We start from the raw sequence: 72,089 nt of genomic DNA, 5'->3' as shown, positions 1-72,089 counted from the left end.
GGTGCCACTGATGGACTGTTTCTACTGAAAAGATTGGTGCCACTAGGACATGTTTAATTTCTGCTGATGAACAGTGTGATTAGTGATAGTGAATTTTATGGACTGCGGTCAGCACCTGGTCAACATTACTGGGTGCCACTGATGGTCTGTTTCTACTGAAAAGATGTCACCTGTTGATGTCTGCATCTGTTCAACATTGCTGGGTGCCACTGATGGACTGTTTCTACTGAAAAGATGTCACCTGTTGATATCTGCACCTGTTCAACATTGCTGGGTGCCACTGATGGACTGCTTCTATTGAAATAATGTTACTTGTTGGTATTTGCACCTGTTGACCATTGCTGGGTGCTACTGCTGGAACTGTCAACTGCTTATTCTTGAGCTATGGAAAGCGTTTATGTGAATATTTGTATAAACTGATTTTTTGTGTATTACTATTTGTGAAAAGTTGTGAGACTCTTACCTGCACATATTCGTCATTGCTGACGCTATTGATTGAACTGTTTAACCACATAATACTTGTGTAAACTATGTAAAGTCACATGTATGAAAGAATTTGTATTGCTTACTGTATTTTATATATTGGGTTATTGAAAGGTCAGTGCAAAGCCAAAATTTTATCTAGTTATATGATATTTACACATTAATATTATCTTTTATTTTTGTCTGTATTTTTTTTGACGAATTTGGTGGTATTTTCACCACCAATGCTGGCAAAAATACCATCAAATTCTAGCCCGTGGAGGAAGGGCATATGAAAGGTGGCTACACTGAGCCACAGCGCCAGAGATCGCGCTAGAGAGTATTGTTCCGCCGCCTCCACTGGCAGTGATTATTGAGATGTCGTAGTGGGCAGTGCTTGTTCAGAACTCGTGGTAGGCAGTGGTTATTGAGAGGTAGCGGAGGAGTGTGCTCGCTGAGATGTCGTAGTGAAAAGTGTTTGTTCCATATTTTATGCAGTTGTTTGATGGGATAGATAGCAGATTTTGTTCGAATGGAGATATTGTAATGATTAGAGTGCTTTTCATCAATATATGAAGGTAACAAAACTTGATTTATTTTTCATTATTTCAGTGTCTTAAATAATGCGTCATTACAGGTTCAGTCAACAAAGCATCTGGCTTGTGTTCTTGTATTTGTAATTCTGGTTTTCTTGAGTAATTATGGTATTTCTATTTCCTTTAATTAATTCAGTATAAATGATATTTAAAATTTCTTGTGTTGTTGAAGAAGAACCGTGCCAGATGCGTACGTTGAGTCATACTTCCACACACAGAACAGTTACACTTGTGCTTTGGTTTCGTAGGTTTTATAGTTGCTGGGGACTTAATTAATTAATTGTGTTAATGAAAATTTCCATTTCATTCTTTGTTGTTCTACGCAGTCAGATTGCGTAATAATACTAGTCAGGGCCAACCGTTTACGAGACTTCGTAATCGGACAAACAGCTACAAAAAATTAAAATTATTTGCATTTTATTTTAATTAAGCCCCCATGCAATACTTTAGATCATTCTGTACTGTGTACAGTTGAGGACCCGTTCGTACATGATGATTCTGTCACCATGACAATGTACCGTGTCATAAAGTAACATCGGTAAGGCAGTGGTATAGTGGACAAGAATATTCCTGAAATGCAGTAATCAGTCCGGAGACCCTCTCGCAATCCAGCGTTTGGGATAAGTTAGATCGTCCACTTGGCTCCAGACCCAGCGTCCAATATCACTAACATCTATCGTCTCAGCTCTACAGGAAGAGTGCACCTCTGTTTCTCAAATGGCTCAAATGGCTCAAATGGCTCTGAGCACTATGCGACTTAACTTCTGAGGTCATCAGTCGCCTAGAACTTAGAAGTAATTAAACCTAACTAACCTAAGGACATCACACACATCCATGCCCGAGGCAGGATACGAACCTGCGACCATAGCGGTCACTCGGTTCCAGACTGTAGCGCCTAGAACCACACGGCCACTCCGGCCGGCACCTCTGTTTCTCCACAGACATTGTGGCACCTCATTGAAAGTGTTTCCAGGATAGTTCAAACTGTTTTAAATGTGAAGGGTAGGCACACATCAAAATAATGTCCCATAATATGCACTTTTACACGCTCGCTACTGAAAACACAAACACTGTTCCATCTTTCTTACACATGGGTGCCGAACCAGAAATAATTCTTCTAGTTGCGCGAGATAATCGACGTGGATAAGTACGTGTAACTAACTAAAGAGATAATTTACTCTCTCCCTTGTTTAACTATGTTATATCCTTATGAGCGTAGGCTTCCACGGCCGTTGTCACGGTAAATAAATTTTTTCTGGGTATGTGACCGCATTATAAATGTGCTATATTCTCCGACATTTCGGCCACCATTGCAAGTGGCCTTCCTCACTCTGCTTATTTCATTTTTGCTGTTAGAAAAAACACTCTGAGGAAGACCGTTTGCAACAGTGGCCGGAAGATTGGAGAATTTTACACGTCGAAAATGCATTCACATACCTAGAAGAAATTTATCCACTATTTTATGTCAATTTTAATATCTGGAAAATTATTGGTTGATTGCTTCATATAACTTGACTAAATTGCTCGCTTGCGCGTCATGTTTGTTGCATAGTTATCGACTTCGCCACACAAAATTTTTACGCAAGTAGGACCGCACTAAAACATCTGGGGAGAAGATAGACCAAACTACGTATAGTATTTCATTGATTCCTACGGCTTTTTTTTTAATTCCCTTTATCCTGTGTTTCATGAGTGATTGTTGTTGAATGATTACGTAGGTTTTTGAAAATTTACGTACCGTGGAGAAGGGAACAGGACATAAAAGGCACTAAGCGAAAAGTTTGGCTGGAAGTTTCAAACACAACGAATCTTCCCCCTCTACTTTTAGAATTGGAAAACCGTTCTCTGATCGACATTGTTTCAGGCACGGTGGAGAAGGCAACAAAACTTTATAAAGATTGAGAAAGCCTACTGTGAAGGGAGAGAATGGTTAGCCACTCCAAAATGAACGTACCTCTCCAACCCCAATTTTAAACAGAGGGCTCGTTCCCTGGATAGCGTTGTAGTAGATACAACAAAGAAGGAAACCAGTTCATTCAAGGAGGAGAAAGTTGGATCGGGAACAAGATATTTTAGTTGGTCGTCTTTAAATTCAATGTATCTTTCGCCACACTCTTAACGACAGGGGAATCTTTTCGCTAGTAGTGGTGTCTCCGAATAACTGCTAGCCAAACTGGCGAAGTTAGTGGACTTGCTCAGCGAAGTATTTCTTTATGGTCCTCGGAGAAATATATCAGAATATGTTAGTTTTGTAACTTAATGTTTTCAATGGCGTTTTATTTAGCACTAGGATGCGTTTTGTATTGTTATTAAGTTTCAGAGGGATTTTGGAGATTAACAGGAGTTTCGTAGGTCCCAAGTTCCGAGATAGGTAGTGCAGCCTCCCTACCCATCACAAGTTCAAATGGCTCTGAGCACTATGGGACTGAACTTCTGAGGTCATGAGTCCCCTAGAACTTAGAACTACTGAAACCTAACTAACCAAAGGACATCACATACATCCATGTGTGGCGTCATAACTAGTGCGCGATCGCCCATTTGTCTATTAAAAGCTTTACTTCAGTATGTATGTGGGCTGCAATGTAAGCCGGTAGAGTATTATACGGTCAGTAACGGACGAGTTGTGTCCTGCAGACTGACGTCACGACCATCTGTTGCAGCTGTGCGTGTGAAAGCAGTGGAGTAGCGCTGGCAGGCCACTTACACTATATGAAACTAAAAATATTAACAACTAATAAAGGAATAACTTGAGGAACGTCATATTTGATGTACAACCTTCTGTTGTGAAAACAGACAATATGTCAGAGTCTGAGATCAAAAATAGTTGTAGTTTGGAAGTTAATAAAATTCGAAAAAAAAAACGTAATTATCCGACAGTCAAGAATTTAAATAAATACAGTGATGTAGTAGTTCACCTTCAGTGACTATGTACGATGATCTGATAACACTTTCAGTGTTCATGTATAAATTTGAAAAGTTTTTAGTTTCAGAAAACCTCTGTAACTTTTCTATAATAATAATTTCAAGAATTCTAAGTAAATATGTGTATTATGTGTTAGGGTGCCTGTGAGTGAGAATGCGTGCGTGAGAGTATGTGGGACGTTCGGCATTATTAAAAATCATTCATGTAATTCTCTACAGGAACTGGCAAGTGTTCCAACTCTGTAACGTGGGAGCGAATCCACTAGTGGTTCCCCTACTAGTGAATGTCGGGTGTCCAAGTATGTATGCTTATATATAAGACAGCCAGAACATTCGCGAACGTCAATGAGCCTAGAGGAGTGGTTGGTGCTTGCTAGGTTTTGGCGCGAGCCGCACCCTATAAGTGAGTTCTCATTGGTCGTAAGTGCTGACAGCCAATGAGAAGCGAGACGGTTGGCCGCCTAGCGAGGAGATATAGTTCTGAGTGTGGGAAAGTGAGAGGAGGAGTCGTGAGCTACCTTTGATTGGAGACGGTTATGCTGGATGTGACTTTTCGTATTATGTGTAAGATGAAGTCTTGGGATGACTTCCGCGTTATGGTCCAGTGTTAATGGTATCTGGTAGTGAACAGAAACTGTTTATGAAAACTTTAGAGTGTTGTGATAGTTCGTTCCGACGAAAATCGCGAGTGAACTTTGAATTATATAGCGTGGCGGTACTGAGTATATTCTTATTGAGTATTTTATGGCGAGCATAAACTTTTACTAAAGACAACCACTGAATATCGTGTGCAGAAGTAATTGGCCGATCATTGACTGTGTTACAAGTAATTGGTTTCGGAATTTGGGAAGGTAAAAGTTTTGGCTGTTTTAGGTATGGTGCTAACTGTGAGCAGAAACTTCAGTAATTTTCGTAAATGTGGGCTGATGATCTTGCTTAACGGCAATAAAGATCTATTGAAGGTTTAAATTTGAACTTCATATTTAAAGTACGTGTGACATCCCCTTTCCGAATCATTTCTTTAAAGTACATAGACAATTTTCAGCAAATTTTACTTATAGCGGCCTCCGGCGTGTAGCTATGAGGTTACAGTTTCCTCAACACTGCTTTTCTGTGATCTCGTAAGTAGCTGCAGTCAGGAGTTTACGTGCGAAGATCTACCGCTGTAAAGAGGTAGGTGAACAAAAATTATAAAAGAAATTGCATTGCACCAGCAACGTATAGTCAGTCGCAATTGGTGAATCGCACGCACGCACGTAAAAATCCGTCGCACATGCCCAAGGCAGGATTCGAACCTGCGATCGCAGCGGTCGCACGGTTCCAGATTGTAGCGCCTAGAACCGCTCGGCCAATCGGACGGCCCCGTCACAAGTGTTTTACAATAGTATAAGGTAACTTCCATGGGTATCTGCAAGGAATGTGAGAGAATAATATTTTCCCTTTATCAATGACTATTGTCTCAGCTCTTCCCAAATAATCACATCTTTGAATCTCAGGCTATTGCGTATTGCGGTGCCACTCGAAATTATTGTAATGTTCCGAATGTGATTTTAAAACTGTGTGTTGTACCAGCTAACTTTCACTTGAGAAATAAAAGACAGGGACCGTAAATAACGGAAGCATCTCACGATTCACACAAAGACATGTCAAGGTTTTCCGAAAGCTTCCGTATACTACACTAGTTTATTTCCTGTCCTGGAATTTCAGTCTTCGCATATTAATAGGTGGTCGGATTTTTGTTTTCAGTTTATCTACTACTCTTGATAGGGTTTCATAGAAAGAGAGAGCCTCTTATTTTTTTCCAGTTTTCAGGTGCGTACATCCCAATCGTTGTTAGATGCCCTCGATCTATTCTCAAACACGATATTATCAATAATGGTTCAAATGGCTCTGAGCACTATGGGACGTAACTTCTGAGATCATCAGTCCCCTAGAACTTAGAACTACTTAAACCTAACTAACCTAAGGACATTACACACATCCATGTCCGAGGCAGGATTCGAACCTGCGACCGTAGCGGTCGCGCGGTTCCAGACTGTAGCGCCTAGAACCGCACGACCATTCCAGCCGGCACGATATTATCATTCTGTCATCTTTACACCAGTAATCTTCGATTTTAGGTTTCCGTTTACTATATGCTAACACAGCAAGTCTACTATTCGTTCTTTTGTCATTTCCTACACCGCTGAATATCAGTATGGAACTGCCTAAATCTATAGTTCCTCTCTATTTCTGTTGTTTCTGTAAATTTGGTTTCAGATGGCTCTATTTCTGTTAAGTGTCGGCTCGTCACATTCCAAGTTGCAATGCTGAACTTTTTCATTATTTCAAGTCGTTTATTCTTTTCTTGCGTGGCTCGTCTTCTGTTTAAACCATCCGGCTGCTTTATTCGCAAATTATGAGTAAATTAAAGGCCCCTGCAAGGGATGCGACCCCGAAACCATGCTAGACATGGGGGGGGGGGGGGGCGGTGCTACCACCATTAGGCTTCATGGCATGTTTGCCAGTAATTTTTGGTTAGGTTTACATTCTCTAGCCTTTGGTAAGCCAATGTCTATAATAGCAAGCAGCAGCTGCTTCATTTTTGTTTCGGTGTTATTTCCCCTAGGAAGGCCGACTTCACTGTGTCTAGGAGCCCTTCCTGCCCGATATCTAAGCCTCCTGATTGCCGTATAATAAGAAGTATTCAGGGGCCTCTTTGTTCACTGCTTTTCGTCTAGTCCCATCCCTTCGGCCTGTCATGGCTTGAGTGACTCTGCAAAATGCTTAAGCGTACCACAGCATAGTTCTCAGGGTATAATTGGACACCGTAACCTCTTCGCCACCGTAAAGTGGTAGTCACTGCGGACATCACGAAGACGTAAATCAATAAATAAATGAAAACAGCTGAGTTGGTCCACGGAGGCCACTCATTTGAACACAATGCAGGTGCTAGGGATCCATGATGCGGATGGTATCATTACCATTGGACGAAGAGATGAATTGTTTCGTCGGTGAAACACGTTTCATTATGCAAACTGGTTTATCTGTACGTACCGCATCGACACGTAGCTCTCAGTAAAATATATGAGTAAATTATAAGAGCCTGTACTGTAGCTGGTATATGTCTGAGATACTTGTGGTGTGAAGATACACAGCTGTCCTGACCTAATGCGCATATATCGAAGGCTAGGTTACCATTCTATGTCCTTAAAAAGTAGCGTTTTTGCACTAAAATTGATCGTAAATAGACCAATGAATACAAATGGTTCCAGATAAAAACAAAAGGGAATAAAAGCTTTTATTCTCCATAATAAGCCAGTTAGTAAACTTCCAGTCTCTTCTGGCAATGTGGAAGCAATCAGATGTAGATACATATTTAGCTGTATACGTCAGAATACGATATCATGTAATAGTCTTGTCATCTTCGTTAATGAGCTGCACCTGAAAATATTTAGTGTCTCGCCAATACTTGGAATTAACAGCTTACATCTCTGTAACATATTACAATGGTGAGCCAAAATAAAACGACCTTTCTAGTGATGTGGAACGATTTCGAAATGATATACGACAGCGATTCTGCATTGTATCGATGTGAAAACTCTTTGGTAGGTTTCTGGCGGTATGTGCCACCAGATGGCTAAGGACAGGGCATGTAAAATCCTGTAAATGACGGGTTGTTTGTTTGTTGGGGAGCAGTTAGCACCCAACGCTGGCTCTGGAGCGTTCTATTGGGTTCAGATCAGGTCAGTTCTGTGGCTAAGACGTCAACGTGATTTCGATATCATGCTCCTCGTATCACTGTAGCAGGATTATGACCTCCTGACACGGAAAGCTATCCTACTGGATGAAGCCGGGATGGGTGGATATAGGTGGTCCGCGATAAGTTTACTTAATTGGAACTGCGACAGGAAGTCGTACATGATGCTTGCAACTATATTATATAGCTGGAACATTAATGCACAGATACTGAATAGGCTACTTGGTAAATATCATCAGCTGGTGAATGAATAACTTTAATATTACGTGTTTTAGTGTATTCCTCAGATATCAGATACACCGAGTTATATAGATGAAACGAAGTTATTTCTTACATAACTGTCAGATGCTCACAGTCGACCTCTGACACTAGAATGTATCTGCTACAGAATGGATTATCCCGAAACGCGTAATGTTAAAAAATTTATGCACCACGTGATGAGATATTACTGTGTGACCTATTCAGCACTTGTGCAGTACTAGTCCAATTACATGGTCCAGTCACCTCAATGTCACCACCGCCTATGTTCAAAGCCAATGTGCGGTAACTACTCACAGACGGAATATGGCAGCACTAGCAGTGCAGAATGCAAGAAAAGGGTCGAGGGACGCAGAAAACAGTGCAGTTGTTGTCGTATGGCGGCAAAGGTGCGATTTATATGACGTCCAAAAGATAATGAACAATGGCTACAGGACACGGATGCAAGCGTTTCGGAAACAGTAATGTTTGTAAAATGTTCGTGTGCCACCGTGGTTAAAGAACACCGTGAAGGACAGAATGTCTCTATCCAAAACCGGCGCCGAGGCAAATGTGGTAAACTACGGGCTGTAGATGACAGGGTTTATGACAGGTGCGGACATGTGTACGGTCGAATAGGTGTGCAACTAGTTCATTAAATTTCGAGCATCCAGCCACGCAAATACTACTAAATCAAGCAGGCAAAAAGGAATACAAACGTCTCAAAAATGAGATCGACAGGAAGTGCAAAATGGCTAAGAAGGGATAGCTAGAAGACAAATGTAAGGATGTAGAAGCTTATCTCACTAGGAGGAAGATAGATACTGAAACTTCCTGGCAGATTAAAACTGTGTGCCCGACCGAGACTCGAACTCGGGACCTTTGCATTTCGCGGGCAAGTGCTCTACCAACTGAGCTACCGAAGCACGACTCACGCCTGGTACTCACAGCTTTACTTCTGCCAGTACCTCGTCTCCTACCTTCCAAACTTTACAGAAGCTCTCCTGCGAACCTTGCAGAACTAGCACTCCTGAAAGAAATGATATTGCGGAGACATGGCTTAGCCACAGCCTGGGGGATGTTTCCAGAATGAGATTTTCACTCTGCAGCGGAGTGTGCGCTGATATGAAACTTCCTGGCAGATTAAAACTGTGTGCCCGACCGAGACTCGAACTCGGGACCTAGGATAATGGAATGTAGTCGAATTAAGTCCCGAGTTCGAGTCTCGGTCGGGCACACTGTTTTAATCTGCCAGGAAGTTTCATATCAGCGCACACTCCGCTGCAGAGTGAAAATCTCATTCTGGAAGATAGATACTGCCTACAGGAAAATTAAAGAGACCTTCGGAGAAAAGAGAACCATTTGTATCAGATATCAAGAGCTCAGATGGAAAGCTAGCTCTAAGCAAACAAGGGAAAGCAGAAAGGTGGAAGGAGTATATAGAGGGTCTATACAAGGGCGATGTACTTGAGGACAATATTATGGAAATGGAAGAGGATGAAGATGAAATGGGAGATACGATACTGTGTGAAGAGTTTGACAGAGCACTGAAAGACCTGAGTCGAAACACGGCCCCGGGAGTAGACAACATTCCATTAGAACTAGTGATAGCCTTGGGAGAGCCAGTCCTGACAAAACTCTACCATCTGGTGAGCAAGATGTATGAGACAAGCGAAATACCCTCAGACTTCAAGAAGAACATAATAATTCCAATCCCAAAGAAAGCATGTGTTGACATATGTGAAATTCACCGAACTATCGGTTTAATAAGTCACAGCTGCAAATTACGAGGGCAGTTCAATAAGTAATGGAACACATTTTTTTTTTCTCGGCCAGTTTTGGTTGAAAAAACCGGAAATTTCTTGTGGAATATTTTCAAACATTCCCGCTTCGTCTCGTATAGTTTCATTGACTTCCGACAGGTGGCAGCGCTGTACGGAGCTGTTAAAATGGCGTCTGTAACGGATGTGCGTTGCAAACAACGGGCAGTGATCGAGTTTCTTTTGGCGGAAAACCAGGGCATCTCAGATATTCATAGGCGCTTGCAGAATGTCTACGGTGATCTGGCAGTGGACAAAAGCACGGTGAGTCGTTGGGCAAAGCGTGTGTCATCATCGCCGCAAGGTCAAGCAAGACTGTCTGATCTCCCGCGTGCTGGCCGGCCCTCCACAGCTGTGACTCCTGCAATGGCGGAGCGTGCGAACACACTCATAGGATGATGAACGGATCACCATCAAACAACTCAGTGCTCAACTTGACATCTCTGTTGGTAGTGCTGTCACAATTGTTCACCAGTTGGGATATTCAAAGGTTTGTTCCCGCTGGGTCCCTCGTTGTCCAACCGAACACCATAAAGAGCAAAGGAGAACTATCTGTGCGGAATTGCTTGCTCGTCATGTGGCTGAGGGTGACAATTTCTTGTCAAAGATTGTTACAGGCGATGAAACATGGGTTCATCACTTCGAACCTGAAACAAAACGGCAATCAATGGAGTGGCGCCACACCCACTCCCCTACCAAGAAAAAGTTTGAAGCCATACCCTCAGCCGGTAAAGTCATGGTTACAGTCTTCTGGGACGCTGAAGGGGTTATTCTGTTCGATGTCCTTGCCCATGGTCAAACGATCAACTCTCAAGTGTATTGTGCTACTCTTCAGAAATTGAAGAAACGACTTCAGCGTGCTAGTAGGCACAAAAATCAGAACGAACTTCTCCTTCTTCATGACAACGCAAGACCTCACACAAGTCTTCGCACCCGAGAGGAGCTCACAAAACTTCAGTGGACTGTTCTTCCTCATGCACCCTACAGCCCTGATCTCGCACCGTCGGATTTCCATATGTTTGGCCCAATGAAGGACGCAATCCGTGGGAGGCACTTCGCGGATGATGAAGAAGTTATTGATGCAGTACAACGTTGGCTCCGATATCGACCAGTGGAATGGTACCGTGCAGGCATACAGGCCCTCATTTCTAGGTGGCGTAAGGCCGTAGCATTGAATGGAGATAACGTTGAAAAATAGTGTTGTGTAGCTAAAAGATTGGGGAATAACCTGGTGTATTTAAATGCTGAATAAAACAACCCCTGTTTCAGAAAAAAAATGTGTTGCATTACTTATTGAACTGCCCTCGTACTAACACGAATTCTTTACAGACGAATGAAAAAACTGGTGGAAGGCGACCTCGGGGAAGATCAGTTTGGATTCCGTTGAAGTATTGGAACACGTGAGGCAAAACTGACCTTACGACTTATCTTAGAAGAAAAATTAAGGAAAGGCAAACCTACGTTTCTAGAATTTGTAGACTTAGAGAAAGCTTTTGACAATGTTGACTGCATTATTCTCTTTCAAATTCTAAAGGTGGCTGGGGTAAAATACAGGGAGCGAAAGGCTATTTACAATTTGTACAGAAACCATATGGCAGTTATAAGAGTCGAGGGGCGTGAAAGGGAAGTAGTGGTTGGGAAGGGAATGAGACAGAGTTGTAGCCTATCCCCGATGTTATGCAATCTGCATATTGAGCAAGCAGTAAAGGAAACAAAAGAAAAATTCGGAGTAGGTATTAAAATCCATGGAGAAGAAATATAAACGTTAACGTTCGCGGATGACATTGTAATTCTGTCAGAGATAGCAAAGGACTTGGAAGAGCAGTTGAACGGAATGGACAGTGTCTTGAAAGGAGGATATAAGATGAAAATCAACAAAATCAAAACTAGGATAATGGAATGTAGTCGAATTAAGTCAGGTGATGCTGAGGGAATTCGATTAGGAACTGAGACACTTAAAGTAGTAACGGAGTTTTTCTGTTTGTGGAGCAAAATAACTGATGATGGTTGAAGTAGAGAAGATATAAAATGTAGACTGGCAATGGCAAGGAAAGCTTTTCTATAGAAGAGAAATTTGTTAACATCGAGTATAGATTTAAGTGTCAGGAAGTCGTTTCTGGAAGTATTTGTATGGAGTGTAGCCATGTATGGAAGTGAAACATGGACGATAAATAGTTCGGACAAGAAGAGAATAGAAGCTTTCGAAGTGTGGTGCTACAGAAGAATGCTGAAGATTAGATGGGCAGATCACATAACTAATGAGGAGGTGTTGAATAGAATTGGGGAGGAGTTTGTGGCACAACTTGACAAGAAGAAGGACCGGTTGGTAGGAAATGAACTGAGGCATCTAGGGATCACAAATTTAGCATTAGAGGGCAGCGTGGAGGGTTAGAATCGTAGAGGGACACCAAGAGATGAATACACTATGCAGATTCAGAAAGATGTAGGTTGCAGTAAGTACTGGGAGATGGAGAAACTTGCACAGGATAGGGTAGCATGGAGAACTGCATCAAACCAGTCTCAGGACTGAAGACCACAACAACAACAACTTATGACACGTAAAAAGGCTGTCTGGAGTTTACAGCAACGTTGTTTTGGCAATCAGTTTTCACATGGTTTCTTTTAACTTAGTAAGTACATTTCTAGTTTCACAGACTATACAATAAGAAGAGATAAATAAAGAAACAATTGCATCACAAGCGTGGAAGTAATAATAATAAAATCCCCGCCGGTTAGCCGTGTGGTCTGAAGCACTGCTTTCCGAGCGGAAAGGCGTGCCGTTCCCTGGCACGAATCTCCCCGTCGGATTAGTGTCGAGGTCCGGTGTGTCGGCCAGTCTGTAGATGATTTGAAGGTGGTTTTCCATCTGCCTCGGCGAATGCGGGCTGGTTCCCCTAATTCCGCCCCAGTTTCACTATGTCGGCGATTGCTGCACAAACACTGTCTCCACGTACGCATACACCATAATTTCACTACGACGCAAACATTGGGGTTACACTCGTCTGATGTGAGACGTTCCCGGCGAGGTGCACTGGGGGCCGAACCGCACAATAACCCTGGATTCGGTGTGGAACGGCGTTGGGGTGAGTTTTCATGGGAGCTTAATTAAAAAGAAAAGACTAATATTAATGAATAAATGCAATAATTTTACTAGCTGTGTGACCGGTTACGAAGTCTCGTATCCGGTTGGCCCTATCTAGTATTAGCACGAAGTCTGACTGCATAAAATGAAAATAAAGAATGGCAAGGAATTTCCATTAACACAATTGATTAATTAAGTCCCCTGCAACTATAAAAGCTACGAAACAACAAAGCACATTCCCGGCAGGGTCAGGGATTTTCTCTGCCTCGTGATGGCTGGGTGTTGTGTGCTGTCCTTAGGTTAGTTAGGTTTAAGTAGTTCTAAGTTCTAGGGGACTGATGACCATAGATGTTAAGTCCCATAGTGCTCAGAGCCATTTGAACCAACAAAGCACAATTGTAAATGTTCTGTGTGTGGTAGTATGACTCAATGTACATGTATCTGGCTCGGTTCTTTCTCAATACGACAAAATATTTTGAACACCATTTACAATGAACTAATTAAAAAACCAGAAATACTATAATTGCACATAGAAACCAGAATTAGAAGTCTAATAAATGAACACAAGCCAGATGCTTTGTTGAATGTACCTGTGGGCAAGAGGGATTGTTATTAAAGAAAAGAGTAATACCTTTTTACCTCATTATATATTGACGAATATATTCCACTACACCAGCATCATAAATCAAAATCCCATGTCCTTTCTCAGATATATTCTCACAATTGCATCTTCTTCCATCTGTACATTACACCAACCGAACAGTGCAACATATTTCAGTGAACACTCAGATCGTCTACTCTCTCGCCCAACAGAACAACGACTGCTCTCGACATCCTCTGAACTGCTACTGCCCCAGTGGAGGAGGCGGAATAATAATCTTTGGCGCAATCTGTGGCGCTGACACTGAAATCAATAATATGATCAGTAACGAGTACACGATGTTCAACTAACGAAGCGAAAGCAGACAGCCGAAAGTACATTGCTACAAACTCCGAAAGAAATTTTACATGTCAGGAAAATGTTCACCCATATAACAGTTCCACGCTTAAACTGTTTTAAAAATATAGTTATCAGTCGGGTTTGAACGCTCTACCGTCTCACCCACGCGAAATCTGCAATGCATGTCTCACATATATGCCTTTCCTGTGCTCCGTTCTCTGGTGATACTTTTAATTACCGTTTACGCATGTTCTACTGGACGACAGCACACAGCACGAACAAAATCAGTGTTTTGGTTTACACTCTATCGACATACGACCTTTGGTAGCGATCTGAGTGTCTGACATCAGGTGGTATGGGTGTCAGTGGTAAACAGGTACACTCATACACACGCTACATGTGGCGAAATCGTTCACGTACTCGATTCTCATATCGATGTGTGTTCGGCGGCGTTAGCACATTTACGACTTCTCTGCAATTTAATTACACCAATAGCCGGATTTCATGACGTATCCAAATTAAAACCATTGCCTCCATTTATTGGTCTCTATGGCTTCCCTGAAAATGTAATCCCAGAAGAAAGAGGTGGATGTAACGATCTTCACGTCACTGCAGTTCACCGAATGGCCCACATCTACACATGTTCTGAAACGGCTGACTTGTCTGGCTATAATAACCGTGTGTATCTTTGGTGTTCCAGGTACCTCCATGAAAGGTGCATATAATCTGACGTACAAATGCGTATCACAATTTCTGCAAGGAACTTGATACACGCCAACCATATGAAGCAGTAAATCATCGTTGACAGAACCGAAGAAGGCTGTGATCCTCATAGGATGCGTGAATACCACCTTAATATGATGTTTCTCGAGAATACGGCTTATCTTCGTGGTAAAAGTATCCACATGTGGCAAAACGCTCTTGATCTGAAGGTATTACTTTCTTCTTCCAGGTCATGTACCTCCATTCTAATATTACCATTGAATGCTGAGGGAATTTGTTGCTGGGAATATGTCTTCGCTTCAAAGGGTCTGGACCCAGCAAGTTTAAAGCCAACGGTATTCTGGAGTTACGTAGATGACTCATCGTGGTATGGCCTGATAGATGAATTTTATCGATTTCTATCCACGGCAGTATTAAATTTACTACGGAAATAGAAAAAAATTGCTGCCTCCCTTTTTGCATGTTTTTGTTCGTCGCAAATTTGATGGCACTTTTGGACATGCTGTATGTCGTAAAGCAATGCATACGTTTCTATATTCACATGCCAGTAGCTGCTATCACTGTTCACAAGCCGAAGGTGTTCTTAAGACCTTAGTGCACAGCGTGCACTATATATCCTATAATGATCAATGGCAAGCAGCGCTCACACATCTCATGCAATTAGTAAGCGAATGGATATTCCCAGCAAGAAATTCACAGACCATTCAATATGAATCCTAAGATGAAAGTATGTGATCCTAAAGAAGATAGTAATGCTTCCACATCAAGAGCGTTTTTGTCTTTTTGGGTGCTCTTTTCTGGCAGATAAGCCGTATTCTCGAGGAACGCGGTGTTGAGGTGGTCTTCCGGCATTCTACACAGATTGCAACGTCCCTCGGGTCTGTGAAGGGTAGTTTACTGCTTCGTAGGGCGGGTGTGTATCAGACTCCTTGCGAAAATTGTGGTAAGTCATAAGTATGTCAGACGACACACACCTTTCATGAGAGGTACTTGGATCACCAGAAATACACGAGCTGAGCTGACAGCAGCCAAACAAGTCACCCTTTTAAGAAAATATTCTAGATAAGGGTTAATTGATGAACTGCACTGGCGAGAAGATTGCAACATCCGCCTGTTCCTTTTGGGATTCTATTTTTTCAAGAAAGCCATTTACATTAGATTAACTAGTAAGCTAACAAACAAGGATAACTTTTAATTCGGATGAAGCCTGGAATTCAGCTCTTTTTGTAGTTAGATTGGAGACAAGTTGTCAAGGTGCTATCGCTGTTGCACATTCATCGGTAAGCGAATCAAATATGTGCACGGTTTCACCACGGGTGGCAGGTTTGTAAGTAGATCTTTGCCGCTGAGCAGCGTCTATGACCCGCATGCGCAGTACTGCCGCGATGGAGTATATGAGGCCGCCCTTGGCTATTCGTCAAGCGGCTCATTCTGAGGGTGGCCGGATGATACGCGGCCGAAGTATCAGTTAAAGAAGTAGTATTTGTGCGTCTGTGGGACCGAAATTGAATTGATTATTCATTATGCTGTGAGAAGTTGAAAACGTAAAAACGTGCAACTGTTGAGTAAATCACCTTCCAGGTGAATCAAGAGGATACCAACAGCGTCTTCTCAATGCCGTTCAGCGAACGTTGCTGCACATGGGCCGCCGAAATAGGCGCGTGGTTCATGGACGAATGCTGACTGCTGTTCTCTGGCAACGAGGACTGCAATTTGCACGCCAATACCGGAACTAGACGTGCTTCGGTAGAGCACGAGGATTAATTTACCATATCCATCTGTCCACCAAACTCTCCGGATTGAAACCCAATCGAGAATCTCTTGGACCACCTCGATCGGACTGGTCGCGCAGTGGATCTTCAACAGAGAAACCTAACGCAGTTGGCCACACCACTGGAATCGTTCCACATCCCTGTAGGTACCTTGCAGAACCTCAATGATTCTCACAGCATAGCACTACGCATGTCCACGGCGCAATGAGTGTTTCGAGCAGCGGTTCACCTAGATGGTGGAGTATTCGGATACGACCACTGACCAGGTGTAACAACTAATCCAACCAAACGACGTTTCCGTTGACTGCTGGCCCAGTCCTGATCGTCTAGTGTCTGCTGCAATAAGAATAGATGATGTCGTAGGCTCAGCATGGAGCTGCATAGGGATAGTCTCTTGTGAAGTGTCGTGTTCAACAACGAGCTCTGAACGGAGTACTCTGAAACGCATGTGCTCTATGTTGTGTCGTCAGATCCTCCACCGATGCTCTCAAACGTAGCTGGTGTAAGACGTGTATATTTCAATAGTCTATTGTCAAACCACAATTTATGAAAAATGTTTATATTTTATTAATAGGATTAAGTAGGAAGAATTAATATTTGTCATGATGGAAATAATTGTGGTAGCAGGGAATATCTGCACCACAGTATTGTTGGCAAGAGAGACCGCACACTGATAAATTTTAAAAAGGGCGGGAGAGACAGAGTCGGATACATTTTAGGAAAAGAGCGGGAAAGACCACGCATTGACACATTTTGTAATGGTAGCAGGGATGGTCTGCACCAGAAAGCATTGCTGGCAGGAGAGACCGCACTTTAGTGTTCGTAGAAAGTCAGTAGTAAGCGAGAAGTGAAGCGAGTCGGTAGCAGATCTGAAGCGAGAGGTTGAGAGGAGCGGTATGCCTGGCAGCCACCAGCTATGATTTACAAGATATTATAAACGGATGTACAGAGACATCAGCTAACTATTGTCATAAGAGGAACTAATATTATTGAATTAATTTTTTGAGAAACTCAAGGCTACTGAAGGTATGTTTGCGCAATGCTAGTTGTAAGATTAGTGTTGAAAGTAAGTCCCATTTGAACGTTTGTAAAAGCATTTCATTCAGAATGTAATTAATTTTTGCCAGAAATATTGCATTACTGATTATACTCCACCCCAAAAACCATCAACGTACAACTTTGCAAAATTTTATTGTTCTCAAGGAAACGTTTAACCATGAATTACGTAACGTCAGTCAAATTAATTAAAGAATAACGTCAGCTTTGGAAATAAATACAGCCACTTATTATGACAGCCCACTAGCAGCTAATAAAGTATAGTAAAACAGAGTAAGTATATTCATGTCGGAGTTCGATGTAGCAGTCAGATGGCGATCCAGTAACAGTAAAAAAGGTAAGGAACAGTTTTGGGTTATTGCAGGTAACGACTGAGGGCCACGACGACGACACATTCTATGTTTCGCCTAAATAACCAGAAAATAACTTTTAGTAAGCACCATTTAAATTTGTATGCGAATATTGAGAAAGATAATTAATTTCAAACGGAAGATTTCATTTGTTATTATTAAGCAAGAGGTAGAATTCCAAAAGGAAGGTTTCATAGGTTATTGTAAAGGGGAAGGTGGCGCACAACAAAAGAGATATAGAAGAGACGGGAAGGTTTCACAGGCAAACAGCCGATCAACTTCGCGATTCCGACATACTCTTTACGAGGAACTGGACCATATCTCTCTGCCCTTTGTCAGAGTCGTTTATGTCAGTGTATATCCCCATTTCGACTCGTATCGCTACTCTAATTTACTCACTTACATACTTTTCTTACCGTGTCAAGTGCTGCAGCTCCTCCAGGCGTCATTTATTGTCGAGGTTGGCAATGACCACACGGTTTTGGCCCGTTAGCGTGAATTCCCCACGAACCACTGAAAAGTGTGTGGTGAAAATGTCTGAAGCAAAATAAGTGAGCACTTAAACGGAATCGATCTCAAAGACAAACTTGCAGCTGGCCAAAGTATCAGGCTCTGATCCAATGGAAGATAATACTTTGCTAACGAAACAGATTGCCTATAGAATATTTGCATCAGAGTATGCTGATCCCTATTAGGTGTTACTAATAGAGAAAAACTCGGCAGAGACAGGCAATTAAAACGTCACTCAATGTTCCATGCTATAACGGAACACAAAGATAGTTTGACATATCATGCAATGACATGTCTCTCTGAGATATATTTTAAACTAGTTTATAGAACTATATTTTGGATTCAGATGTAAACTATCTACGTTGGGAAACATAACAGATACTTCATATTCAAGATATTTCGTATGACATTAAAACTTCAGTCAGTTTAGCACTAGCTGAACAACGAAATCGTGAGGAAAGAATTCCGTAAAGATGTAACTGAAATAAACTTCTTGTTAATGTATTTCGGGCCACAAGTTGTCTCTGAATGCGGGTTCGCTAACCGAAAGTTACAAAGCGTGTAAGCTTTTCATTACGTACAGGATGAATTTGTAACTGCTTGTATGCTTGCACGTCTTTCGAAGACATCTGAAAATACTAAAGAAAAGTGATGAGGTGCACAGATGCGAGAAATGAGTGGCGAAACTGTGCTCGTCTGAAATGTGAAAGACAACAGGTAATAAAGGCACTATTATTTTTTATTATACTCTGCTCAACAAAGACAACATATAAATCGATTAACTGCGGGAAAACTGTATCCATTAACTTAAGGATGATCAAATCACACTGTATTATAGCTAACAAAGTTTTAGTACTATGTAGCTTATCTGTTAATTACCAAAAAAGGAACGCTGTTGGTGATGGAAATTAGTGTCGCAATGTGAGCACGTCAACAGAGGCAAAATTTCCAATTTCAGGCTGTGGAATTTCATCAACCATGCAATACAGCCAGACGCATTAATCCAGTGCTGCCGGTCTTTCTCGCGGTTAAGGATAAATTCGTTCAGGTCCGCGTCTAATTTCCACCGGGAGCTTAATTCATTTCGAGAAAACGAGTTTTCTGCCCTGAATGGTTGCTTATTACGACCAGAATACAAGTGCAGGTTGTGTTAACGTAGCAGGTACGGCGGGATTATTCGTTCTGAAAACGAAATTAAAAGCTCCGGAAACAACAATCTGTTTATAAACTGCCTTTGAGATATTTTTCTTTTAGATATTTGAGAACTTACCCTCAGTTTCGCAGTTTCGACGACTTTCAGCCAGCAGTGCTATTTAATGCGTTTGAAAGTAATTGATGAAATATTGGAATTTAATCTTTGTACACTGAGTTTTGTTATTTTTCTGTGATTGTGTAGTCGTTACGCACACTTGATGTAAGACATCAGTACTTTCCCTTGTTTGATAATGTTGCTGTAATTTATCCTTTTAGGGCGCTCACTTTCATGTTCTCCTTAAAGGTGTTACTCATGTAACGTTTCCACTACTTCGGCTAATGTTGCTATCAGATGCCCGCATCTCGTGGTCGTGCGGTAGCGTTCTCGCTTCCCACGCCCGGGTTCCCGGGTTCGATTCCCGGCGGGGTCAGGGATTTTCTCTGCCTCGTGATGGCTGGGTGTTGTGTGCTGTCCTTAGGTTAGTTAGGTTTAAGTAGTTCTAAGTTCTAGGGGACTTACGACCACAGCAGTTGAGTCCCATAGTGCTCAGAGCCATTTGAACTATTTTGCTATCAGAACTACATGCGACCGCTTGTAACCTGGCTGTTGAGCGCCCGCAAACACCAAACCAGACGACATGCGTCTACCAGACACCTTAATAAAAACACGGCTCTCGTATTTCATACATTCGTGCACCTGATCTGTACTGATTGTTTTATAAAACCAGAAGTAGATCGATAAAATATGAATTCTTTCCTATTTTCTGTATGGTTGTTCATAAAAAATAATTGATTTAGTTTGACAGAGCAAAATGCCCGCAAAAATATGAAAACAGTATAAAAATAGCAGTTCCTTAACGGAACAGTAGATTATACAGTACGCCGAGGACTAATAGATTTGGAGGAAGCGGTTGAACCAGTTTCAACAGAACCGATGTCTACAGACGTTCAATTACAAGACATAGATTCAAACTACTTTAGTGTATTGAAGAATATACGTATCAGTGCCACAGTTTCTAGTAGACTTCGTCAGGAAAGTGAGAAACATATAGTTGAAAGTAGGTTACACAAGGATAATCTTCATCTCAAAAGCAACTCTCAGCAGCACTGGAGGAATAACGAAGGAAACGAAGAAGCAATGACGTTAATGGAACACATGACTAACATTTTTATTTTGCTAATAACATCAACGTTATTCTGTGTAATATAGGAAACTTAGAGAATTCATGGAACAACATACCACAGCAGGTTTGAATATAGCCCTGAAAAAAGTCTGCGATGTTTTAGTTAAGCAAAACAGTTCTCAAAATAATGCTTTTTGAAGCGGAAAGTTTGCAGTCAGAGGTTATTTCTAGTTTTACTTATGATATCAGAAATGAATTTTTTTGGGGAAATTGATGCGACGCTGAGGGCAGCTCAGGGAACGATGGAGAAAATTAATTTCAAAAATTTTAGGAAACGCAGGAACATCAATAAATGTATCTGAAGAAAACGAAGATAAATGTGTGCCAAAATGTCAATAAAATAGCTAACTTGAAGCCAGGCGAATGGATGGTGAAGTTTCTTCGTGGAGGGAAAGGTCTTAAGGAAAATAGGTGCATGATATTAAAAAATAAAACAGAAGCAATATGGATGAGTATAGTGGAAGACTTGCCCATAATATCTTGGAAATCTCAAGTTAGGCACATAATCTTTATTCAGAAGAATGGTTTACCAATGATGGCGATAAAATGATGTTTCAGTTATGTGACGTATTTCAAGACATTTTGGAAAAATTGTAAGTAAATGCTAACAACCATCATTAACAAATATCTCAGCATTTCACAATTTTTAATACATCAGGATGAGCTACAAACCAAATAAATAATAATGCTGGCAAATAAATGTTTTTGCTTTAAATGTTTATTAAACTGACAAAATGTATGTAATTATTATGGTGTGAAACTGATTGCTATTTCTTTGTATTTTATGTCTCTCAAGGGGAAACTATTTGTTGATATCTAATCTGAAGATGGTTTTGATAACAACAATATCGTGCAACGCTTGTATGATGTCCATTGAATAAATGTTTCCTTTTAATTGAGTGGAATCACAGTGGCCTTTTCCATCGCAGCACACAGTCATACTTCACAAGTAAGTGTATGGGCACAGGGTTTATTTGTTTTGCAGTTTGTTTATTACTCAATAATACAACAGTGTCGAAGTTGATTTCTAGCAACTGATATTAGAGCTTCAGTATCGAATAACTTACAGTAAATAGTAATCCAGGCAAATGTAACATTATTCGCCTAAACAGCATATTTGAATTTAAATAAATGAAGCTGCTTCTGTCTACTTAATTAGACTTTAAACGCAGTAGAGTGAAGTGAAGCATCGTTGTAAAACCACGCAAGTAGCTGAAAGTCTTTTCCATGCAGTATGCAACAGCCTGAGAGCACATCTGAGAATATTTACGTCTGGGAAAATTTAGAGAATTGAGGAATCCATCTCATTAGCTACGCCAGAACACTTTAATTCAAGCCATTAATGTAGGTAGAGAAGTGTTTTGAGGCGCTGTAGGTTTATACGAAATGTGCTTAGTAGGGACGCTTTCTGAATACTTCATTCCAGGCAGTTACGAGTCGGTAAACTTTTCCGAGCTTAAAATCCAACAGCATCGCTGTCAGTTATTCAAAATTTGCTCCCATTACTGACAATATCCCAATCAGTATTTTCTGTCTTATAATTACACGTTCTCGAGTACAGGTAAGCCAATTTTGTTCACCCAAACTGTAAAAAGCGCAATTTAACAGAAGTATTGTTTTTTTTGGCATCTAGAATTTCATTAATGCAGCTTCAGATATTAATTAGCGAATATGGACATTGCTTATCAGCAAAGGAAAAAGGACGAAACAATTTCCTACTAATACACACAGAACGTAATCAAATCCTTAACATTTTCTACAAAGGTTAATTGCGCTTCAGTGCATTAGAAATGGAGATTTTGGAAGTGTTATGAGGTATTAACAGTAAATCGAGAAACATAGAAATTTTGCTTGTATATAGTTTTCCTCAGTTTCCATGAATTATGTGGACCGAGCCACAACAATGTTCAGAAATTAAAAGTAATAAAGTGAATATAAAAAATTTACAGAATATGTAGAAAATATCAATACTGAAGTTGTACAGTATAGCATAGAACCTAGAGCTAAATAACTCACTACAACGTAATACTCTCAACTATGGCAACAATCTACAGTACAAAGAAAAATTGAAAAAAATGGTTTGAAATCAATATAGCTCTATTCATGTAAATAAATAGCACTGTTAAAATGGCAAGATATGTTTCCCTCTCTGCAAGAAGCAACCGTATTTTGTATACAGCCACGCTATCAACAAGTAAGTTTTGGACCAAATAACTTGTGTTATTTAAGTTTTTCTGTAGAAAGTTATGAGTTAAGGGGCATTTCGCTCTCATTTAAATATATGGGCAAAGAGTCAGCCTACAGGAATTGTGAAACGAACCCTTCGTCCAGGACCGCGTGCCACTGAAGGCGCAGATTCACCACGAGATGGGAAACTCACAGGCGTCTACTGTCTATTGAGGCCTAAGCACTGTAGTGTACGAGTGAGACAGATGAGAACCTACCTCATAGGGAACCCCAGTAGAAAGCTTTTGTAGCCAAGCAGACGTAACAGCGTTAAATATGGCGCACCTGAGATCGGCCAATTATGAAAACTATTTAAATCTGTAGTAATGCAAGGAATCAAGCCACAGTAGTTTTAATCTACCATCCTCCATAAAATTTCATGGTGATCCCAATAAAACTTGAATGCTGATCGTATGTATAATAGTTTATGAATTAGTGGTAGAGTGAAATTAACAAGTTTTGTAACAAAAACCTGAATGCTAAAATCTTAACGCTTTAGTCGATCTTAACGATCGACGTTTCATATACAAGCGCAACATTAAAATGATAAATGTTGTAAATATCATCTCTGTAACTTAATATGTTTAAAAGATATAGTAAATTTGAATTATTAGTATTTTCAGTTAAGCATCATTCCATCATTTCCTCCACACAAAACACATTGAACGATGACAGCATGACACATTATTGAATCATTAGGTAATATAATATTTTTTGTAAAGTTTAGTGCATAATAGTTACTTTTGTCCTTTATTTATTTATCAGAAAGCACACTGGTGCAAGCCTACTGGCCGTGACATTCAATGTTAAAAAGGAAATTGTATTGGTTTTATGTAAAAGAATTTAACAGTGGATTTTATTGTTACTTTATTTAGAACGTGAAAGTGGTCAAGCTTTGATTATTTAAATATGTTAAAATGTAAAATATTGCAGAATAAGCTGTAGCCAATCATACGGACGGCTTCAGGGAAGGGAGTTGCACTAGTCAGTTGAGCGAAGATGTTCGGCGCGTGGGAAACGCGGCCCGAGACGGGTGGAGGGCAATTATGGTCTTGACATCAAAGAGTACAGTTCGGCTGGAGACACCAAAGTGGACAGTACGGATTGAGACGCGAAAGCGGGCATTCCGTCCTCAGGTACCTAGGAAGTGAAACGACTAAGAAAATTTCGCGTTGTATCGTATCTTGGGACTTAGTGTCTGAGCGGTGAGCAGCCGCGCACCTGATGTAAACTCTAACTTTTCGCATAGTTAACAGGGTGTAGTGTTGAACTTTTAATTCTCGATGAGACTGTGAATGATCGAACCGTGTCAAATGGATACGCCCCTGAGTATAATAGTAATTCTAAATACGACCGATTTCGCTATTAGTTTGGTCTCTGAATTAACATTATTCAAACCAAATGGCAACTGTGGGGCCTACATCATTTATGGGTCGTTAATTTAGTTCCAGATTTATTATCGCTGTTATTATATACTATGTTAACTTTGTATTTCGCGAACTTGCCATCAGCCAGACAATTTAACCAAAGGGTCACAAGTGTCTAATTTATGGAGCATAATTCGACAAGTGCGGTTGAACCCCTAGACGAGTTTGAGCCAAGACATTTCGACGAATAGGAATCGCAGGTAAGTCAGAACATCTAGGGGAAGTTAAATGGTTCAAATGGCTCTGAGCACTATGGGACTTAACGTCTGCGGTCATCAGTCCCCTTGAACTTAGAACTACTTAAAACTAACTAACCTAAGGACATCACACACATCCATGCCCGAGGGAGGATTCGAACCTGCGACCGTAGCGGTTGCGCGGTTCCAGACTATAGCGCCTAGAACCGCTCGGCCACTTCGGCCGGCTATGGAATGTTAGCTCGCAAGGTCTATCAAAAAGGGAAACTGCACAATGGTTACTATGTAACTGCAAATAGTCTTCTGTGCAAGGTATCACTGCAACACGACACCGCTAAGCATGGCCACTCAGGCGCCTTGAAAGAGCTAGCTGGGGATATAAGTGGCGGTCCGTTGTCTTCTGTGATAAGAGTAGGTTCTATCTGTACACGAGTGATGGATGTACAAGTATATGGCGTAGATCTAGCGCGCTTCCTATTTCAAATGCATTCGCTTACTTCACGACAGGTCCCGTCCCAATCTTCCTGATTTTGGTTTGGGGGGGGGGGGGGATCAGGTGGAACTCGCGTTCAGATTTGTTGTTCCTGCAAAATAAAGTAACCTTTGGTTGTTGCATTGCACAGTTTACAACCCCCGTGTTACTGCCATTTCTTCGACAGGAGGGTGATGTGCTTTTTCGGCACGACAAAATACCTTTGCTTACGGCAGCTGCGGTACGTGTTGCAACGTAGCCTTCCAGTACTGGTGGTGGTAAAACCCTAACTAAGTAGGAAGATTACCTTCGTTTTGTCGTGTTCCACCGCTCCTGCAAGCTATCGTCTGTAGTAAATGGTTTCTTAAATTCGTGTGATCCACGAAATTACTGGCCCATGCGAATTATTGCGGGGTATTAATAAATTCTAGCGTAAGGTTTTAACCAACCGGTAAAAATTTGAACGCAACGGATAACGTAATATTTTTTTTTGAACCACTACAGAATGCACCTATACAGGGCTTAATAGGCAGTATATAGGTTTCATTTGCTTTCATGGCCCAGAATTCGACTGTGGTACTGATTTTTGACCTATTCTTTATGATGGAGGGAATAAATAATCAGTCGAGACAAGAGATTAATTGATATTTATTCACTACCGATGGTATTTCAACAACTAGTCGTGTTTCTCTTGTAACATACATAAGCACAACTAGTCTCTCTAGTTAACATGGTTCTGTTTTGCCAAGTAATTATGGAATGGGACAGGGGGGCGCAGACCTGGCTTCAACGTTATTTCATACAGACACACAATTATACCTAAAGCAAAGCTTACTACATTCAGTTGCTACAGGTGACTCAGAACAAGTTCAACAAAGACACTTCAGGTAAAACTAGGTCAGGATGGAAACAATATTCCGCAAGCCTTTATCAAATCAGTCGGCGTTAAAATCCGATACTTTTCCTAGTGGAACGAGTTTAAACCATGTATTTTACTTACAAATAGATATGAAGAAACATCATCACTTCAGTGCTCTTCAACATACGTGGGAATGTTTCGGTAGCCAACAGAAATCCCGAAAATTATGTACACACAAGACTATTCCTTCCCTATATTACACTCGCCCACTATCGTACGATTATTCATCGTGTACAACACATTTCCAGACCGCAACTCGAATTTATTAATGTGGAGGTTGCTCCAACCGACCACGTGGCGCGAAAGCAAGTTCACAAAGAAACATATGGAAAATAAATAAAAATCCCCCAAAATATTACTATAAATGAAAGAGCAGATTAAAAAACTTTTAATGAGTGAATTTCCGTTAAGCACAGACCAGTAATATGACCGTGAACTTAAGGCACCTGCTGCCTGGTAGACCAAGGCACAAACGCATATTTCTACTGAAATTCGAATAAATTATGAAAATAAATTCCCTTGTTGGGTTTAGTGGTAATCTCGCACCTGATTTCAACATCTGGACTTCATTACCGAGCAGAGTTTAGTCAATCTAATACCTTTGTTAACATTACCAAAACGAGAGCTGCATGTCCATGTCTGTCCAGCCCCGTGACCCAGGAACATGTGATCCACCGGACACCTCACCTAACCGTTCTTAGTTCAAAAGGTGGTGGAGAGGATGGTTCGCCAACCTAACAGAGCCAATACTCGGGCCTTCGCGATCTCTCTGACCTTACTTGCCCACCATCTTTGCTAAACTTGTTCACTTGTAAGGGGTTGGTACTATCCTACCACAGAACGACTCTACACATGCCATGCTACGACTTCTGACCAGAGCTTTCTGCTACATCACATACTATCTCATTCGTACAGTCCAAGGTCGCATACGGCAAAGGATACAAGGAAACGTGGCACACATGAAATAAAATGAGTAGATAAACACCACTTGGTCCATTCTCTTCTGCACAGTCAAGACACTATGGCTATAGTTCCCCTGTAACGGAATTTATTGGAAAAGATATGGAACGGGACAACAAGTTCAGTTTCAGTGCTCTTAATTGTGTAAAACAACTGCCTTGGCTAGCAAGATCACCAGGTCCCCTGCCAACTGAATGTATGAGACATGGTGAAGTCCGAATCGTAATAAATGATGCAATAAGCTTGGGACAACCATCACAGGGTGCAGTTCGACGCCTTTATGATCGTTTGCATGTAGGAATACGAGTTTGATTTGCGAACAGAGGACGATACACTAAGTGAAGGTGCTGGAGCGGAACTTTCAGTACGCTCCATTTAGGCCCCTCGGGCTGGTAATATAAGAGATCGTTATACCGATGGTCGGAGTTGTGGTAGCACTAGGACAAGCTACGCGAAATTAATCCCTCGCACAAGGGTCATTTGGATCTGGAAATGCATTTATACTATATTTTATTTTGCTAATTACTGTCCATTAGTCTTCTATTTACCTTTCCATGAAAATGAATGAATAAAAGTGTGCACTGATTAACAGTTCCTTTAGTTCTTGGTAGATATTCTACAATATTTATTATTTATTACACCAACCGGTTTTCGGCCGATATGCCATCATCAATACATGAAATGTTTAATCAATGGAAATGGAGATACCCTGTACATACATTAGATTAAAATCTTTGATCCAAGAAAATTTCGTTGCTCCACATAATTACCTTTGCACTTGATGACGGTGTAGTAGCCGAAAACCGATTCTTTCAGCAAATAATAAAGATCGTAGAACATTACAGCATTTTTGCGTGTGCTTCATTCATAAATATAAGAGTGATTTTTAGGGTTGTAGAAAAGATAGAACTAACCAGAGATTGATAGAGACCGATGGTTTTGTGAAACGAAATCTGTGGGCGAGATGGCAAAGAGGTTTGCAAAGGCTTCCAAAATGTATCGATAGTTTTGTGGGCATCGGGTAGCCCCCCCCCCCCCTAACCCTCCCAAGTGGTTCAAATTGGAAGAGGGTGACCCCGAGGCGTGCCAGTTTAGGCGTTGTGTACTTGAAGATCCAAGAGTGAGGATACCTCCATATTGAGTGTATTGGTATGGTAAGAAAACAAGGTGAAAAGTGAGCTTTATTATCTTGAATCACCATCCAAGCGTGTTAGTTAAAGCGAACATAGATTTGAGAATGTTGTTTTTGACCAGTTAGGTGATTGTAATGGTGTAGCTAAACAGTTAGAGCGTTTATCTGGCTGTCGGCATGGTGGCTTTGTTTTTGGAAATTAGTGGTTAAAACGTCTTCAGTTTAGACAGCGGACAAAATGATTCATTTCTACGTATCAGTTGTATCATTTGGAGGATTTTCTTTGTGGGTCACAGTTGAGGAAAGATACGCAGCCCTATTGGTTTGTTTGTAGCGGAAACTAACTATTGAGAAAGCGCTATAATTATATAAAATTATTTGCTGGAAAGTTACCTGATGGTATGTGGACTGGCTTGAGACCATTTTCCGGTATCATTTTTCGAATATGGTATCGTTTTCGGTGGTCAATAATAATTGATGTGTGTTCTTTATTAATGTTCAGGTTTCGCACGAAATTTCAGCAATCCAGGTGGGTTGGCGCTAATGCAGCTTTTCGAGATATCTGGCAGTGGAGGCGACTAATAGGTATCATCGTGTGGTTACAAGTATTTATTATACTTCGAGACTGTGTAGTATGCGACTAGCATCTAATATGACGACTTGATAGAGCTGTCAGGAATTTGAAGAACTGCACGTTTGCTATCAGCTGTACAAATTTATTATTTTTTCTAGCAATTACGGTGGTAGCGACCCTATTCATAGGAAAGAAAAAAGTGGTTTGAATATGCCGTTCAACTTCCAACTGGATGAACTGAAAACAATCGGAGTCTCAAAATATTTATTGAAACACATATAACAGGCAAAGATTTCGATACGAGCACGCAACTGAGTTCACTGTGATTAAACAGAACGATCATTAAGGTGGTAACATGGATACTGACTGTGTTCCCCACTAATTCTTCGTTGCTGTAGTCAACTAAAATAACATTGTTAGTACGATGGAAAATGAAGGAGAGCATTTATGTTGAAAATGTAGGTGAGAACATTATTAATTTTTCTGCAACAGCATTCTTTTTTAAACTTCTCTTTGTATTTTTCAGTTATAAGGCCCACACTGTCAAAACTAATAGAAATAATAAGTGTTCTTGATCGTATATGGTCCTAATGTTAGGTATAATGTGTAGTTTGCTTGCATGTGATATTTGGAGCAAACAATGTCATTCAGTGTCTTCTCCATTAGCGAAACACTTTTCACACGTTGGAACAATAATGTTTCAACCACGAAATTTGCTGCATCTACTGCCCAGATATTTAGTTTTCCTATCCTTTGATCTATGACATACCATGCACCTGCTTTTGGAAGATATTTTGTCAGGGATGTATTCATTAGAAGACAGAAAATTGAATTTTAAGTTGAAAAATCTGGTGAAAAATTGTAAATGAAAATTCTTTACCCCATTAAAATTTCTTACGTAACAACTTTTCTGAGAAGTAATTGTTAAAAACTACTTAGTTAACAACTCAAAAATTGTCATTTAATGTCTTACACATTACTGAGACACCTTTCATCCATTGAAAAAATAAGTTCCAAGCAAAACATTTAGTGCATCTACTGCACAGATGTTCAGTTTTCGTTTACATGGATCTATGACATACCACACACCTGTTTTTGATGATATTTTATCAGGGACCGCTATGGTCGCAGGTTAGAATCCTGCCTCGGGCATGGATGTGTGTGATATCCTTAGGTTAGTTAGGTTTAAGTAGTTCTAAGTTCCAGGGGACTGATGACCTCAGTAGTTAAGTCCAATAGTGTTCAGAGCCATTTGAACCAAAATATGAGTTTGAAAAATTTGGGGAAAACATTTAAATGAAACTTTCTTACCCCATTAAAATTTCGTACATCACAAACTTTTCTGAGAAGTACCTTTTGAAAATTATTTATTTAGCAAATGAGCTGTAAATAATCAGTTTATATTACAATTTCAACTTACCATATAGGTTAAAATAGAGACTTACCAGACGGTGGGGTTTGGTAAAACCCAGTGACGAAAAGGACTGTGCACCATCTGATTACAACGTTGAGAAACACACAGATGGCGCTGTATGAAACCCCAGAGCAGTAAGTAAGGTTTAAGAATTAATAACACTGTTTTCTGTTTCGAACCAACAGGTTCATCATGAGACGCCTGTTTGCGCCAAAATTACATTTAGCTTACGTTGTAGATGTACATACCGGTTTAGACTTTAAGAGCCTTCTGATGTAGAACCCTGTAACGCTGCTAAATGTTCTTTAGCATTATTAAAACGGAGCGGCTGCCGTTTTTACCTTAATGCAAGAATTAACTTTGTAAGTAGGCTGTTTATGTTTTCTTATTGGCAACCTTATGTAGCGCTCGGCTGTTTATGTTTTCTTATTGGCAACGTTACGTAGCGCTCTGTATAAAAATCACTGGCTGGGCTGTGTGCAGTCTATGGCTAGTTTGCATTGTTGTCTGCCATTGTAGTGTTGGGCAGCTGGATGTTAACAGCGCGTAGCGTTGCGCAGTTGGAGGGAGCCGCCAGCAGTGGTGGATGTTGGGAGAGAAATGGCGGAGTTTTGACATTTGTAAGACTGGATGTCATGAACTGCTATATATATTATGACTATTAAGGTAAATACATTGTCTGTTCTCTATTAAAATCTTTCATTTGCTAACTATGCCTATCAGTAGTTAGTGCCTTCCGTAGTTTGAATCTTTTATTTAGCTGGCAGTAGTGGCGCTCGCTGTATTGCAGTAGTTCGAGTAACCAAGATTTTTGTGAGGTAAGTGATTTGTGAAACGTATAGGTTAATGTTAGTCAGGGCCATTCTTTTGTAGGGATTTTTGAAAGTCAGATTGCGTTGCGCTAAAAAATATTGTGTGTCAGTTTAAGAACAGTCTTGTATAATTGTTCTAAGGGGACGTTTCTTATGTCGACCCTTAGCCGAGGATACCTCACTGGAATCTTTTGCCTTTTTCTTGTAGTTTGTGTAATTAGTGTAGCTTTTGTTTATTGATAGCGTGTAATTGTAGAGAGAATTTCCTTTGTAGTTTTAGTTTTTCATTCATGTACAGTAAAACAGGTGTGGCATGCATGTAGATTTGCACCAAGTATTTCGCAGCTGTGCTTGCAGTTAACGAAATATCATTTTCAATGCTATGTTAATGTGTTTTCTTATTTTGCTCTTCAAATTGTGCTATTCTGTGTTGTTGTGTGAAATATTGTGACAATAATGGTGTGTGAAAAACGTAATACTAGGCTCCAAAGTAAACTGAGAAATGACAGTGAAGACGAAAGCAGTGTGTTAGCGCCACCATGTACCGAATTAACTAATGTTCGAAGTAGTAATTTGGTGATTGTGCATAGGGAAATGGAGTGGGCGGCAAATAATGGTGTAGGCAGTGAAACAATTAGTGAACAGGGAGGCATTATCGATCGATCGGTCGGCAACAGCCCACCTCAGGAATCGGGAATGAAAGGACACAATTTTGCAAATACTGCAGATTCAGGTTTTGCGTCCTCACCGTTTTCTCAAATAAGTCAAGACACATTTTCTGCTTTTCAAACTGCGAATATTGCCGGTTCAAATGAATTGCCGAATAGCACTGAGGAACATGTTTCAGACACCAGTGCATTGTTATTACAGTTAATGCAACCAATGGGACAAAGGCTACAAAAGTTAGACACAATGGAACAAAATCTTCAAAATTTAGACACAACGCTTGAACAAAATCAGAAACAAATGGGACAAAATCTTCAAAAGTTAGACACAGTGGAACAAAATCTTCAAACGTTAGACTCAATGGAACAAAATCTTCAAACGTTAGACGCAATGGAACAAAATCTTCAAAAGTTAGACACAATGGAACAAAATCTCTTAAAGTTAGACACCACACTTGAACAAACACGTGAAGATTTAACTACTGAGTTTCATAAAATCGAATCGAAATGTCAAAAAGTCTGTAATGACGTAAAAACACAAATTTGTGAGCATTTCCAACGTATTTTCTCGCGTCATAAAAATGCATTACAGAATCAAAAAGCAGCCATAAAGGAACTGCAAACTATAGTTCATGAAAATTACGACACCTTGCAAGCTAAAATTGACTCAGTTGCATCTACCGATTCGGTTACGCAACTTGCAAAAACTCTAGAAAACTTAACGGACACAGTAGATACTCTGAAAATTGGTTCAGAAAGACACATGGAGGAAATTAGTTCATTATCAGATAAAGTAGTTGAACTTTCGGATCAGCTAAAAAATTTATCTACGAAGGTAGATGATAATCTGAATGACACAAAACCGGTAGTCGTTAGTGACAGAGAAGAGTGCGAACAAATCAGGAAATACAAACAAAATCAGAATCAAATTAATACACAACACCAAACAGATATCCGGGAAGTACAAGATCAGTTGACACAGGTAATACAGGAATTACATATTTTAGAGGCGACTCGTGCTCCAATACGGGAAGAGGGACATAGAAATACGGAACACCCACTAAATAATAACTCAGGGCACTTCGGAAATTATGAAAGAAATTGGCAAGGTACACCGAATTTTGAGATGGAACCGCGGAAACGACGTTACAATGACCGACATGAAACTCGCCGACATGATGATTTTGACTATAAGCTGTTCATTACTACAAGAAAATTAAAACATTTAAGAATTCTGGCAACGACATTCATCCACAAGCATGGCTCCATTAATTCTCTCATTGTTTTCCTCCCAACTGGTCATTAGAGCACAGATTAGAATTTATGTGTGGCAATGTAGAGAATGAACTAGCTGTAAGAATGCGATCGGTCATTCAGGATTGCCACAGTGAAGGAGAATTTTATCATGCCTTCCTCTCAGCATACTGGTCTCAAGCAACACAAGACCGAGTAAAACATACCATCATAATGATGAAACATTTCGAACAATCTGAATTTTCCAGTATTGTGAAATACATTGAAGACATGTTGCACAAGAATCAGTACCTGTCAAACCCATACAGCCCCTCAGAACTCATTCGCATTTGCTTAATCAAATTACCTGAACATTTACGACATATTATTTTGGCAGGACATTGCAAAGACGACATCGAAGCTTTTCAGGGACTGTTACAAGAACTGGAAATTGACACTGACAATCGCGGGACGCGAAAACAGGAATACAACAATTACAGGTCACATCCGTCGCAATTCCGCGATGAAAGAAATAATAACTGGACACGACAAGGCTATTCTCATAACACAAATCGTGACCAAAACAGACACCACCCTTATGACAACTGTTGGCAGAATAATAGGTACAGAGAAAGATCGCACTTCCGTAGTAATGAATATGACAGATATAACAATAGAAACAGACTATATGGGAACCAAAATAATTATTATCAAGGGAGACAGAATAACTTTAGACGCAATGGTCCAGCGCGCAGTTGCGATTCCGGGAGAAATTCTCCACCACATGACCGACAAACAAGAAACTATGTAAACTACCGACAAAACGACAGACCTGAATTCCATCAGAACTGGCGAGCTTCAAACAGGGCAGGGCCTTCTCGTCAAGGTGAATTTGTAGAAGTTAGGTCTCCTGGTCCCAATAACGGCGCGCGCCAACAAAGAGATAGACAATGACTCGCACCGGCAGGCAGACACGTGCGCCGTCTGGGCTTGAGAAAAATAACATAAGCTAACCTTGAGAAAAATTCCAGTGTTCCTTACCGACGTAACCACATAATAATTGTGCTGAAACTGGAACTCTGCGTACTAGGAAGAGTAAAAGATTGCACCACATTTCACATGTAAAACCGTTTATTGAAAGATAATCTGCTTTTTAACTTTGTCTTTGCCATAACATTTTTCACTTTACATTACTAGTATGCTTTGTCAGACTTAGAATCAGTTAATATGCAACAATGTTTGAAGTTAAATATCCAGTCAAGAACCAAGAGAACTTATTTAAACAGAAATTACGAATGCATTGTTATAGTGAACAGTCGTCACAGTGTCATTGTGTGTGTACATTCTTGCGTGTTAGTTGCACGATTACGTAACGACTATAAGGCTTACATACTTAGAACATTTACCAGTACTGCTAATGAGATTTTAATGCAACATTTTGGTTTACTTGAAAATACATTCTGGATTTAAAGTACATTCTGTGAGATACCAGATGATACAGTGGTTAGTTTATGTGACAGCTACACGGTTTTATCACGACGCTACTAATGAGTGACAATTTACAATGTTGCTTTTGCGGTGTTTTTGTTTTATATCTGCACAGTTTTTCTGAATTATTCTGGAAAGTAAAACATGTTTTAGTAGTAACTTTTGTGGTATAGCTACAATGAGACTGCCTTTTCCGTAGCACAACAATACGTTACAGCACAGTACTTTCTTCATCACGGCAATAAGCATAATAACTAAGATATCTATACGCAAAGCATTTCACTTTGTTTATCATGAGGTAAGTACATTGGCTTCTGCAGAACTTAGCTTTTGGAGGACAATAACTACGACACTTCCACAGAGATTATCTTACAGCAAGATGCACATTTAGCGCTACAGGACACATATTTGAGTGACTCATTTTGTACTTAAATCATTTATTTTTAAAGATATTTGAAGTACAATGATACAAACGTTTTCCGAGATACATTTCATTCCATTGCTGTAATCTGTAACACCTGAGGGTATAATTACATTAATCCTCAGTGGGGTGCACGCTTACTTTGTGTACCATGTGTCTGGCAAACACAATGAGCCTTAGCTAATATGGTATTTGCTTATACAACTTTACACATCGGTACCAAATTTCTCTAACACAGAATTACACAGCTATCTGATCATTTAACTGAGAGAGACAAATATTTATTTTACTACATCAGTGACAGATGTTTACGTAATTACACAGTTGGATAACTTCACACTTATGAAATTGTATTTTGTCTGTACTTTGTGAAATGTTCATATTTATTCGGAACCATTGTGATACTATGAGAGTTTTGAATGTCGTATTTGGTATGGGATCATGATTTTTAAAGTACGTTTGCGGCAGATGACACTACTGAAATGAGCAGAGAATTTTTTTTAGGTTTTGACATTATTACAGAAACCTACGACATTTTTGAGATTTGGCTGAGTTTTTATGATGTTATTATTATGAAGACAATGTGTATTATGCTGTTGAGGTATGTTTATGATCAAAAAGCTGATGCTATATGAGGAATGTCATTACGTGTTTATATGTATATGAATAATGAATAGAAGTTAGGGACTCTGGTTTGTGAAAAAGGATGTTGGAAACCGAGAACTGTACTTTAAGAGTTATGAAATGTGTGTATATGCGTGAATGTATCACTATGCTGGCGAAAGTCTTTGGACACTGTTATATTTACAGGATTTTGTTTCTACAGTTTTGAAACGCAAATTCTCGACCTGTGAAATTTTTATATGAGACTGTCACTGTAGTGCAAACTGGTGTCGTAAATACTTCAGTAAGAAAGTTAAGTGACCACCTGCACGTAATGCGTCGTGGGCACCCAGCTGCATGACAGTCGCCTGTAAAAAAGCCATTAGTGTGTACCTTTCAGAGGCACAGATGGAGAAAAAAAAGGGAGGCCATTATCCTCGCTATTGACATTCCTTTGTAGAAAGCATCGCAAATACAACACACTCAAACTTGAAAACATGATTACACTGTAGAGTTCTTAATTTATGATATTTACTGAAATTAAATGATGAGAAACATTTCACGTCTATTGTCTTACTAGTTTAAAGATTGTTTACTGCATTATGAAATGCCATATGGCTAGTGAATGACATTTCACGCCTTGCTTTGCCTATTTTGTTTAATATCTAGTTTCTAGCTGCACTGCAGCATCGGTTAAAATAAAATTTAATATATGTACTAATATCACGATGTTATGCCTATAGACCCAGTAAAGAATAACTTTATGATGTACTTAAAAATAAAACGAAGGAGCACAAAAAGACATTTCCCTTCACAGGAATTGCATACAGAATTTTCTTTTCAAGTACTTGGTGATTTCTTTTGTAGAATAAATTGTGATGCATCACTCTAGTATTAAGATGTGACATAGGTATTAGACATGGCCACCTTTAGTGTAATATTTTTTTCTGCTTGAGCTATGTCATGTTTAGATATAAGTTATTGCATTTGCTGCTGCTGTTTGCCAGGCATAGTGCTACTAAATTTCACTTTACATTACTCTGTTAAGCCAGTTTTACTACGAATTTTTTTTCTTGTATGCTGCGCATTGCCTTATATTAGTTGTAATATTGCATTTGCTTTGCTAACTTATGCTGCTTGCTTTGCTATTTGTATTTTTTATCATTGCTGTTTGTGTTAATTGTTTTGCGCTGCTGCATTGCCTCGTCCCTTAGTTTAGATTCTGAGCTCAGTAGATTTAAGTTAGCTTAAGATGGGGTAGGCTATATAAGAGAATTAGTTGTGATGAATTGGAAGAAATGCATTGAGAAGCTATAAGAAAATGGTTTTGCCAAAAAAGTATTTTGAAAGAGGATATGAGCAAAAAAGTAGGGTTTAGGGACAACAGGTTTAGGTAGGATTTTCTTGGAAATAAATGATGAGGTAAGGTAATGGAAAATAAATAATGATGTAAGAAATATGTGAACATATAAATACAGAAAGCATGCTTGGATAGGATTTTTTTGGTGGAAACAAATGTTGAAATAAGACGAAAGATCTATGGAATGAAGTTTTAGGTTGGACTGCAGTACCAAATGTTACACTGAAAACAAACCCTGCCCTTTCCTCTTGTGTTATTCTGCTATGTGTTTGTGTACTCTTGTATATTTGTGTTTTTCCTGTCTTTATGTGTTTAGCTCATATGAGTTATGTTGTGGAATTTTTTTAATAATATATTATTTTCCTTGTAAAGATGTTTAGACATTATTTATTCTGTTTTCTTTTAATGCTCATGTATGAAGTTGATGTTTCAAAAGTTATTCTGATCTTTTATGTATGAACTTATGTCATAATTCTTGTAACACTGCTGTATACGTTATTTAGATTCTTTTGTAAAGCCTGTACTACAAATGTTATCTGTATTGTTATGTTCTTTAATGATGTATTTTGTACCTTTGTAATTGTATTCGTATGTTATCACATTGTAATTTACACCAGTACATCATATTATTAACTTGTAAGTTCCATTTCACTGCACACGTTTCTGTTGGTCATAGTATATGGACAATATGTGAGAAGTAGGGACTGTTAGTGTTTGCACGTGTGTTAATAATTCAGCAAGGGACTGGTTAACAACATTGCTGGTTCTAAGGACAATTAGATAAAAACTTTGTGAGTGCACAAGTGGTGGTTTGTGGACTTGCTATATTCTCCGGAAGACTCTTCGATGATGATTGTGCACCTGCACAGTCGCAATGGATGGCTGCTAGCCATCTCTACAAGGACTACAGTGGGGCTGCATCTTTGATGGCCCACCAATACCATTATTTCTACAAGGACTACAGTGGGACTGCACCTCTGGTGGCCCACCAATACCGTAATCTCTACCATGACTACAGTGGGTCTGCACTGTGACGACCTACCTACCAATATTCTTCAAAACTTCGACTGACTCTGTGGTGGGTTTGCTCTGTTGTAGACCATTACCTGTCTGCCTGTCGAGAGTCAGCACTGTCTTTCAGTTGGAAGGACAACACTACTTCTTCAAGACTGCATGGAAATTCACTACTTCCGTGTGCATTTTCTTTTACTGCTCAGCCTTTGAGAAAAACACTGCAATTTTACTGTGATGAATGATCAGTACTGTCTTTATGGACTGCGAGAAAATTTTAGCTGTTGGCCAACATTGTATCAATAAGTGTGAGCATTTGATATCTTTGTTATTGTAATTATGAAAACTTTTATCAAATCATTATTGGCCACTGCCCAAAACAATTTGTAAAATTTTTTGTGGGGAGCATGGGGGCTATGTAAGTATGCTGTTTATGTTTTCTTATTGGCAACGTTACGTAGCGCTCGGCTGTTTATGGTTTCTTATTGGCAACGTTACGTAGCGCTCTGTATGAAAATCACTGGCTGTACTGTGTGCAGTCTGTGGCTAGTTTGCATTGTTGTCTGCCATTGCAGTGTTGGGCAGCTGGATGGTAACAGCGCGTAGCGTTGCGCAGTTGGAGGTGAGCTGCCAGCAGTGGTGGATGTGGGGAAAGGAATGGTGGAGCTTTGAAATTTGTAAGACTGGATGTCATGAACTGCTATATATATTATGACTATTAAGGTAAATACATTGTTTGTTCTCTATTAAAATCTTTCATTTGCTAACTATTCCTATCAGTAGTTAGTGCCTTCCGTAGTTTGAATCTTTTATTTAGCTGGCAGTAGTGGCGCTCGCTGTATTGCAGTAGTTCGAGTAACCAAGATTTTTGTTAGGTAAGTGATTTGTGAAACATATAGGTTAATGTTAGTCACGGCCATTCTTTTGTAGGGATTTTTGAAAGTCAGATTGCGTTGCGCTAAAAAATATTGTGTGTCAGTTTAAGCACAATCGTGTATAATTGTTCAAAGGGGACGTTTCAACTTGTATTTTCAAATAGCCACACCGAATTTGTAGATTTTCTGAAACGTTGCGAATGGTGTGTTAACGAACTCTATATATCCATAACGACAATGTACTCAAAGAAGCTAGACGGTCGACTCGGTTAAGGGAATAAAAAAGGAAGGAGAAATCTCTCGGCATGTCACGGTTCCAGCAGCGCTGCAGCTCAAGATCCTCTTCCGGCGCTGCGAGTGGGAGGATCCCCATGGACCGATGCATCAGCCGCCAGTCGCATCGCGTCACTTTCCGGGCCGTCGCCGATTCTAATCTCGGCACGCAAAAAACCCCGACAGGGTCCCCTGCTGGTAGCCGTGGCCGGGCACTCGACAAGAAATCAGCCACAGGGAGCCAACAGGGACGGCGCCGCTTTTTTTCTTGCGCCAGGCGTCGAATCAGTGCGAGGGAATCAACGTGACGACTGGACCGCAAGGAGAGTGACTACGGAGCCTGGAAGTCAAAGCTGGCGATGAATGTCAGAATACTCTCGAAGTGAGGCAATACCATGCAACGATGCTGCAGGTGCACAAGTGATTAATTGATCTTACTGTTATGATCATGCGTAAGTTCGTGGTGCATTTCCATAAGCTCAATAAAAATAACAGATACTCGTAACCTTAGTCATCAATAATACAGGGTGATTCAAAAAGAACACCACAACTTTAGAAATTTAAAACTCTGCAACGACAAAAGGCAGAGCTAAGCACTATCTATCGGCGAATTAAGGGAGCTACAAAGTTTCATTTAGTTGTACATTTGTTCGCTTGAGGCGCTGTTGACTAGGCGTCAGCGTCAGTTGATGCTAAGATGGCGACCGCTCAACAGAAAGCTTTTTGTGTTATTCAGTACGGCAGAAGTGAATCGACGACAGTTGTTCAGCGTGCATTTCGAACGAAGTATGGTGTTAAACCTCCTGATAGGTGGTGTATTAAACGCTGGTATAAACAGTTTACAGAGAATGGGTGTTTGTGCAAAGGGAAAAGTTCTGGACGGCCGAGAACGAGTGATGAAAATGTAGCACGCATCCAGCAAGCATTTGTTCGCAGCCCAGGAAAATCGACTCACAGAGCTAGCAGAGAGCTGCAAATTCCACAATCAACTGTATGGAGAGTCCTACGAAAAAGGTTAGTTATGAAACCTTATCGTCTGAATTTGGTTCAAGCACTGTCTGCAGCTGATAAGATTAAAAGAATCGATTTCTGTGATTTTATCCTTGCTCAAATGGAAACACATGAATCTTTCGTTTCAAAGATTGTGTTTAGTGATGAAGCAACTTTCCACACTAACGGGTAAGTCAACCATCACAATGTCTGTATATGGGGCACTGAGAATCCGCGGGAAACAACTCAGTATGAACGTGACTCGCCTAAGGTGAACGTTTTCTGTGCCATTTCAGCCAATAAAGTTTTATGGTCCCTTTTTCTTCGAAGGTGCTACTGTAACTGGACTACAGTATCTGGAGATGTTAGAGAATTGGCTGTTCCCTCAGCTCGAACAAGAAGCACAACAATTCATATTTCAGCAGGATGGAGCGCCACCACATTGGCACTTATCTGTCCGTAACTACCTGAACGTCAACTACCCGAGGCAATGGATCTGCCGCCAGGCAGCCCGTGACAGAGCACTTCATCACTGGCCTCCAAGAAGCCCTGATCTTACCCCCTGCGATTTTTTCTTATGGGGGTATGTTAAGGATATGGTGTTTCGGCCACCTCTCCCAGCCACCATTGATGATTTGAAACGAGAAATAACAGCAGCTATCCAAACTGTTACGCCTGATATGCTACAGAGAGTTGGAGTATCGGGTTGATATTGCTCGTGTGTCTGGAGGGGGCCATATTGAACATCTCTGAACTTTTTTTTGAGTGAAAAAAAACCTTTTTTAAATACTCTTTGTAGTGATGTATAACAGAAGGTTATATTATGTTTCTTTCATTAAATACACATTTTTAAAGTTGTGGTATTCTTTTTGAATCACCTTGTACATTCTCCTTCACTATTTACAACAGTCCGACAATGCAGTACTAACTTTCGATTCCTCGACTATAGAAATCACGTGGTTTTGAGGCGAAAAACTCGTCGAGCCAATTTTCGGAACGTAAGTCCCTTGAAGGGTACGCAGTAGACGGGGGAAAAGGTGATAATCCGAGGGCGCAACATGAAGTGAATAAGACTTCCCAATTAAACTCCTGTATAGTCTTTCTTGTCAGTGTATTAGAATGCGGTTTGGCATTATCGTGGAGTAACGTCACTTCACGCAGTCTTACTAGTCGTTGTTCTTGAATTTCCTCTCCAAGACTTCTTAGTTGTTGACAATAAATGTCAGCAGCGATGGTTACAGCTCGGGATCACAATTCGTAGTACACCACATCGTCACAAATGCACCAGATCCATAACATTATCTTTTGTGAATGTGCGGATAGTCGTTGCCTTGTTTGGACTCAACCATTCCTTTCTTTTCCTTAAGTTGCCATAAAGACACGATTTTTCGTCACCAGGTACGATAGAGAATAGAATACTCGGTGTTGTTCGCGAGTACACGGCCGAATTGATGACGAGCAAGCAGAGGTGCACTTATGACCACCCGGTGACATTTGTGATTTTGGCTTAGAGCATGCGGTACCCTTACACTCCATTACATGAAAATGTCACACAGTGGTTTAATGGTGATGGTTTATCACATTGGCCAGTTCTCGAGTACACTGACGTGGATCGTTGTGGATTAATGCCTTTAAACAACCTTTATCAAACACTGAAGGTCTTCCTGAAAGTGGAGAGTCACTGATGTCAAAATGATTCTCCTTAAAACGAGAAAACCATTCTCTTGCCGCTCTCTGTCCAATGGCATCATCGCCATACATGGCAGAAATGTTTGTGGCTGCCTCCGTTGCTGTCACCATTCTACTCGTATGAACTCAAACGCAAGAATACTCAGAAATGTTCCGATTTTCCACTTGGCACTCTATTTTTCTAGCGTCCATTGCTGCACTCACTATCTCCAATGACAAAGTGACAATATGTAAACTCAAACTGCAACAGTGAACGTCTAAAACAAAAACTTTACGAACATATGCAACAACCGTATAGTATAACTTTTAGCGAATTTTTATGTAACATTAAACTGTGTGGTTGTACAATTCTACGTGGAGAACACTTGTCATTCTCGGTTTAACAGTAATGTTGGTAGCATTCAGCCATTTTTCTTTCCTACGCACCCCACGTTTCGAGAGACAATGCCCTCATGTTGCTAAATTTAGCTCATGAGGTTAAGGGGGGACATTGATGAGAAGCACACACTATTTCAAAAATACACCAAATCCACAGTTTTGGAGATATGGCAATGAAGTTTTGTACCACACTTTACATGAAAGTAACATATTTACATAAAAATCCATTGATTGTATATATTCACTTTTTTTAATGAAATTTGAAGTTATATTTTCAAAAAAATTATGTATGTTCCTTTTTCACAGAAAGTATTCAAGAGGTTTCAAAAAAATTTCTCTGTTTCATCTCTTTATCTGTTGAAAGCTTCTCTCATTAGGCTCTTGGAATAGGTCAAATAGGAGAATTTTCGTAAATTTTTAATTATATTTTTTTAATTATATTTTATACATATTATATATATATTTATATTTTATAATTTTATATATTTTTAATTATATTTTTTAATATTAACTCCACAATTACATTCATGCAAAATTTCAATCACTTGGCCCCATACCTCAGCATGCAATCAGAATTTCAAAATTTGCTCTTGAGGCAACGTTTATTAGGTTTACAGAAATATGTGTACAAAACTTCATAATTCTAACATTGATACAATCAGAGGGAAAGGTAAATAAACTTTAAAAAACAAACTTTTCAGGAAACGCAATTTAAAGTTCAACCTAACATTTTTCCTTGTGTCACTGCTTCAGAAGGCACACATTTGGACTCTGGGTGGTCTTTTCCTTGAAGGTTTCTCTTCTGGTTTCTTGTTGTCCGTCTTCTTTCCTTTACCAGGTCTTCAACTGACTTTACAGCTGCAGAGACGAACTGTAAATCTATTTTTCTCAGGATGTCTTGAGTAAAATTTCCCATCTTGAAGCCCATTCTTTCCAATACCTTCATCCTACCGACATTCTAATCATTAAATACAATAACTGCATCATAAGTTGCAATTATCACACCTGCAGCAGATGCAAATGTATTTTTAGGGCATCGTTTCCATATGAGAGAATTGAGAGACTCATTTGGTTTTGGGTTTTGCCATGAACACACTTTTTGAGAAGTGCAGGGTCGGCCAAAGATGATCTATAAAACCAAAGAGTATGTATCACGGCCTTCTAGATGTATCCCACACACGTTTTGTTGAAAGTAATACACAGAATCGTTGTTCACTGAGCTGATATTGAAGTGCTGCTTCAAAACGTGGGTGTGGCAGGGAGGCCGCGTCACACTCTTAATTAATTTTCAGGCACTTTGGATGCAATTTCAACATTGAAACTATGGGAACTTATTGTCCATGAGTTGTATTACCAAATAAAAAATAAATCGAAAATTGACATTTTTGGTCAATTTCATCAACGTCCCCCCTTAAAATTCTAGTCTGCCCACATAATAATTTAAGTTTTACAGCCTGATGATGTGAGCGTTGTCTCTTGAAACGCAGTGTTGAGCTGTGTATAGGACAGAAAATGAGTTGACGTTACCGACTGCTACTGTTAAAACATAACAAACGTTACCTCGCATCCATAAAAGTAGATATATTGAACACTCTTGATTTGTTTCGCCAAAGCTGCTGAATTATCAAAACTCATCAGGTGTTGAAGCTTACGATGTCACTTACATTTCCATAGGCATTTCACCTGCATGATTCTCCATACCTCTTATTTCTCTACAGTGCTGTATGTTTTTCAGCTTTTCATTGCCACAGATAAAGTTATACGTCTTGCTTAAAACAAGAGTACGATTTACTGAAAAAATCTAAAAATGTCTCTCATCATTAACACCAATCCAGAGAAAAAGACAATTATATTACATTACACACGTAACTATGCTTGAACAGCTTGTTTCTGTGACTGTATGTCAAAGCTTTGATACAATACACTGTACCAAACACCAAAAAGTATATATATTAGCAACAATCATTGACTTCTGGTTGTTAACGTAACCCACAAGAAGTCGTTTTTATATGTATAGCAATAATTTATTTGATCTTCAGGAAAGACTGAAAAATGTAAAAACAAGATAGACCTACCTAAGTGGCTTTTTTGGAACAGCTAATACATGAAGTTCAGGTATGAATGCTTTAGTACTTTCGTGACGAGCATCATTTCCTCCACACCTTGTTCACGCATTTGTCACACAGGCAAGCTTGGGTACCACCGTACACACTGCTTCGTGTTTTCAAATGCTTTATCTTCCGGTTCGGTTAATTCTTAACAAGTATAGCCACAAGAAAGGAACAGAAGAAATTCTCATTCCTTGCACAGAGTACGATTTTTTGTTTCTATCTACATTGCAGCGCCGTAAAATGAAATTTCAGCACTGGAAACTGAGTCTGAGACACCATTTAAGCACCATTATCAGAAGACAACCCCACCTTTGTCCATCACTGAATATGTACTCATCCAGGTTCCCCAAAGTAGTAACGGTCCAAACTTATAATAACCTTAAATTTTTATAAGAAGATACATCAATGTCGTTAGAAAAAGAAACGCCAACAGTCGTCCTAAGGATCTCATTTATTGTGTAGCTACGAGTTTCGGCGCTTCAGTGAGCCGTCTTCAGGCCTTAGTTGATACTGACAGGGTTCTCACGATCCATACATATGCAGCATCAGTGGCCAGTGTAATTGGTTTACGCAGACTATATATAACTGTGATGTCAGCACTCCAACCACCGACTGCCAACTCAGTTGGCAGGTATCTCCGTAAACCATTTACATTGGCCACTCATGCAGCTTATATATGGATCGTGAAAACTTTTTCAGCTTCAACTAAGGCCTGAAGATGGCGCTTTGAAGTGCCAAAACTGGTAGCTACACAATAAATAACATCATAAAGATGGCTGTAGGCGTTTCATTTTCTTACAAAACTGAATGGCCATGGTCCCTAAGGCCTACAGTCAAAAGAATGGACATATAAAAACGTCCATGTCAGTCCCTCTTGATCTTCACCAAATCTGCAGAATATTCAACTGCTACAGTCTTCATTATCATTTTAACATTTATAAAAATTTCCCAATTATCATATTTTGTCATCTTCAGATTGGCATTACACTGTGCGTGTATGGTCACACATATGTCTCAGCGATACATATATGTGAACATATACTTAAAGTATATGTACGCAGCATCAGTGGCCAACGTCCCTGGTTTACGCAAACTATCTGTAACTTTTATGTCAGCACTCCTTCAACTGCCAACTCAGTTCACAGCACAATTAATTCTAAATTAATAATTGGAATAAAGGCCTTATAATCAAGAGATCTTGGCATTCACAAAAAATATGTATGCGAAAAGTAAAGGTGGGGAACACCTTAGTGATGAGACTGCATGTTGTGGAAATCTGCAAACACTGGTGGAGGAAAGTAACATTTGGATCATGTGACACTGAAAGCTAGCATAACTTTATGAACCTTCTATCACACGTAGAATGGAAATACCACATTATACACTGACGGAAAAAAAATCTCATCACCAATAAGGAATTGTGTGACAGAAACGAAAATTGGTAGGCCTGTTTCTACTTCTGAAAGATGCGGTCTACTAAACCCGCGCGCCGTTCTCGACAACAGCCGATAACTCTGAATGGCAAACATAATTTGGAACGTAAGTGGTTAAAAAACGGACATGCGGTCAGGAAATGGCAAACCGTTATAGGCTGACGACCATGAGCACAAAGTGGCGGGGGATCACCACTTGTAAAATGGCGATCGCTAAAAAGACAATGACCAGTACGCAACCTAGCTAAAATGGTGGTGGCGAGAGGGCGGAGATGAGGTCGTCCAAGCCTCTGTGAGACGTTTAATACGCTGATGTTTGTTCTCCTTGTAACCTCCCCCCAGTTTTGCACTGAACTATATTATTTGCATATGCTGTAGGTGAAGTTATATTTCATTTATTTTAGCATAGTATATATCTTTCCTCCTTGTCATGAGACTCATTGTTGTCCACTCCCGTTATTGTGAAAACTACTGAATGATAACATCTCCTTTCCTAAATGCTGGAATTTATTAATTAAATCACTCAATTTATAAACATTTATGAACATCAAACACTGTGTGCCATTCTGTCACTCATCTCCAGCCTCGCTACCGAGCAACCTCTCTCTCTAGCCTCTCACACCCGACTTCCATCCACAGACTCCAACACTCAACTACTACTTACCCATTCGCACATTGTTGACTGCATTGCAGTGTTTGCTTAAACCATGTATGATCTCTGCCTAGTGCATATTCAATACTGCGTAAGGGTACTGTACCCTTACATATCCCCACCAAAATAATACTTTAATATGACAAAATGTAATAGTGATATTAGATTTGAATATTAAAGTAGAAAAAATATAGAAAGACAAAAAGAAAAAATTTAAATTTACATTATTTAGTGAAAACTATTTGCTTATTAATGGACAAGCCCAAGTCATTAAGAATAATTCTCATTTGTATAAGGAAAATGGTGTTTAATAAATTAAACTATCGCTTAATCACAGTACATTAATCAAATTATATCATTAAATCACTCACTAATTAGCAACAAGATAAGTCAGGTTAATCGCAAATGCTTGTGCACACTGCATAATGTCATTGAATTAAGATAGCAACATGAAACACAATGCTGTAACGTCCCCAATAAATACTATGGCTAACTGTGATACACGAATGACAAGTGTCTATTAGCTCGTTCATGAATTTTTTTTTGTAATGAATTAAATACTAATGATCAGATAGTCACTGTATTGAATGAATAGAAACATAGGCCTAACTGAATGAATGTGATCAAAAAATAAACAAAATAATAAACAGACAACTGTAACTACTACACAATATTCACAGGAAAATATTCTATTACTACCCCACATAAATTAACACTCCAAGTGACAGCATCTTTTGAAAATGCGATACTGTTATATTTATGGCACAGTTTACAGGTTTAGTTATACAAGAAATGTGGGCCGGCCGGTGTGGCCGTGCGGTTCTAGGCGCGTCAGTCTGGAACCGCGTGACCGCTACGGTCGCAGGTTCGAATCCTGCCTCGGGCATGGCTGTGCGTGATGTCCTTAGGTTAGTTAGGTTTAAGTAGTTCTAAGTTCTAGGGGACTGATGACCATAGATGTTAAGTCCCATAGTGCTCAGAGCCATTTGAACCATTTTTGAACCAAGAAATGTGACAAAAGGCACATACCTTGGAAAATAATCCATAAACAAATAATCACCTTGGAAAACACTTTTCTTACGTAGCACTTCATATCTACTTACTCTGCTTTAGGTCCCTGCCTATATGTTGAGTCGTAAATCACACGCAAACACGCTGGTTCACTACGCACTGGGCTGTGGCATCGATGCCGCCGGGGATATACCGCCACAATTACAATAACACTCTCACTGTTTACTCTGCTTCTTCACTTCCCTATATGATGCGATGCAAAACACACGTGTTCGTACCTCCGATGAATTATAGGGCTGTAGCATCGAAGCCGCCAGGGACTGTAGACTCGTTGTCTCTGCAAATTGGTGGAATTGTAGTAACAGCGTCATAACAGCGACTCCCGCGTCGTGAAGCTTGTTGTTGTTGTTGATCAGGTGGCCGCTGACGTCAACATCCCATGGTTCCGCGTTCCACACAGCTCGCCAACCTGACAGGTTAGCGCAGCGCTGAAACAGGGCGACAGTCGCGCTGCGTGCTATGTCCTCGTAGGGGTAGGTACATCCTCTACTGCAGTTGTAACAAGTGACAACCGCGCTGCGCGCGCATCGCTTCACGTCGGTGGCTCCACATCGGCTCGCCAACATATAAACACAAACGGAATTACGGCAGTGGGGAAACAAAATACACTGCGCGCGCACGTCGATCAGTCTGTAGTAACCACAACACTCGCGCCACGCGTTCCTATTATTGCTTATAGACGTGTCTCTGACTCAAGCACTGCACAATGTTTACGTGACGGCATAAATGCTTAAAACTGATTGCATCTAGCTCACAGTAGCTACCTACTACTGTTCACTATAACTAACTCACAATAGCTACCGACTATTGGCCATTTATTTTCACACAGGCAAAATGATATGTACACAAATAACACAATGTTAATTTTTTTTTACAGAGCATCTCATGTCTTGCAGCACTTCTTATAGATGATACGGTTTAATGTTTTCTACATGTTGTAGGCTATACTACTGACCAGACTGCACCATTTCAATTTCAACCGAATTAGGGTGAACAAGTTTTCTAATTTTGAATGGTCCTCTTGTAACGCTCCCGCCCTATCGGACGTACGTTAGCTCTATAAAGCCTGTACTGTAATAAGTTCACGGGCTTCACCTTATAAACAAGGATTTTAGTACATAAGTTGACCGCGTGTACCTAATAGAAGCAAGATCGGACTTGTACTCAGTCAATAACTACAGTGATGCATCAAGCAAATGTAAAGTATAATTACTCTTTCGCATGGACAAGAAGTACACACAGTAGATGCTACCTATAATTAATAATTCGGTCGCCAGCCTACTTAGGCAATGAGTGAGTTTTTCCTTGTACAAGTGGGTGCATGTACAAGCATAGTAACACGTAGTAATGATGCGTTATATGGCAAAGTTTGGAACCAGAAAAATCCACTGAACTAAAGCTTTCTCTTTTTGTACTAATTTGGACGAGCTAAATTTATACAACATCACACAGCAATGATTACTACGAACGGCATTTTGTATATTGATCAGACTGAAATCGGGCATAGATTGTCCTAGAATGAGCAGTTTTGAAAGCACACATACAATGTCACTATTAAAATTGGAAAACAACACTAATACACTTAGGATTAATATAGGACTTAGCTTTACTGGACTAATCTAATCAGTACACGTCAAGGTTTGAAAGAATGGACAAGCAGGGGGGGGGGGGCTGAAACTGTTATGGTCGTTATACTGAAACTATTAAGTACTAAAGGCAAATTAGCACTCAAAATTATCAATCTATGGATAACTACTCTTTTGTCTTACTTCTGAATAACTTAACTGTCATTATTTCTGTCTCAGATTGATTAAATAACATCGCTAACTCAATTCAAAAAACTCTCTTCCAATTTAGTCATACTTTTGTTCTTTACCAACATTTGCAATAACACACAGAAGTTTTAAACTTCTTTATAGCATAGATTGATCTACTGATAATTCTTATTAACACAAATTTTTAAACTTTCGGTTCAGGATACTCGGGTTGCACAATACGAGGTAAGGATCCTGTCTAGGTCAGTGATCAGGATAAGTCATGGCTAAAGCAATTCTGGTAAAAGTCACGTTATTATAGAACAGTTAGAAACATTTTCGACACTGGTCCACACAGGTACACTTCTAAAGATGAAATAAATGTTTGACCTGTGCAAGTCGGTGCGGCGGTTGGCGGGCAGCGAGATAGCGAGCAGCACAGCACACATACAAGCACGGCTAAGGCTCACACTACATCGGCACTTTCCATCTTCTTAGCGTCGTAATCTTTCCAACTTTGTGCCTCAGAATATAGCCATGCCAAGTAGTCGTCGGAATCGGTGCATCCGAGGCTCAATGGAATCCTCTTTTCCTGGGTAGCCGCCTCGGTACAGTACGTGTTCCTCTGACCGATTCACAACTCCGTCTGTTGCTCGCCTCCGACTTATCTACTGAGCCCGTTGTGCCGAACCGCGCCAGTGTGCGTCTTCCCGCGCTCGCCTGCCTCCACCTTTTCCCGCTCCCCTACAGGTAGGGTATTCACCACAGGTTTTCTACTACACATATCCTAATGCATTACCTACGTATGGACCAAGTGTATAAATTACAATTTTCACATCTTACAATAGTTTTAACATTAAATACACTTCCCTTTGATTACCACATTATTTGAAATCCAACATACATAATAATATTCATTTCGAAAGTTACTCACAGTTTCTTTAACATCACGATACGGACCGAAAAAGAAGTTCAAAACATTGCTTACATTAATTTATCTAAATTCATAAAGAAAAAAATTATTATGTGTACATTTCTCGTTACACTCTGTAGTAGTGATGAAATTTTTTTATCTCTTCATTTGCACTTGATGACTTCGTATGACTCCGAATAAGTACTAAATCACTGACTTTGTACATAATGGGCTTCACTATCTTGTCATTTGCCAGCTTCCGTTCTTGTGCTCGTTCCTTCATCGTCTCCAAAGGGATTTTAAAGCGCCCCACTTGCGTAATTTCCTTTTCTTGCGGAAAGGAAATGTATTCATGAAAGATACTGTCAGGTTTCTTTCCAAAGAGAACTGTACATGGCGGCAATCCCGTTGAATCATGCGACAAACTATTAAATACTGTTTCAAAATCTGTCAATCGTTCTATCCATCTTTTATGTTTCTTCCCACAATAAAAATTACAAAAACCAAAAAACGACTGATGTTGCATACGGTACTTAGGTGATGGAAAATTTCTTACTGTGTCCATTTTTGTTGGATCCGGTTCAATCCCTCGCGACGAAATAATATGCCCAAGGAATTTAATTTGCGACTTGGCGAATTCCAATTTTTCCAGGTTGACAGTCACTCCAGCTTTCCTAAATGCTTCCAGTATCCGTTGAGTAATTTCCAAATGTTCTTCCCATGAAGCTGTGCTAATCAAGATATCGTCAGCATATATCGTTACATGTTTCAACAAATCTTCGCCTAAAACTTTATCCAGTGCTCTCATAAAAGCCACTGAAGAAATCGAGAGACCAATAGGCATTCTCTGTAAATGGTATCTTCTACCATTATAAAGAAATGCTGTATACTTTCTACTATTCACTTCTAGCATTAACTACCAGTAACTACTAGTCAAATCAAGGCTACTTAGATATTTAACTCCTTTGAATCTTTGTAACAAAAACTCCAGGTTTTCTGGTTGATCACGCTGTGGTAAAATTATGCGATTCATTTCACAGGCGTCAAGAACAATGCGAACTGTGCCAGCCTTCTTTGCTACAGCATGTATTGGGTTTGAATATTCGCTATCTGAGCGCTCAGTTGCTTGATTATTCAACATCCTCTGGATTTCCTTGTTAACAGCTTCCCTTTTTGCCAATGCTATTGCGTATGACTTACTGCGAAATGGTTCATGGTCCTTAACTTTAATTTTACAAACATATCCTTTAATTAATCCTGGTATCTTTGAAAATATATCGACGTAGCATCTCAGTAGTTTCCCCAGTTGTTCTCGTTCTGCTGCAGTCAAGACCACTAACGCTCGAATCTTCGTTTGAATACAATGGGCTCATGTCTATCTTGACATTCTTTTCGGAGATCATCATGCTTTTGTTCAAATGAGCTGGTGAGTTCCGTTCGCAAATTGCTAATCGCATTAGTTAGTGTCTGATAATCATTTTTCATTTCCTGATGGAACTTTCTTGTTTCCTAATAAAATTTTGTTATTTCCTCACACACCTTTTTATTTTCTTCATGAAACGCTCTTGTTTCTACACGCGCCTGTCTATTTTCTTCATGAAAGGCTTTTATTTCTACACGCGCCTGTCTATTTTCCTCATTAACATTTTTGATTGCTTCTAACAATTGAGATATACAATCTTTACTGCCAATAGCAGTTTCTGTTTGCTGGATAACCATCGGTGTTAAACTTCTGTTAGGCAAATCAAAACTAAGAATACCACTGTCCTCTGTCGAATTAACTGTAGTGTTTTCCATTACATTAATTTGTTCTCCGTCAACTATGTTATTAAATTGTCCTCCATCGTCTTTAGTAACACTACCGTTTTGTTCTGAATTAGCCATATTAACACTGTTCACAACAATTACTGTTCGTTATAACTTATGCTTGCTCTAAATTGAAGAGTTCATTCGCAACTTAAAAGTCAGTAACACTATTGATTATTCCTATTCATGTTCATTCCTACACAACGTTGAGTACACTTAATTTCGAAGTGCTGCAGTGCTGAGATGCTGCGGACTCACCATTTGCATCGCCTATGTAACTCCCCCCCCCCCCCACCCCGGCACCAAAGTTACTCACCGAACTTAGGGAGTTGTTTTCATTCATCAGTTTTACTGCGTGCTGTGGTTTCTGATTACAGTACAGGTGATCATGAATCTCATTTAGATTTTCATTGGAGACTTTATAGCCTGCATCATTGGCACAGAACTGACTTGTTGCAGGTTCCAATAAAATACAAATATTTGGAGTCATTTTCACCCAGACAGTGGTGTATAGATTTTTAAGGTTATGCTTAAGAATCCCCTTCTAATAAATTCTCATAATTACTATACTGTGGCATTTATAAGCTAATACCCGGTTTTTTTAAAACCGAACTTCCATTAATTAAACAGTAATTTTTAAGGTATTTCGTTGTTTATGACACAATAGCTCCTCAACTAAGTGTCGTAAAACGATATAAATGTACCGATACATTCATTGCAATAGTTGGATGTTGTTGTTGTTGTTGTTGTGGTCTTCAGTCCTGAGACTGGTTTGATTCAGCTCTCCATGCTACTCTATCCTGTGCAAGCTTCTTCATCTCCCAGTACTTACTGCAACCTACGACATTCTGAATCTGCTTAGTGTATTCATCTCTTGGTCTGCCTCTATGATTTTTACCCTCCACACCGCCCTCCAATGCAAAATTTGTGATCCCTTGATGCCTCAGAACATGCCCAACCAACCGGTCCCTTCTTCTTGCCAAGTTGTGCCACAAACTCCTCTTCTCCCCAGTTCTATTCAATACCTCCTCATTAGTTATGTGATCTACCCATCTAATCATCAGCATTATTCTGTAGCGCCACATTTCGATAGCTCCTATTCTCTTCTTGTCCAAACTATTTATCGTCCATGTTTCACTTCCATACATGGCTACACTTCATACAAATACTTTCAGAAACGACTTTCTGACACTTAAATCTATACTCGATGTTAACAAATTTTTCTCCTTCAGAAACGCTTTTCTTGCCATTGCCAGTCTACATTTTATATCCTCTCTACTTCGACCATCATCAGTTATTTTGCTCCCCTAATAGCAAAACTCCTTTACTACTTTAAGTGTCTCATTTCCTAATCTAATTCCCGCAGCATCACCCGACTTAATTCGACTACATTCCATTATCCTCGTTTTGCTTTTATTGATGTTCATCTTATATCCCCCTTTCAAGATACTGTCCATTCCATTCAATTGCTCTTCCAAGTCCTTTGCTGTCTCTGACAGAATTACAATGTAATCTGCGGACTTCAAAGTTTTTATTTCTTCTCCATGTATTTTAATACCTACTCCGAATTTTTCTTTTGTTTCCTTTACTGCTTGTTCAATTTAAAGATTGAATAACATCAGGGAGAGGCTAAAACCCTGTCTCACGCCCTTCCCAACCGCTGTCCTTCGACTCATAACTGCCATCTGGTTTCTGTACAAATTGTAAATAGCCTTTCGCTCTCCGTTTTTTACCCCTGCCACCTTTAGAATTTGAAAGAGAGTATTCCAGTCAATATTGTCAAAATCTTTCTCTAAGTCTACAAATGCTAGAAACGTAGGTTTGCCTTTCCTTAATCTTTCTTTTAAGGTAAGTCGTAAGGTCAGTATTGCCTCTCGTGTTCCAACATTTCTACGGAATCCAAACTGATCTTCCCCGAGGTCGGCTTCTATCAGTTTTTCCATTCGTCTGTAAAGAATTCGCGTTAGTATTTTGCAGCTGTGGCTTATTAAACTGATTGTTCGGTACTTTTCACATTTGTCAACAGCTGCTTTTATTGGCATTGGAATTATTATATTCTTCTTGAAGTCTGAGGGTATTTCGCCTGTTTCATACATCTTGCTCACCAGATGGTAGAGTTTTGTCAGGACTGGGTCTCCCAAGGCCGTCAGTAGTTCCAATGGAATGTTGTCAACTCCCGGGGCCTTGTTTCGACTCAAGTCTTTCAGTGCTCTGTCAAACTCTTCACGCAGTATCATATCTCCCATTTCATCTTCATCTACATTCTCTTCCATTTCCCGAATATTGTCCTCAAGTATGTCGCCCTTGTATAGACCCTCCATATACTGCTTCCACCTTTCTGCTTTCCCTTCTTTGCTTAGAACTGGGTTTCCATCTGAGCTCTTGATATTCATACAAGTGGTTATCTTTTCTCCAAAGGTCTCTTTAATATTCCTGTAGGCAGTATCTATCTTACCCCTACATCCTTACATTTGTCCTCTAGCCATCCCTGCTTAGCCATTTTGCACTTCCTGTCGATCTCATTTTTGAGACGTTTGTATTCCTATTTGCCTGCTTCATTTACTGCGTTTTTAAATTTTCTCCTTTCATCAATTAAATTCAATATTTCTTCTGTTACCCAAGGATTTCTACTAGTCCTCGTCCTTTTGCCTACTTGATGCTCTGCTGCCTTCACTACTTTATCCCTCAGAGCTACCCATTCTTCTTCTACTGTATTTCTTTCCCCCATTTGTGACAATTGTTCCCTTATGCTCTCCTCGAAACTCTGTACAACCTCTGGTTTAGTCGGTTTATCAAGGTTCCATCTCCTTAACTTCCCACCTTTTGGCAGTTTCTTCAGTTATAATCTACAGCTCATAACCAATTGATTGTGGTCAGAGTCCACATCTGCCTCTGGAAGTGTCTTACAATTTAATACCTTGTTCCTAAATCACTGTCTTACCGTTATATAATCTATCTGATACCTTCTAGTATTTCCAGGATTCTTCCATGTGTGCAACCTTCAAATGGTTCAAATGGCTCTGAGCACTATGGGACTTAACATCTCTGGTCATCAGTCCCCTAGAACTTAGAACTACTTAAACCTAACTAACCTAAGGACAGCACACAACACCCAGCCATCACGAGGCAGAGAAAATCCCTGACCCCGCCGGGAATCGAACACGGGAACCCTAGCGTGGGAAGCGAGAACGCTACCGCACGACCACGAGATGCGGGCGTACAACCTTCTTTTATGATTCTTGAACCAAGTGTTAGCTATGATTAAGTTATGCTCTGTGCAAATTTGTACCAGACGACTTCCTCTTTCATTTCTTTCCCCCAATACATATTCACCTACTATGTTTCCTTCTCTCCCTTTTCCTACTCTCGAATTCCAGTCACCTATGACTATTAAATTTTCGTCTCCCTTCACTACGTGAACTATATTATTCACATACTATGTTATTCACATACGCTGTAGGTGAAGTTATATTTTAATTATTTTAGCATAACATATATCTTTCCTCTTAGCAAATATCTTAGCATAATATATATGTTTCCTCCTTGTCATGAGACTCATTGTTGTCCACTCCCGTTATTGTGAAAACTACTAAATGATAACATCTCCTATCTTAAATGCTGGAATTTATTAAATCTCTCAATTTATAAACATTTATGAACATCAAACACTGTGTGCCATTCTGTCACTCATCTCCAGCCTCGCTACCGAGCAACCTCTCTCTCTAGCCTCTCTCTAGCCTCTCTCTAGCCTCTCTTACCCGACTTCCACCCACGGACTCCAACACTCGACTACTGCTTACCCACTCGCACATTGTTGACTTCATTGCTGTCTTTCTAAACCATGTATGATCTCTGCATAGTGCATAATCGATACTATGTAATGGTACTGTACCCTTACACCCTGAAGAGAAGACCGGTGGTGATGCAAAAGTGATACAATCTGTCAGCAGACCACAACACGGAGGTAATACGTAGGTATGGAAGAACACATCATCGGACGAAAACTCCAGTGTCATCTACAAACAGCGCCAACCGCCCCATTATTAACCGACCAAGTATGACAGCCATAGAACGATATTCTACAAACGGACATCCGGCTCCTGTACAACACAATGAAAGCATATTTGTGTACTTGCATTCAACAATCTGGCGGTTACACCGGCTACTAATGTACCACCATTTCGTAATTCCAATAGCTTTTCTCATGCTTACTGGAATCTGTGATCTTGCAATATTAATCACTTACATATGTTACCTAAACAAGTGTATCCCGAAATTTCATTACTCTACATAAATTATTTTTTGGTGTTGTAAATATTTTTTTGCTAAGTGTAGTACAGAAGGTAACTGAAAGAAAAACGCAATGACACGAATAGAAATGATACTTTTGTTCAAAGACAATAATTACACTGTAGCCACCGCGATTCATTAAGTTACCCTCACCGTTACGAGAGCTGATACATGGAACTTAATGTTATGTTTGACCATCAAGGAGAGCAATCCATGCTCTGCTACGGGCTCCCATGCTGGCCAGAAGTTTCGTAAGGAGTTCTTGCGGTAAGGCATTCCGTTTTTTACCAGCGTGCCTGGCCGCTGCTGGATGGTTTTTAACGCCGAAAATGCAGATAAAATTCTTTCAGCATGATCCAAAAAATTTGGTCTTTTAATATCTGTCGATAACTTGTACTCTACTTACGATTCTGAAGCAGGAAGCTGTATTACAGAAACTATATTTAATAAGTAATCGATGTAATAGTGTATTTATTTCTGACTGTACATAATTGATTTAAATTAAATGAAAATATTGTAAATTGCTTGGTAATAGCCAAGGGAACTTCATTGAATGTATCGATAGCAAAGACGAAATGGCAGTAGTTGTGCCGTTGTTTAAATTCGCGTATGGAGACTCTCTGGCGCATCGCAAGCAGAGATGAGGCAGAGCAGCTTCAATTACCAAAGGACTCGGAAGTGTTTGGCGCACACGCCGACGCGGCGTGGAGCTATGGTCGCACCAGTGTAGACGCGCCTGATTCGTTAACCTGCGAGTATTGAGAGCAGGGTAGGAGTGGGCAGGCGGAGGAAGCTGCAACTGCAGCTACTGCTTGACCCAAAATTATCCGTGGCTCCGGAGACGACTCGGGGTTCTCGAACAGCAGCAGCAGCAACAACAACGGCGGCTCAGCATTGTCATAGGCTATATTCTTCCTCGTCCGCACAGCTACGACACCATAAGACTGTTAAATGAAAAATTATAGCTTACGCAGGAATTATCCAGCAACATTTCCTTCACAAAGTATGGCTAAACTGAATAGTAACCTGCAATAGTTAAAACAGTGTTGTCATTGTCCGCAGACACTTTTATCAAGCAAGGTCCCTTTCCTTTCCATGCAATCACTGAGTGTCGTAAAAATATGGAAATTGATTAGCTATTTATTCCCAGTTTTTTGTGTTTTCTAATGACTAGTTTCAGTCGTCCGCCCCAGGTAACTAAGTGGTCAGAGCGACAGAATGTCAATCCTAATGGCCCGGGTTCGATTTCCGGCTGGGTCGGAGATTTTCTCCGTTGTTTTGTATTGTGTTGTCCTAATCAGCATCATTTCATCCCCATCGACGCGCAAGTCGCCGAAGTGGCGTCAATCCGAAAGACTTGCACCCGACGGGATGCCCTTGTCACACGACATTTACATTTACTAGTTTCCGTCTAAATTTTCTGCCTCAGTAACTGCAGCTTTACTGTATGATTACATGATGATGGCGTCCTCTTGGGTAAAATATTCCGGAGGTAAAATAGTCCCCCATTCGGATCTCCGGGCAGGGACTACTCAAGAGGACGTTGTTATCAGGAGAAAGAAAATTGGCGTTCTACGGATCGGAGCGTGGAATGTCAGATCCCTTAATTGGGCAGGTAGGTTAGAAAATTTAAAAAGGGAAATGGATAGGTTAAACTTAGATATAGTGGGTATTAGTGAAGTTCGCTGGCAGGAGGAACAAGACTTTTGGTCAGGTGAATACAGGGTTACAAATACAAAATGAAATAGGGGTAAGGCAGGAATAGGTTTAATAATGAATAAAAAATAGGAGTACGGGTTAGCTACTACAAACAGCTTAGTGGACGCATTATTGTGGCCAAGATAGACACGAAGCCCACCCCTTCTACTGTAGTACAAGTTTATATGCCAACAAGCTCTGCAGATGACGAAGAAATTGATGAAATGTATGATGAGATAAAAGAAATCATTCAGGTAGTGAAGGGAGACGAAAATTTAATAGTCATGGGTGACTAGAATTTAAGAGTAGGAAAAAGGAGAGAAGGAAACATAGTAGGCGAATTTGGATTGGGGCTAAGAAATGAAAGAGGAAGCCGCCGGTAGAATTTTGCGCAGAGCAAGAAGGTTGTATACATGGAAGAACCCTGGAGATACTAAAAGGTATCAGATTATATAATGGTAAGACAGAGATTTAGGAACCAGATTGACAGGAATGGGGGAAAGAAATACAGTAGAAGAAAAATGGGTAGCTTTGAGGGACGAAATAGTGAAGGCAGCAGAGGATCAAATAGGTTAGGGGTATGAAAGGGAAGCAGTGGTTGGGAAGGGAGTGAGGCAGGGTTGTAGCCTTTCCCCGATGATATTCTATCTGTATATTGAGCAAGCAATAAAGGAAACAAAAGAAAAGTTTGGAGTAGGTATTAAGATCCACGGAGGAGAAATAAAAGCTATGAAGTTCGCCGATTACATTGTAATTCTGTCAGAGAGCAGTTGAAGAGCAGTTGAACGGAATGGATAGTGTCTTGAAAGGAGGATATAAGATGAACATCAACAAAAGTAAAACGAGGATAATGGAATGTAGTCGAATTAAGTCGGGTGATGCTGAGGTAATTAGATTAGGAAATGAGACACTTAAAGTAGTAAAGGTGTTTTGCTATCTGGGGAGCAAAATAACTGATGATGGTCGAAGTAGAGAGGATATAACATGTAGACTGGCAATGGCAAGGAAAGTGTTTCTGAAGAAGAAAAATTTGTTAACATCGAGTATAGATTTACATGTCAGGAAGTCGTTTCTGAAAGTAAGTGTATGGAGTGTAGCCATGTATGGAGGTGAAACATGGACGATAAATAGTTTAGACAAGAAGAGAATCCCGGCGGGGTCAGGGATTTTCTCTGCCTCGTGATGGCTGGGTGTTGTGTGTGATGTCCTTAGGTTAGGTAGGTATAAGTAGTTCTAAGTTCTAGGGGACTGATGACCTCAGAAGTTAAGTCCCATAGTGCTCAGAGCCATTTGAACCATTTGAACCAAGAAGAGAATAGAAGCTATCGAAATTTGGTGCTACAGAATAATGCTGAAGATTAGATGGGTAGATCACGTAACTAATGAGGAGGTATTGAACAGAATTGGGGAGAAGAGGAGTTTGTGGCACAACTTGACCAGAAGAAGGGATCGGTTGGTAGGACATGTTCTGAGACATCGAGGGATCACCAATTTATTATTGGAGGGCAGCGTGGAGGGTAAAAATCGTAGAGGGAGACCAAGAGATGACTACACTAAGCAGATTCAGAAGGATGTAGGCTGCATTAGGTACTGGGAGAAGAAGAAGCTTGCACAGGATAGAGTAGCATGGAGAGCTGCATCAAACCAGTCTCAGGACTGAAGACCACAACAACAACAACAACAACAACTGCTGATTCTTGTATTGCATCACAGAGGCTACTTAACCTTTTCGCTACGTTGAACTTAGGTGGCAGTCGGGAGCAAACGTGCCGCTCAGCCGGTGGACGGCTGCAGCAGTTCGCCTGGCATCATATTTATACGCTTCACTACGCTCGACGTGTGTGGAAGTTTGACCTTTTCACCACCGAAGGGCTTTGTTCAAAGTCTCTAGTTAACAACAGTCTCTCTAGAGGGCAGTTGCATTCAGTTACACAGCGGTGGTTCCGCTTGAGTTGCACTGTTCATTTCCCGCCTTATTTCTAATTTGAAGTGACGTGTTGTTAAGCTCAGTTAGTATCTACTATAAGTGATGTAGCAGTAAGCGAAATACTGTGGAGGAAGCTCTTTCTCATGTACTGCTTGGTGACTTTATGAAAGCGAATCATCGTCCAAATCTGACGATGTACATGAAACGCTTATTGTAGCTGCTTCTACATCAGGTACACGTGGTACTCCAGCTGCACCATTGACATTCCCAGACTTGGATTTGTGCACAGAAGATGAATCTATAGATAGTGCGGTAGAAGAAGTGGCTTCAGAACCGCCGAACAAGAAAGAAATAACATCTAAAAACGACAGCTTGAATCCTGCAAAAATATGAAGTAGAAAAAGGAAGATCCAGCGGAGGAAAAAGATCAGAACGTGTCTCGAGACTGAGTGCAGGACCTCACCTACCTGACGAGTGGACTGCTACAGATGCTGCGTAGTCTGTAGAGCGCAGAAGTAGCGGAAGCAGACTAAAACGTGCTGTAAGGAATGCAATACGACACTTTGCACCTATCCCTGCTTCTTAATGTACCATACACAAAAGATTTTTTGAAGCGTAACACTGTGCTATGACATTCTCGTAATGTAATCCTGCTGAAATATAAAGTAAACCAACTGTAAAGAAATATTATTGAACAAGTGAAAACAAAAGTAGTATTCAATATACGTTTTAAATAATAAAGCACCCACCCTACCAGACCTGAATCCGTTGTAGGCTGTACGAACAAAATTCAAGAAAACTGTTTTTATTCAAAATGAATATCAAAAACATGTGTGATTTGTATAAATAGGCTGTACGAACAAAATTCAAGATGTGATTTGTATAAATATTTTTCCGAATAAATATATAGTATAAAGTCTAATAATTGCCATAACACTACGAGTGTGAAAGCAGGACAGGGCAGCGCTTCGTGTAGCGCGAAAAATACGCCGCACGGCGGGTACGTCCGGGCGGGACTGGCTCTCGTCCACAGCGCACGACGCAACAATCCTGCCAAGAGCATTGTGACTGGACCAACGGGATGTGGGATGCCGTGTTCATGCAGTGATTCTCACTGTAATGCTAACTGCTATTAAACTGTTTTCCAAAAGGTAAACTTTTCGAAAAGAATAATTTTAGCATTTAAACTTTGTTTCCAGGCCATGACGTAATAAAGAACACCGACAAGGAGAACTGTAACTGCTCGCTGATTGAGGAATAGTGTGTTTTCCGTGCTTTCAACTGCTTCGTGTGGCCGGCTAACTCCATTTCGTGCTTAAGTCACGCTGACCTCGCACCTTGTTAGTACACTTTCCGTTATCGAGCGAGAGACCTTAGGCAAAACACTCCTGCACTTCCATTTATTTCCGCGAGGTATTAATATGTAACTTCATCTATCTTGTCTTTTGTGTTTTACAGAGCAGCATGTCAGGTTTAATCGCTAATATCTTCTTAATATGTTAATTTTCGTGATGCCTTTTTAAAGAGAGGACGACAGCTGTTGTCCCTGGGTCGTGTTTTGGAAACGAAGTGATGCAGATTATAACTCTGTCCCAAACATCTGAAACTTGACAGTTGTTTCAGAATGATTTGCACAGAAAGTCTCTTCACGCATTTGTTTTAATTTTTACTGGTTTATGTTTCCCAATTATTTCATTCTTCGTCCTCGAGATACAGTGTGACACTGACTACCATTAATAATCATTTACGAGTGAATAGTGGAATTCTCACTAACGTTGAGTCTGGAGTGGTAAAGCAATATGTTTACGGCCAACCCAGTAAGAAATTGAGTATTACGTAAGGAGGTCCTGTAGCACAAGAACACAGTGCCCACATATACATTTTTTCCTGCTTTATTACGTATGTACGTTTAAACGAAGTATATAAATATCTTGCGTATATTATTGTGGGGTATACATTATTTCATAAATTCCTGTATGTAGAATAACCAATGAAAGAGAATGTAAAGAACTGTAGAAGACACACGGGCCAACTTAGGGAATATATTTATGTAGACCAAAGAGTACTGTCGTACTGTCGCTGGGTGCAGGAGCGCGGCGCGGTCGGGCAGGTGGTAACGAGAGTCGGTTTGTAACGAGCGACCTGGTGGGACGCAAAGGAGGAATTCTGTTGCGAGAGGTCGCTAAGCCTGTGCCACTGTAAGACACCACGTACGGTAAGACAAGGCATAATGTGGAGAAGCAATTGGGCGCAGCGCAAACCATCAGTGTAACCAGTGTTTAAGATGAGCGCTGGGGGCCCAAAATTAAGTGTGGTAAAGTGGTAAAGAGCCTGTGGCCGTACTTTGTCGTAATATAATGGACATAACCGCACCGACCACATCACTTTGAAGAAAACCCGACCAGTTCATCATTTAGAATAAACTTGCGAATCGCCCGATAAAAAATCATTCAGCAACTTACGTCTGTTAAGATGTGTAATTCTCAGTAACAACTGCTTGACAGGATCCTGTCCGTATATGTAATTAACCGAGTGTGTCACTAATGAACTGAAAGTAAATGATAAGAAGACTGAAGTTTGTGGAATTGATTAATGGTTGAAATGAAAGTGAACATAATAGTTAGCTTTTTTAGTAACTGTTTATTAAGTGCTGATTATTGACAAATAATTTGACAAAGCAGTAGGCCCATAGTTAAATATATTTCATGTTCTTACAATTTAGTATATAAGTAATTTACGTAAAAAAGCTATTTTTTTAACTTGCTAATTAATTGCTGATTATCGACAAATAATTCGGCAAATAAGTGTATTTAACAATACTTCATTTCTAAACAGTTTTGTGTCAGAGGTATTTTACGTGACAATAAGTCAAAGTAGCGAACGCCGTAATCATTTTAAAAACCAGTTACTGTTGCAGGACAGTCAGTTTAAACACTAAAATTATTCTTTTCGAAAAGTTTAGCTATTGCAAAACAGTTTAATAGCAGTTAGCGTTACAGCGAGAAACGCAGTTCAGTTGTTACGCAACTGGTAGTGTAATAGTTTCCAATTTCACGAAGTAGTTGCAAGTTTGCTTTTGTCCATGACTGAAGTTTTTCCTGGTTGATCATTGTGTTTTCATAATGAGCGCGAGTCAGTGCCTTTGCGGCTGTCCACGCCTGCCAACATGCTACAACTGTAATATGGTTTCATTTCAAAGTCAAGAGCTTTAATTGATTTTGCTCACAACAAGTGAGCTGGCGACCGTTCACTTACAGTAAGTTCTAAACTGAGTCAGAATTAATTCATAATTTCTGGGCAAAGTATTACTAACTTGTTTCCGCATTATATTGTACATTATTTATCTCTGCTGCCGAGAATTCTTCCGGGTTGTGTGGCCGTGGTCCATGGAACTTTTGTATCCCCGACGTTTCGTCCAAAGCTACGATGGACACCTTCGGAGGTGCTCCTGGTTGTGCTGACTCTTGCCTACTGACGAGTCGGACCTCGAAGAACGGCCTAAATACCGTGGAAAGTGATAGCAGACCGATTTTCAGACCAACTAAGAAAATAGGTCAAGCACTTCTTCCCGTTAAGGATAAACGTCCCCGTCTGCCTGCAAGTGGTGTATCCAAGATTCCGTGCACATGTGGTAGGGTCTACATTGGAACTACAAAGAGTAGTATGAATACACGGTTGAAGGAACATAAAAGTCTTTGCCGACTAGGGAAAACCGACAAGTCAGCCGTGGCGGAACATGCTCTTCAGTCGGGTGATCACGTACTGAAATTTTCGAAAACTGAAGTTTTATGTTCTATGACGAAATATTATCCACGGCTACATAGAGAAGCCATAGAAATATATAAACATGGGGATAATTTTAACAGAAAAAAAAGAAGATATGGAACTCAGCGATATATGGGCAGTGGCGCTACAGAATCGACTAGATCTTTTTTACCTTTGACGTACTATGATCGATAGTTATATTTTATCCTTGACAAGGATTGTCTCTGCTATCCCGAGGAATCCAGACCACGCCCACTTCCCACAGTATTTAGGCCCATATTCGTGGTCCGACTCGTCAGTAGGCAAGACTCAGCACAAGCAGGAGAACCTCCGAAGATGTCCAACGTAGCTTTGGACGAAACGTCAGGGATAGAAAAGTTCCATGGACCACTGTCATACAACCCGGAAGAATTCTCGGCAGCTGAAACATCCGGTCGCGAAAGCCTTCACTGTATAATTTTTTTTATCTCTGCCGATCGTTATTGCACGAAGTAATCTGTACAATAACGATCTTATTATGACCGCACCTGAGTTCTTCCTGGTAATACTGTCACTTCGGATTCTATGTCTTATTTCAAATTAATATCAAACCATTAGTAACATGGTAATTGTTTAATTAGTCTACCACCCGGAGAGGAAACATGGGGGTGTTATAGACCTATCTCCCAAAGTTACTGCCAGTTTTTCACCATTGCCACTATTTCAAAAGTTATTAAACAAAGCAAAGGGTACTGGAATAATGGTTCGTATTATGTGGAATTGGTTTCAGCAGAATATTCACATGTGATATATGTTACATTACCATATTTTTTTACAGGGTGAGCTCTGCGAGACGCAGCTGGTGTATTTTGTAAGCTCGCTCGATACTGCGCACAACTGCATGGCTAATTCCGTGTGTCACGAGGGAGGCGCGGAAGGGCGTCATGAAAAATTTCGCACTACCACAATAGGGAGTTGTTTTCATTCATCAGTTTTACTGCGTGCTGTGGTTTCTGATTACAGTACAGGTGATCGTGAATGTCATTTAGATTTTCATTGGAGACTTTATAGCCTGCATCATTGGCACAGAACTGACTTGTTGCATGTTCCAATAAAATACAAATATTTGGAGTCATTTTCACCCAGACAGTGGTGTACAGGTTTTTAAGGTTATGCTTAAGTTTCCCCTTCTAATGAATTCTCATAATTACTATACTGTGGCATTTATAAGCTAATCCTCGGTTTTTTAATAAACCGAACTTCCATTAATTAAACAGTAATTTTTCAGATATTTCGTTGTTTATGACACAATAACTCCTCAACTAAGTGTCGTAAAACGATATAAATTTACCGATACATTCATTGCAATAGTTGGATGTTGTTGTTGTTGTTGTTGTTGAGGTCTTCAGTCCTGAGACTGGTTTGATGCAGCTCTCCATGCTACTCTATCCTGTGCAAGCTTCTTCATCTCCCAGTACCTAATGCAGCCTACATCCTTCTGAATCTGCTTAGTGTATTCATCTCTTGGTCTTCCTGTACGATTTTTACCCTCCACGCTCCCCTCCAGTGCTAAATTTCTGATGCCTTGATGTCTCAGAACATGTCCTACCAACCGGTCCCTTCTTCTTCTCAAGTTGTGCCACAAACTGCTCTTCTCCCCAATTCTATTCAGTACCTCCTCATTAGTTATGTGATCTACCCATCTAATCTTCAGCATTATTCTGTAGCACCACATTTCGATAGCTTCTATTCTGTACTTGTCCAAACTATTTATCGTCCATGTTTCACTTCCATACATGGCTACACTCCATAAAAATACTTTCAGAAATGACTTCCTGACCCTTAAATCTATACTCGATATTAACAAATTTCTCTTCTTCAGAAAAGCTTTGCTTGGCATTGCCTGTCTGCATTTTATATCCTCTCTACTTCGACCATAATCAGTAATTTTGTTCCCCCAATAGCAAAACTCCATTACTACTTTAAGTGCCTCATTTCCTAATCTAATTACCTCAGCATCACCCGACTTCATTAGATTACGTTCCATTATCCTCGTTTTGCTTTTGTTGATGTTCATCTTATATCCTCCTTTAAAGACACTGTCCATTCCGTTCAACTGCTCTTCCAAGTCCTTTTCTGTCTCAAACAGAATTACAATGTAATCGGCGAACCTCAAAGTTCTTATTTATTCTCCATGAATTTTAATACCTACTCCGAATGTTTTCTTTGTTTCCTTTACTACTTGTTCAATATACAGATTGAATAACATCAGGGAGAGGCTACAACCCTGTCTCACTTCCTTCCCAACCACTGTTTTCATTTGATGTCCCTCGACTCTTATAACTGCCATCTGGTTCCTGTAAAAATTGTAAATAGCGTTTCGCTGCCTGTATTTTACCACTGACACCTTTAGAATTTGGAAGGGAGTATTCCAGTAATTATTGTCAAAAGCTTTCTCTAAGTCTACAAATGCGAGACACGTAGGTTTGCCTTTCCATATTCTTTCTCCTAAGACACGTCGTAGGGTCAATATTGCCTCACGTGTTACAACATTTCTACGGAATCCAAGCTGATCTTCCCCAGGGTCAGCTTCTACCAGTTTTTCCATTCGTCTATAAGGAATTCGCGTTAGTATTTTGCAGCTGTGACTTCTTAAACTAATAGTTCGGTAATTTTCACATCAGTCAACACTTGCTTTCTTTGGGATTGGAATTATCATATTCTTCTTGAAGTGTGAGGGTATTTCGCCTGTCTCATTCATCTTGCTCACCAGATGGTAGTGCTTTGTCATGACTGGCTCTCCCAAGGCTGTCAGTAGTTCAAATGGAATGTTGTCTACTCCCGGGGCCTTGTTTCGACTCAGCTTTTTCAGTGCTCTGTCAAACTCTTTACGCAGTATCGTATCTCCCATTTCATCTTCATCTACATCCTCTTCCAATTCCATAACATTGTACTCAAGTACATCGCCCTTGTATAGACCCTCTATGTGATGGACGCTGTCTGCAAAATGTGTTACGAATAGTTTTAGCGGTAAGCAAGCAATAATTCAAAATTTCATGGCTGGAGCTCAAGTTTCATTGCCTGATGGACGAAAATATAGTGGGCGATAAACTCTCTTGATGTCTTAATTTCGGACTGAAGCCAGCAAATAAAAGTTTCATAGAGGTTTGAAACTACGTGTGATGTAAGTGGGATGTCGGTGACTGTTCTCCTTCTCAAATATTAGACGAATACATTGGCTAATGTCCGTGCCGTGAGTTATACTGTCTCAGGACATGTACACAGTTTCTATCTTTAATGGACGTATTATTGTGTTTACACATCAACATAAGATTAAATCATTTTGTTCATATCTCTTGCAACATAATTTCAATTACTTTGCGTCTTTGCACTAAAATACCGTCCAAACGATTTATTATTTGACGCAGACATCGATTGGTAACATATAAGTTTGGTGCATTCTGAAATTTTGGAAAGATAGATACAATACTAAAACCATACGTTTTTATATGTTCGTAGGGTTTCTCAAGCGAAGTCAACTTCTAAAGACTTTTTTTCAGTGTTGCAGGCCGCGTCAGACAATAAAATTGAGAACTATCGTTTCGGTCACATGAGGCTCCTTGGCAAATATCAGTGGCATTAGTGACAAAAATATTTATTTAAAATGTAGCAGTATCTCACGATGTACAGGTCGCAAGACTATATTGTGTGTAACAGCATTATAAATTTTCTTATGTAGTCTTGTCAAATTAGTGTGAAGTAAGTCAGGACAATGTGAATGATTTTATTAATTTATCCAGTCGAGTTAGTTAAATCATGTTTGATATGTGCCTGGAGAGCATACTGTCCACTTGCGACATCTCAAGTAATTTCTAGAATCGTCACAACTACTCGTACTCTCAAGTCCTGTAATTTCATTTAGAAGTGTCAGAATTTGGTGCTAATCGAACTTTATGAAAGACGTACCCAAAAATGCCTGAAACGTTGTAACATTTTACGACCTGAGGTGGCTACATATTCCGAAGACGTTTATTGAATTAAAGACTGATATCGGACAGTGTCCATTACAGCTTTTTAAGTGGCGTCATAAGTGGGATCATAGCTCTTCAGGTAATCATTTTGGAGGCCATGTTTATGGGACAGGTTTTTCTTGTTTTGATCCGTATTAACTCCTCCCGAAATATGGAAATCAAGCAGCTTGCAGTAAGAAAAAATCATTGTCGGAGCTATCAGATTAATTTTCACATACAACTTCCGACTCTGTCGTTTCTGGACCAGTCCCTTACCTAAAATTGACACATATATTCTTCTCCATCAACCCTGAAAATTTGTAATAACATCAAGGAATCATCATGTGTATTTTAAAGTTGTTGCCTCGTTAATGTAAGCACTGAAGAGATTGTGATGATGATGAGGTAGGTATGAAAACTATCGTACATATTTTTTGACATTTTCTGCACACATACAATGTATCAGATTGTTGTTTTCTCTATTTCTGGGTGATGATGCTGTTTTTGATAACCAATTAACCCTCCGGCAGGCGCGCCTACTGTTGTCACACGAGCAGGCGCGTGCTGTAAAAATCAACATATCTTAAGCAAACTACACTCCTGGAAATGGAAAAAAGAACACATTGACACCGGTGTGTCAGACCCACCATACTTGCTCCGGACACTGCGAGAGGGCTGTACAAGCAATGATCACACGCACAGCACAGCGGACACACCAGGAACCGCGGTGTTGGCCGTCGAATGGCGCTAGCTGCGCAGCATTTGTGCACCGCCGCCGTCAGTGTCAGCCAGTTTGCCGTGGCATACTGAGCTCCATCGCAGTCTTTAACATTGGTAGCATGCCGCGACAGCGTGGACGTGAACCGTATGTGCAGTTGACGGACTTTGAGCGAGGGCGTATAGTGGGCATGCGGGAGCCCGGGTGGACGTACCGCCGAATTGCTCAACACGTGGGGCGTGAGGTCTCCACAGTACATCGATGTTGTCGCCAGTGGTCGGCGGAAGGTGCACGTGCCCGTCGACCTGGGACCGGACCGCAGCGACGCACGAATGCACGCCAAGACCGTAGGATCCTACGCAGTGCCGTAGGGGACCGCACCGCCACTTCCCAGCAAATTAGGGACACTGTTGCTCCTGGGGTATCGGCGAGGACCATTCGCAACCGTCTCCATGAAGCTGGGCTACGGTCCCGCACACCGTTAGGCCGTCTTCCGCTCACGCCCCAACATCGTGCAGCCCGCCTCCAGTGGTGTCGCGACAGGCGTGAATGGAGGGACGAATGGAGACGTGTCGTCTTCAGCGATGAGAGTCGCTTCTGCCATGGTGCCAATGATGGTCGTATGCGTGTTTGGCGCCGTGCAGGTGAGCGCCACAATCAGGACTGCATACGACCGAGGCACACAGGGCCAACACCCGGCATCATGGTGTGGGGAGCGATCTCCTACACTGGCCGTACACCACTGGTGATCGTCGAGGGGGCACTGAATAGTGCACGGTACATCCAAACCGTCATCGAACCCATCGTTCTACCATTCCTAGACCGGCAAGGGAACTTGCTGTTCCAACAGGACAATGCACGTCCGCATGTATCCCGTGCCACCCAACGTGCTCTAGAAGGTGTACGTGAACTACCCTGGCCAGCAAGATCTCCGGATCTGTCCCCCATTGAGCATGTTTGGGACTGGATGAAGCGTCGTCTCACGCGGTCTGCTCGTCCAGCACGAACGCTGGTCCAACTGAGGCGCCAGGTGGAAATGGCATGGCAAGCCGTTCCACAGGACTACATCCAGCATCTCTACGATCGTCTCCATGGGAGAATAGCAGCCTGCATTGCTGCGAAAGGTGGATATACACTGTACTAGTGCCGACATTGTGCATGCTCTGTTGCCTGTGTCTATGTGCCTGTGGTTCTGTCAGTGTGATCATGTGATGTATCTGACCCCAGGAATGTGTCAATAAAGTTTCCCCTTCCTGGGACAATGAATTCACGGTGTTCTTATTTCAATTTCCAGGAGTGTATTATCTTTATCGAAAAACGAAATTCATATTCACTATCTTCAGCATTTATAACAAAAGCTTTTGCTCTTTTAGTTCTTTAAATAACAATTTAGCCAGTTTTTCTGACATATGTTCACTTTCATAACACTTTTCACAGACAATTTGTTTACGAATTAGTTCCAGAAATATTCAGAAAAATGACAAAATAGCCAATGGCCATCGCCTTGTAATTGTTGAAATGGAGTATCATTCATACATTTTAGCTAAATCGTCAACTCCACATCTCGTCATGTTGTACGCAATTAAGATTTCAGGTTTGTGTGTTTCTTCACCCACTGTCGCCATGTCATGCACAGCAGACAAAAGTATGATAGCACAGTTTTTATATGGAACTTATGAAACTAAGATCTTATACTACTGAAAACCTATCATTGCACTTCCAGTTTCTTTTGTTTTATTTTGATGAAATTCTGGAAGAATTTCTCGTCTGTTGTTTGTCATTGTACCAATGCAAGTGATGGTCTTCTGCAGCAGATATTTAAAAACGGGTTAGCTTATGTACCAAATGTCAGTTGCAAGGTTCCAATTAGAATTTTCTAAAGGCACCACATATCTTTTTACTATGTCCTCAGGAGTATTAGATACCCGATATTGTCCGATAGTGAATTACTAGATTTTCTCCTGTCGTTCCTCGTTTCCATATCAGCAGATCGCATACAGCTTAAAAGAAACAGAAACCTATTGTATCTCACTGCATTCCTAAGCAGCAGCATTCCTGTTCCGTCTACTGCCCAGAGTTCCAACACATTATCATGATGGCATTTCTTTCTTCTTCTTCTTCTTTTAAAAAAATCCCGAACGCAGCTATTATTTCGTCACTTTATTACCTCTTTTGCGCGAGAATTGATGTGTGTCTCGCTGTTAATATGTATAGATATTTGTATAGTTTACGATTTCATTAATAAGGTCAAGGTCAATTACTTTAAAAAAAAAACACTAACTTCATCAGTTATACAAATCACCTTTCTCTTCGGATCTGGTAGACCTTGCACAATGTTTTTTCTGTTGGTTTTTGATGTTTTAGCACACTCGCTTTTACACCAACGTGAAACTTCGTCTTTTCAATGAAGAAACCTCGTACATATGCTATCTTTTCGGGGTCATCACCATCCTCACCTTCAAGTTCAGATTCACTTACATGGTCCTATTCAGTGTTTTCGTCACTCAAATCTACTTTACTTTCCTCCAAGTCTGAAAAGTCTGGTTGGACTTTATAATCACTTTCTTCGAGCAGTTTGCGAATTTCTTCGTCTGATACACCCCTTGAATAGGAACGAAACACCAAAGAAATGAAATGAAGAAGAATATACAGATGTCAGTGTGACCAAAGTAACGTCTAATGTGCATCTACAAAAATTATAAAAGCAACGAGCAAGAATATTTAACTTTTTAGTACACTTTCCTCAGGACATTGACTGTTGGAGCAAAGCTTGGAACTGCCACACCAGCAGGCGCGCGTTGTATTTTTAACAAAGTTAGACATGTCGAAGCTTGCACTTCAGAAAACAATCTGAGAAAGCTTACCATATGAACTGAAGCCACTTTAACATTGTCGAGAAAACGTGAAGAATGGAATACAGGGCAGCAATGGCGCAATAGCTCAGGATTAAGGCGTCGATTAGCCACAAAAACGGCTGCTATTGTACTTTTTACAACAGCGCGCCTGCTCGAAGGTGAATGAAAAGCCACATCAGTATCTGCTTTTAAGAACTTTATTAAGTCCTTATATTAGGCCATTATCAAACGTATCTCAATATTATCTGTATGTTATGTGTATTTCTTCTCTACAGCGTAAGTTTCAGATGCATTTAATAACGGCCCAATATAAAAGTCGAAACCAACTGTGTGAAGTTTCATAATATTCTAGAAAAGGGAACTGAACTGACTTTTCATTAAGGTTTTAGATTGTCCGAAAACTGTTTCACCTCACCTCAGAAGTGTTTCAGCTTATCCCAGAAATGTTTCACATTGATGCCAAATTAAATCTAATGGCACAAAAACTGCATCACTTGCTCTCAGTACTGAGTCAGCTTGCTCCATAATTGCGATAAGTTCCAAAACCCTATCAACATACAACCTGAAAAGTATTATTCTGCCCCAATAGGGTATCAGCTTGACCTGAAACTCCATCAGCTTGTCGCAAAACTCAACCAAGTTGCCCACAAAACTATACCCATTTGCCTCAAATCTTTAAACAACATACTCCCTGAAGTATATCATCTTGCCTGTATATATACCAACATACTCAAAAAGTCTTTTACCTTGTTGTTGTTGTTGTTGTGGTCTTCAGTCCTGAGACTGGTTTGACGCAGCTCTCCATGCTACTCTATCCTCTGCAATCTTCTTCATCTCCCAGTACCTACTGCAGCTTACATCCTTCTGAATCTGCTTACTGTATTCATCTCTTGGTCTCCCTCTACGATTTTTACCCTCCACACTGGCCTCCAATGCTAAATTTGTGATCCATTGATGCCTCAGAACATGTCCTACCAATGGGTCCATTCTTTTTATCAAATTGTGCAACTAACTCCTCTTCTCCCCATTTCTACTCAATACTTCCTCATTAGTTATGTGATCTACCCATCTAATCTTCAGCATTATTCTGTAGCACCACATTTCGAAGGCTTATATTCTCTTTTTGTCCAAACTATTAATCGTTTCCTAATCTAATTCCCTCAGCATCACCCGACTTAATTCGACTACATTCCATTATCCTCGTTTTGCTTTTGTTATGTTCATCTTATTCCCTCCTTTCAAGACACTTTCCATTTCGTTCAACTGCTCTTCCAAGTCCTTTGCTGTCTGTGACAGATTTACAATGTCATCGGTGAACCTCAAAGTTTTAATTTCTTCTCCATGGATTTTAATACCTACTCTGAACTTTCCTTGTGTTTCCTTTATTGCTTGCTCGATATA

The sequence above is a fragment of the Schistocerca nitens genome, chromosome 1 (genome assembly GCF_023898315.1).
Source record: "Schistocerca nitens isolate TAMUIC-IGC-003100 chromosome 1, iqSchNite1.1, whole genome shotgun sequence".
NCBI lineage: Eukaryota > Metazoa > Arthropoda > Insecta > Orthoptera > Acrididae > Schistocerca > Schistocerca nitens.
This window is presented reverse-complemented; position numbering follows the sequence as displayed.